Source organism: Somniosus microcephalus, chromosome 4, assembly GCF_052327205.1.
Source record: "Somniosus microcephalus isolate GS21.2 chromosome 4, FLI_Smic_1.0, whole genome shotgun sequence".
In the NCBI taxonomy this organism is placed as follows: domain Eukaryota; kingdom Metazoa; phylum Chordata; class Chondrichthyes; order Squaliformes; family Somniosidae; genus Somniosus; species Somniosus microcephalus.
The window spans coordinates 67,499,154-67,571,242 of NC_140990.1; the positions used below are offsets into that span (position 1 = coordinate 67,499,154).

Genomic DNA, 72,089 nt, shown 5'->3' on the forward strand with positions numbered 1-72,089 from the left:
TCAGCCTGTAGTTACCTGGTTTCTCTCCCCACTCTTATAATGGAGTGATGTTAGACTGATCGGCCTGTAGTTACCTGGTTTCTCCCCCCAATCTTATAATGGAGTGATGTTAGACTGATCGGCCTGTAGTTACCTGGTTTCTCTCCACACTCTTATAATGGAGTGATGTTAGACTGATCGGCCTGTAGTTACCTGGTTTCTCCCCCCACTCTTATAATGGAGTGATGTTAGACTGATCGGCCTGTAGTTACCTAGTTTCTCTCCACACTCTTATAATGGAGTGATGTTAGACTGATCGGCCTGTAGTTACCTGGTTTCTCTCCTCACTCTTATAATGGAGTGATGTTAGACTGATCGGCCTGTATTTACCTGGTTTCTCTCCAAACTCTTATAATGGAGTGATGTTGGACTGATCGGCCTGTTGTTACCTGGTTTCTCTCCCCACTCTTATAATGAAGTGATGTTAGACTGATCGTCCTGTAGTTACCTGGTTTCTCCCCCCACTCTTATAATGGAGTGATGTTAGATTCATCGGCCTGTCGTTACCTGGTTTCTCTCCACACTCTTATAATGAAGTGACGTTAGACTGATCAGCCTGTAGTTACCTGGTTTCTCTCCGCACTCTTAAAATGGAGTGATGTTAGACTGATCGGCCTGTAGTTACCTGGTTTCTCTCCACACTCTTATAATGGAGTGATGTTAGACTGATCGGCCTGTCGTTACCTGGTTTCTCTCCACACTCTTATAATGGAGTGACGTTAGACTGATCGGCCTGTAGTTACCTGGTTTCCCTCCCCACTCTTAAAATGGAGTGATGTTAGACTGATCGGCCTGTAGTTACCTGGTTTCCCTCCCCACTCTTATAATGGAGTGAAGTTAGACTGATCGGCCTGTAGTTACCTGGTTTCCCTCCACACTCTTATAATGGAGTGACGTTAGACTGATCGGCCTGTAGTTACCTGGTTTCCCTCCCCACTCTTATAATGGAGTGACGTTAGACTGATCGGCCTGTAGTTAACTGGTTTCCCTCCACACTCTTATAATGGAGTGACGTTAGACTGATCGGCCTGTAGTTAACTGGTTTCCCTCCCCACTCTTAAAATGGAGTGATGTTGGACTGATCGGCCTGTAGTTACCTGGTTTCCCTCCCCACTCTTATAATGGAGTGACGTTAGACTGATCGGCCTGTAGTTACCTGGTTTCCCTCCACACTCTTATAATGGAGTGACGTTAGACTGATCGGCCTGTAGTTAACTGGTTTCCCTCCCCACTCTTAAAATGGAGTGATGTTGGACTGATCGGCCTGTAGTTACCTGGTTTCCCTCCCCACTCTTATAATGGAGTGACGTTAGACTGATCGGCCTGTAGTTAACTGGTTTCTCTCCCCACTCTTAAAATGGAGTGATGTTGGACTGATCGGCCTGTAGTTACCTGGTTTCCCTCCCCACTCTTAAAATGGAGTGACGTTAGACTGATCGGCCTGTAGTTACCTGGTTTCTCTCCCCACTCTTATAATGGAGTGATGTTAGACTGATCGGCCTGTAGTTACCTGGTTTCTCTCCCCAGTCTTACAATGGAGTGACGTTAGACTGATCGCCCTGTAGTTACCTGGTTTCTCTCCCCACTCTTATAATGGAGTGATGTTAGACTGATCGGCCTGTAGTTACCTGGTTTCTCTCCCCACTCTTATAATGGAGTGATGTTAGACTGATCGGCCTGTAGTTACCTGGTTTCTCTCCGCACTCTTATAATGGAGTGACGTTAGACTGATCGGCCTGTAGTTACCTGGTTTCTCTCCCCACTCTTATAATGGAGTGATGTTAGACTGATCGGCCTGTAGTTACCTGGTTTCTCTCCACACTCTTATAATGGAGTGATGTTAGACTGATCAGCCTGTAGTTACCTGGTTTTTCTCCCCACTCTTATAATGGAGTGACATTAGACTGATTGGCCTGTAGTTACCTGGATTCTCTCCGCACTCTTATAATGGAGTGACGTTAGACTGATCGGCCTGTAGTTACCTGGTTTCTCTCCACACTCTTATAATGGAGCGATGTTAGACTGATCGGCCTGTCGTTACCTGGTTTCTCTCCCCACTCTTATAATGGAGTGATGTTAGACTGATCGGCCTGTAGTCACCTGGTTTCTCTCCACACTCTTATAATGGAGTGATGTTAGACTGATCGGCCTGTCGTTACCTGGTTTCTCTCCCCAATCTTATAATGGAGTGACGTTAGACTGATCGGCCTGTAGTTACCTGGTTTCTCTCCCCACTCTTATAATGGAATGAAGTTAGACTGATCGGCCTGTCGTTACCTGGTTTCTCTCTCCACTCTTATAATGGAGTGATGTTAGACTGATCGGCCTGTAGTTACCTGGTTTCTCTCCCCACTCTAATAATGGAGTGAAGTTAGACTGATCGGCCTGTCGTTACCTGGTTTCTCTCTCCACTCTTATAATGGAGTGATGTTAGACTGATCGGCCTGTCGTTACCTGGTTTCTCTCTCCACTCTTATAATGGAGTGATGTTAGACTGATCGGCCTGTAGTTACCTGGTTTCTCTCCCCACTCTAATAATGGAGTGATGTTGGACTGATCGGCCTGTCGTTACCTGGTTTCTCTCCCCAATCTTATAATGGAGTGACGTTAGACTGATCGGCCTGTAGTTACTTGGTTTCTCTCCCCACTCTTATAATGGAGTGATGTTCGATTCATCGGCCTGTAGTTACCTGGTTTCTCTCCCCACTCTTATAATGGAGTGATGTTAGACTGATGGGCCTGTAGTTACCTGGTTTCTCTCCCCACTCTTAAAATGGATTGATGTTAGACTGATCGGCCTGTAGTTACCTGGTTTCTCTCACCACTCTTATAATGGAGTGATGTTAGACTGATCGGCCTGTAGTTACCTGGTTTCCCTCCCCACTCTTCTAATGGAGTGATGTTAGACTGATCGGCCTGTAGTTACCTAGTTTCTCTCCACACTCTTATAATGGAGTGATGTTAGACTTATCGGCCTGTCGTTACCTGGATTCTCCCCGCACTCTTATAATGGAGTGATGTTAGACTGATCAGCCTGTAGTTACCTGGTTTCCCTCCCCACTCTTATAATGGAGTGATGTTAGACTGATCGGCCTGTAGTTACCTGGTTTCTCTCCCGACTCTTACAATGGAGTGACGTTAGACTGATCGGCCTGTAGTTACCTGGTTTCTCTCCCGACTCTTACAATGGAGTGATGTTAGACTGATCGGCCTGTAGTTACCTGGTTTCTCTCCCCACTCTTAAAATGGATTGACGTTAGACTGATCGTCCTGTAGTTAACTGGTTTCTCTCCCCACTCTTAAAATGGATTGACGTTAGACTGATCGTCCTGTAGTTAACTGGTTTCTCTCCCCACTCTTATAATGGAGTGATGTTAGACTGATCGGCCTGTAGTTACCTGGTTTCTCTCACCACTCTTATAATGGAGTGATGTTAGACTGATCGGCCTGTAGTTACCTGGTTTCCCTCCCCACTCTTCTAATGGAGTGATGTTAGACTGATCGGCCTGTAGTTACCTAGTTTCTCTCCACACTCTTATAATGGAGTGATGTTAGACTTATCGGCCTGTCGTTACCTGGATTCTCCCCGCACTCTTATAATGGAGTGACGTTAGACTGATCGGCCTGTAGTTACCTGGTTTCTCTCCCCACTCCTATAATGGAGTGACGTTAGACTGATCAGCCTGTAGTTACCTGGTTTCCCTCCCCACTCTTATAATGGAGTGATGTTAGACTGATCGGCCTGTAGTTACCTGGTTTCTCTCCCGACTCTTACAACGGAGTGACGTTAGACTGATCGGCCTGTAGTTACCTGATTTCTCTCCACACTCTTATAATGGAGTGACGTTAGACTGATCGCCCTGTAGTTACCTGGTTTCTCTCCGCACTCTTATAATGGAGTGATGTTAGACTGATCAGCCTGTAGTTACCTGGTTTCTCTCCCCACTCTTATAATGGAGTGATGTTAGACTGATCGGCCTGTAGTTACCTTGTTTCTCCCCCCACTCTTATAATGGAGTGATGTTAGACTGATCAGCCTGTAGTTACCTGGTTTCTCTCCCGACTCTTACAATGGAGTGACGTTAGACTGATCGGCCTGTAGTTACCTGATTTCTCTCCACACTCTTATAATGGAGTGACGTTAGACTGATCGCCCTGTAGTTACCTGGTTTCTCTCCGCACTCTTATAATGGAGTGATGTTAGACTGATCGGCCTGTAGTTACCTGGTTTCTCTCCACACTCTTATGATGGTGAGACGTTAGACTGATCGGCCTGTAGTTACCTGGTTTTTCTCCCCACTCTCAATAATGGAGTGACATTAGACTGATTGGCCTGTAGTTACCTGGATTCTCTCCGCACTCTTATAATGGAGTGACGTTAGACTGATCGGCCTGTAGTTACCTGGTTTCTCTCCACACTCTTATAATGGAGTGATGTTAGACTGATCGGCCTGTAGTTACCTGGTTTCTCTCCACACTCTTATAATGGAGTGATGTTAGACTGGTCGGCCTGTAGTTACCTGGTTTCTCTCCCCACTCTTATAATGGAGTGATGTTAGACTGGTCGGCCTGTAGTTACCTGGTTTCTCTCCCCACTCTTATAATGGAGTGATGTTAGACTGATCGGCCTGTAGTTACCTGGTTTCTCTCCCCACTCTTATAATGGAGTGATGTTAGACTGATCGGCCTGTAGTTACCTGGTTTCTCTCCCCACTCTTAAAATGGAGTGATGTTAGACTGATCGGCCTGGAGTTACCTGGTTTCTCCCCCGACTCTTATAATGGAGTGACATTAGTCTGATCGGCCTGTAGTTACCTGGTTTCTCTCCCCACTCTTACAATGGAGTGACGTTAGACTGATTGGCCTGTAGTTACCTGGTTTATCTCCACACTCTTATAATGGAGTGATGTTAGACTGATCGGCCTGTAGTTACCTGGTTTCTCTCCCCACTCTTATAATGGAGTGGTGTTAGACTGATCGTCCTGTAGTTACCTGGTTTCTCCCCCCAATCTTATAATGGAGTGATGTTAGACTGATTGGCCTGTAGTTACCTGGTTTCTCTCCCCACTCTTATAATGGAGTGACGTTAGACTGATCGGCCTGTAGTTACCTGGTTTCTCTCCCACCCTTATAATGGAGTGATGTTAGACTGATCGGCCTGTAGTTACCTGGTTTCTCTCCCACCCTTATAATGGAGTGATGCTAGACTGATCGTCCTGTAGTTACCTGGTTTCTCCCCCCACTCTTATAATGGAGTGACATTAGACTGATCGGCCTGTAGTTACCTGGTTTCTCTCCCCACTCTTAAAATGGAGTGATGTTAGACTGATCGGCCTGTAGTTACCTGGTTTCTCTCCCCACTCTTATAATGGAGTGATGTTAGACTGATCGGCCTGTAGTTACCTGGTTTCCCTCCCCACTCTTATAATGGAGTGATGTTAGACTGATCGGCCTGTAGTTACCTGGTTTCCCTCCCCACTCTTATAATGGAGTGACGTTAGACTGATCGGCCTGTGGTTACCTGGTTTCTCTCCCCAGTCTTACAATGGAGTGACGTTAGACTGATCGGCCTGTAGTTACCTGGTTTCTCTCCGCACTCTTATAATGGAGTGACGTTAGACTGATCGGCCTGTAGTTACCTGGTTTCTCTCCCCAGTCTTACAATGGAGTGACGTTAGGCTGATCGGCCTGTAGTTACCTGGTTTCTCTCCGCACTCTTATAATGGAGTGACGTTAGACTGATCGGCCTGTAGTTACCTGGTTTCTCTCCCCACTCTTATAATGGAGTGACGTTAGACTGATCGGCCTGTAGTTACCTGGTTTCTCTCCCCACTCTTATAATGGAGTGATGTTAGACTGATCAGCCTGCAGTTACCTGGTTTCTCTCCGCACTCTTATAATGGAGTGAAGTTAGACTGATCGGCCTGTAGTTACCTGGTTTCTCTCCCCACTCTTATAATGGAGTGACGTTAGACTGATTGGCCTGTAGTTACCTGGTTTCTCTCCCCACTCTTATAATGGAGTGATGTTACACTGATCGGCCAGTAGTTACCTGGTTTCTCTCCCCACTCTTATAATGGAGTGATGTTAGACTGATCGGCCTGCTGTTACCTGGTTTCTCTCCCCACTCTTATAATGGAGTGACGCTAGACTGATCAGCCTGTTGTTACCTGGTTTCTCTCCCCACTCTTCTAATGGAGTGATGTTCGACTGATCGGCCTGTAATCACTTGGTTTCTCTCCCCACTCTTATAATGGAGTGTTTTTAGACTGATCAGCCTGTAGTTAACTGGTTTCTCTGCCCGTAGTTACCTGGTTTCTCTCCACTCTTATAATGGAGTGATGTTAGACTGATCGGCCTGTAGTTTCCTGGTTTCTCTCCCCACTCTTATAATGGAGTGACGTTAGACTGATCGGCCTGTAGTTACCTGGTTTCTCTCCCCACTCTTATAATGGAGTGATGTTAGACTGATGGGCCTGTCGTTACCTGGTTTCTCTCCCCACTCTTATAATGGAGTGATGTTAGATGATCGGCCTGTAGTTACCTGGTTTCTCTCCACACTCTTATAATGGAGTGATGTTAGACTGATCGTCCTGTAGTTACCTGGTTTCTCTCCACTATAATAATGGAGTGACGTTAGACTGATCGGCCTGTAGTTACCTGGTTTCTCTCCACACTCTTATAATGGAGTGATGTTAGACTGATGGGCCTGTAGTTACCTGGTTTCTCTCCCCACTCTTATAATGGAGTGATGTTAGATGATCGGCCTGTAGTTACCTGGTTTCTCTCCACACTCTTATAATGGAGTGATGTTAGACTGATGGGCCTGTAGTTACCTGGTTTCTCTCCCCACTCTTATAATGGAGTGACGTTAGACTGATCAGCCTGTAGTTACCTGGTTTCTCTCCCCACTCTTATAATGGAGTGATGTTAGACTGATCGGCCTGTAGTTACCTGGTTTCTCTCCACAGTTATAATGGAGTGACGTTAGACTGATCGGCCTGTAGTTACCTGGTTTCTCTCCCCACTCTTATAATGGAGTGATGTTAGATGATCGGCCTGTAGTTACCTGGTTTCTCTCCCCACTCTTATAATGGAGTGATGTTAGACTGATCGGCCTGTAGTTACCTGGTTTCTCTCCACACTCTTATAATGGAGTGATGTTAGACTGATCGGCCTGTAGTTACCTGGTTTCTCTCCACACTCTTATAATGGAGTGATGTTAGCAATTTTCCGGTCTAGCAGCACTTTCCAAATTCAGAGACCGTTGAAAGATTATGAATAACTCTCCTGCAATTCCCTCATTTACTTACTTTAATTCCCTGGGGTGGAAACCATAAGGCCCTGGAGATTTATCTCTCCTCAGTCCCACTACTTTCCCCATTACCATTATGTAAAATACTAATGTCGAATGATTTCTCCCCTTGACTTATTGTTAGTTTCCCTTCGATCACTGGTATTTTACCGATACTTTCCCTGGATACCAAGGCTAGATGAGGCATTCTGGAAAGGATGGGGAGCTGGGACTTGTCCATGAGAGTAACCGAAGGCATCAGAACTGAAATAAAGTATAGTGAGAAAGGAGAAAAGGCCGAAACATGGAACTGTCGGTAACAGGACATCAGTTAGTCTCCTCATATCTTGGAGACATCAAGCATTCGATCCACTGTGCATCTGAAACCAAGCTGATTTATTTGACATCTATCCAGAATATTAAACTCCAACCCAGTTACAGGAGTTATTAACATCAGCAGAAACAAACCACAACTGTCAGAATGAACATGGTTCAGTCCTGGATGTGATTAACAGCAGCATCCAACCCCCGCAGTCACTTGTGAACTCGCTGATGTCTCAGCAGGTTGGCTGACCGAGTGAATCCCTTCCCACACACGGAGCAGGTGAACGGCCTCTCCCCAGTGTGAGTGCGCTGGTGTGGCAGCAGGTGGGATGATTGAGAGAAACCCTTCCCACACACGGAGCAGCTGAATGGCCTCTCCCCAGTGTGAACTCGCTGGTGTGTCAGCAGGTGGGATGGCTGAGTGAATCCCTTCCCACAACCGGAGCAGGTGAACGCCCTCTCCCCAGTGTGAACTTGCTGGTGTTCAATGAGGTTGGATGACTGCCTGAACTTCTTCCCACAGTGAGAACAACTGAATGGCCTCTCCCCTGTGTGAACTCGCTGGTGTGACAGCAGGTGCAATGACTTAGTGTATCCCTTCCCACACACGGTGCAGGTGAACAGTCTCTCCTCAGTGTGAACTTGCTGGTGTGTCAGCAGATGAGATGACTGAGTGAATCCCTTCCTACACACGGAGCAGGTGAACGGCCTCTCCCCAGTGTGAGTACGATGGTGTTTCAGCAGGTGCTGTTTGCTTTTAAAGCTCTTCTCACAATCAGAACATTTAAAAGGTCTCTTGTCAGTGTGAACAAGTTGGTGTGTTAGAAGGTGGGATGAACAAGTGAATCCCTTCCCACACATGGTGCAGATGAACGGTCTCTCCCCAGTGTGAGTGCGTTGGTGTGTCAGCAGATCCTTTGTGCTTTTATAGCTCTTCTCACAGTCAGAACATTTAAAAGGTCTCTTATCAGTGTGAACTCGCTGGTGTGTCAGGAGGTTTGATAAAGCATTAAATCCCTTCCCACATTCAGAGCAGGTGAACGGTCTCTCCTCAGTGTGAACTCGCTCGTGTGTCTGAAGGTTGGATAACTGAGCGAATCCCTTCCCACACTCGGAGCAGGTGAACGGCCTCTCCCCAGTGTGACTGCGTCGATGAGTTTCCAGCTCAGACGGGTAATTGAATCCCTTCCCACAGTCCCCACATTTCCACGGTTTCTCCGTGGTGCGGGTGTCCTTGTGTCTCTCCAGGTTGGACGATCAGTTGAAGCCTCGTCCACACACAGGACACGTGTACGGTTTCTCCCCGCTGTGAACAGTGCGATGTTTTTTCAGGTTGTGTAACTAGTTAAAGCTCTTTCCACAGTCAGTGCAGTGGAACACTCTCACTCGGGTGTGTGTGTCTCGGGGCTTTTCCAGTCACACTGATGTTTGAAATCTTTTCCCACAGACAGAACAGACAAACATTTCTCCTTCCACATTCAAAGGCCGATGATATTCAGGTCCTGATGAATTGAGTGACCCTGTCAGGTCTTGACGTGATGTTTGGTTTGAGTTTCCCGTCTGTAAACCCTCCCCTTCTAATACTCTGTAAAAGGAGTTTACAAAAGTCATCACTGTAAGTACAGGATAGAAATTCAGAACAGACAATTCTAGTTTCTATGGAACATTTTTTCCTCTCTTGTTCCCCCAAAGCTGTAAATCCCCGTCCCACACACTCTCCCTCCTCCCTGTGCTGAAATCCAAACCCATCGCACCATCTCCAACATTTCTTTCCTCCACTCCCAGTTTTCCCCCTCCCTCTACTCTGGTTGGGTTCAGTTCTACACCCGCTGTGTGCAGAGTGAGAATAAAATCAATGAGTCAATGATTGTCTCTCCTGGTCACTGGGACCCTGAAGCCCCACCCACTCTATGTTCCTGTACGAAGATGGCCGCGCATGCACCGTGCTGCCGGTGGAACCGGTCCGTCTTTCCTCCACCAAGATGGCGGCGCGTAACCCGGGACTGTTCCCGAGAAAAAGCCTCACCGCTGCCGTCCGGTGGAACACAGACCGGGCCGCTGGATCTCCTTCGGGCCTGAGGCCGTTCTCCAACTTTATAAACCCAGCGGCGCGGCCTACCCGCAGTTTATTAATCGCCCGACCCCGCTCCCGCCGACCTGCAGCTCTGCCCAGCGACCACGCGAGGCTTTCTTTGAGGGGCGGGGCACGTGACAAGGCCCACGGCCTGACTTATGGGAGCTTCCGACCAATAGAGAGCGAGCGGGGCGGGGCTGGAGGAGTGAGCCAGCGGTGGGTCCTCCAACCAATCGGGGAGCCCGAGGGGCGGGACTAGCGCCGGCTGATTGTCTGATCCGCAGGGCAGCGAGTTTCTCCAGTCCCTTGTTCAGGGCCTGGGGCCAGGGGAGGCTTTGGGCCTTTATTCCCCTTATTGGACACAAGGCTCTTTGTCTCACAACACACTGGCTCAGGTTTTAATACAGACTTTTTAAATTCATGAATAAAAAGCAGACAAACCCCGTGCTTCTGTAGAACAAACTTTTTAATATTTGGGAGTAAAAGTACAAGTTTTTTTCCCCCTGGGGAATTTATTATTAGTTTCAGGAAACAACAACAGCCACTTGTATTTATAAAGCACCTTTAATGTAGTAAAACATCCCAAGGCTCTTCACAGGATCGTTATAAAACAAAAATTGACACCGAGCCACATAAGGAGATATTCGGGCAGATGACCAAAAGCTTGGTCAAAGAGGTAGGTTTTAAGGAGCATCTTAAAGAAGGAGAGAGAGGTAGAGAGATGGAGAGGTTTAAGGAAGGAATTCCAGAGCTTAGGGCCCAGGCAGCTGAAGGCACGGCCACCAATGGTGCAGTGATTAAAATCAGGGATGCTCAAGAGGCCGGAATTAGAGAAGCGCAGATATCTCGGGGGGGTTGTGGGGCTGGAAGAGATTACAGAGATAGGGAGGGGCGGGGCCACGGAGGGATTTGAAAACAAGAATGAGAATTTTAAGGCTGAGACACTTAAGGAAAAGCAGGGAGTGGGGGAGGGTCAAGCCCTTATGGGACAGGGTCTCTAATTCTGTTCTGCGACAGTTACTGGGACAGACTGTATCTCCCCCTCTCCTCCACACAGGGATTTGTGGTAGTTAAAGGGACAGTGATTCTTCTTGTTCCGCGAGATTGTAATTAAAGGGACACTACTCTGAGATGGCTGTGAACTTTTAGTGCTGCCAGACTTTCTAAAACATCTTCCTTTCTTTGAAGATCTGTGTGAACTCGCTGGTGACTCAGCAGGTTGGATGAACTCTGAAACCTCTGCACAGTCAGAACATTTAAAGGGTCTCTCATCGGTTCTGGGGCAGGAGGGATCTGGTTAACAGTGATCACAATATCATTAGGTTTAAAGTAGTTATAGAAAGGGACAAAACAAAATCAACGGTGAAAATACCCAGCTGGAAGAGAGACAATTTCAGTGATTTGAGAAGGGATCGAGCACAGGTGGACTGGAAACAAAGATTGTCCAGGAAAACAGTGAATGACCAATGGCAGGCCTTCAAGGCTGAGATAGTTCGGGTACAAACCAAGCATATTCCCATAAGGAGGAAAGATGGGCCATTCAAAGCTAGAGCTCCCGATGACAAAGGATATAGAGGTTAAAATAAAACAGAAAAAGGAGGTTTATGACAAATGTCAGGTACAGAATGCAGTCAAAAACCAGGCAGAATACAGAGAGTGCGGGGGAAAATGAAACAGGATATAAGAAGGGCAAAGAGACAATATGAGAAAAGATTAGGGGGTAACATAAAAGAGAACCCAAAAATCTTCTATAAACATATGAAAAGTAAAAGGATAGTTAAAGGAATGGTGGGGCCGATTAGGGACCAAATAGGAGCTCATCATACGGAGGCAGAGGGCGTGGCTGAGGTACTGAATGAGTACTTAGCATCTGTCTCCACAAAAGAAGAGGATGAATTTAATGTCGCAGTAGAGGAGGGGGGAGTAGAGAAATTGGATAAAAATAGATAGAAAGGAGGTGCTAAATAGGTTGTCATCACTCAAAGTTAACAAGTCACCCGGTCCAGATGCGATGCATCCTAGATTGCTGAGGGAAGCTAGGGTGGAGATAGCAGAAGCTCCGACCCCAATCTTTCAATCTCCCTCAGATATATGGGAGTGGTGCCAGAAGACTGGAGGATTGCAAATGTTACACCCTGTTTAAAAAAGGGGAGGGATAAACCTGGTAACTACAGGCCAATCAGTCTAATGTCAGTGTGGGTGAACGACTAGAGACCATTGTCAAGGACAAAATTAATTCTCACTTGGAGAAACATGGGTTAATAAGGGGCAGCCAGCATGGATTTGTTAAAGTTAAATCGTGTCTGACTAACCTGATGGAGTTCTTTGATGAAGTAACAGAGGGTGGATGAAGGTAGTGCAGTAGATGTTGTATATATGGACTTTCAAAAGGCATTTGATAAAGTGCCACAGAAGAGACTGACTCGGAAAATAGAAGCACAGGGAATTAAAGGGCTGATGGTAATTTGGGTATATAATTGGCTAAGGGAGAGGAGGCAGTGAGTAGTGCTGAGGGATGAAGGAGGCGAGTGTGTAGTGGAGAGTCAGGGTCGGGTTAGGTCACTGAGGGATGAAGGAGGCGAGTGTGCAGTGGAGTGGAGAGTCAGGGTAGGGCTCGGTCACTGAGGGATGAAGCAGGCGAGTGTGCAGTGGAGAGTCACGGTCGGGCTAGGTCACTGAGGGATGAAGGAGGCGAGTGTGCAGTGGAGAGTCAGGGTCGGGCTAGGTCACTGAGGGATGAAGGAGGCGAGTGTGCAGTGGAGAGTCAGGGTCGGGCTAGGTCACTGAGGGATGAAGGAGGCGAGTGTGCAGTGGAGAGTCAGGGTCAGGCTAGGTCACTGAGGGATGAAGGAGGCGAGTGTGCAGTGGAGAGTCAGGGTCGGGCTAGGTCACTGAGGGATGAAGGAGGCGAGTGTGCAGTGGAGAGTCAGGGTCAGGCTAGGTCACAGAGGGATGAAGGAGGCGAGTGTGCAGTGGAGAGTCAGGGTCGGGCTAGGTCACTGAGGGATGAAGGAGGCGAGTGTGCAGTGGAGAGTCAGGATCAGGCTAGGTCACTGAGGGATGAAGGAGGCGAGTGTGCAGTGGAGAGTCAGGATCAGGCTAGGTCACTGAGGGATGAAGGAGGTGAGTGTGCAGTGGAGAGTCACGGTACATAAGAACATAAGAAATAGGAAAAGGAGTAGGCCAATCTGCCCCTCGAGCCTGCTCCGCCATTCAATAAGATCATGGCTGATCTGATCCTAACCGCCAATCTACTGTCACAGAACCATCTCCTGAATCTAACAGAATTAGACACACGAAATAGGAGCAGGATCAGGCTACACGGCCCCTGGGCCCGCTCCGCTACCCACAGGGCCATGTCCGATCCGAACCTAGACTCATGTCCAAATTCCTACCCGCTCCCCGTAACCCTTAATTCCCTTTACTTCTAGGAAACTGTCTATTTCTGTTTTAAATTTATGTAATGATGTCGCTTCTACAGCTTTTTGGGGCAGCATATTCCATGGACCTACCACCCTCTGAGTGAAGTAGTTCCTCCTCATCTCAGTTTTGAAAGAGCAGCCCCTTATTCTAAGACTATGCCCCCTAGTTCTAATTTCACCCATCATCGGGAACATCCTCCCCGCATCCACCCGATCCAACCCCTTCACAATCTTATATGTTTCAATAAGATCACCTCTCATTCTTCTGAACTCCAATGAGTGGAGTCCCAATCTACTCAACCTCTCCTCATATGTCCATCCCCTCATCCCCGGGATTAACCGAGTGAACCTTCTTTGTACTGACTCGAGAGCAAGTATGTCTTTTCTTAAGTATGGACACCAAAACTGTATGCAGTATTCCAGGTGCGGTCTCACCAATACCTTGTACAACTGCAGCAATACCTCCCTATTTTTATATTCTATCCCCCTAGCAATGAAAGACAACATTCCATTGGCCTTCTTAATCACTTGCTGCACTTGCATACTAACCTTTTGAGTTTCGTGCACCAGGACCCCCAGATCCCTTTGTACTTCAGTACTTTCCAGTTTCTTGCCATTAAGATAATAACTTGCTCTACGATTTTTCCTGCCAAAGTGCATAACCTCACACTTTCCAGTATTGTATTCCATCTGCCAAATCTCTGCCCACTTACTTAGCCTGTCTATGTCCCCTTGCAGGTTTTTTATGTCCTCCTCACTGATGCGCTATCAACAATACCAAAGACTACGAGATGGACTTAAATGAAGTAGGCTTTTATTGACTAAGAACTAGAGCATGCCTCTGCTAGTGAATCCATCCTAAGAGCTCCCGGGGGAAGGGTGGTGAGTCACCTTTATTCCCGGGCTTAGGGGTGGAGCCAGGGGCTGAGACATGCCTGGACTTGTACAGGGTAAACAGTGGTTTACCACACAGGCATGTACAGGTTAACAGTGGTTTACCACACAGGCATGTACAGGTTAACAGTGGTTTACCACACAGGCATGTACAGGTTAACAGTGGTTTACCACACTCACTCACTACTTTCCCTCCCATCTTAGTATCATCTGCAAACTTTGATATGTTACACTCGGTCCCCTCCTCCAAATCGTTAATATAGATTGTAAAGAGTTGGGGACCCAGCACTGACCCCTGCGGAACACCACGAGTTACTAATTGCCTGTCTGAGAACGAACCATTTATCCCAACTCTCTGCCTTCTGTTAGATAGCCAATTCTCTATCCATGCCAGAATATTACCCCCAATCCCGTGATTTTTTATCTTAAGCAATAATCTTTTGTGTGGCACCTTGTCAAATGCCTTTTGGAAGTCTAAATACACTACGTCCACTGGTTCCCCTTTATCCACCCTATATGTTACTTCCTCAAAGAACTCCAGCAAATTTGTCAAACATGACTTCCCCTTCATAAAACCATGCTGACTTTGTCCGATTAAATTATGATTATCCAAATGTCCTGTTACTGTCTCCTTAATAATGGACTCCAAAATTTTACCTACCACAGATGTTAGGCTAACCGGTCTATAGTTTCCAGCCTTCTGTCTACTGCCCTTTTTAAATAAGGGTGTTACATTAGCAGTTTTCCAGTCTGCCGGGATCTTTGCTGAGTCCAGGGAGTTTTGGAAAATTATTACTAATGCATCCACAATCCCGACCGCCACTTCCCTCAAGACCCTAGGATGTAAGCCATCAGGTCCAGGTGATTTATCCGCCTTGAGTCCCATTATTTTACCGAGTGTGCAGTGGAGAGTCAGTGTCGGGCTAGGTCACTGAGGGATGAAGGAGGTGAGTGTGCAGTGGATAGTCAGGGTCGGGCTAGGTCACTGAGGGATGAAGGAGGCGAGTGTGCAGTGGAGAGTCAGGGTAGGGCTAGGTCACTGAGGGATGAAGGAGGCGAGTGTGCGGTGGAGAGTCAGGCGAGGGCTAGGTCACTGAGGGTTGAAGGAGGCGAGTGTGCAGTGGAGAGTCAGGGCAGGGCTAGGTCACTGAGGGATGAAGGAGGCGAGTGTGCAGTGGAGAGTCAGGGTCGGGCTAGGTCACTGCGGGATGAAGGAGGCGAGTGTGCAGTGGAGAGTCAAGGTCGGGCTCTGCCACTGAGGGATGAAGGAGGCGAGTGTGCAGTGGAGAGTCAGGGTAGGGCTAGGTCACTGAGGGATAAAGGGGGCGAGTGTGCAGTGGAGAGTCAGGGTAGGGCTCGGTCACTGAGGGATGAAGGAGGCGAGTGTGCAGTGGAGAGTCAACGTCGGTCTAGGTCACTGAGGGATGAAGGAGGCGAGTGTGCAGTGGAGAGTCAGGGTCAGGCTAGGTCACTGAGGGATGAAGGAGGCGAGTGTGCAGTAGAGAGTCAGGGTCGGGCTAGGTCACTGAGGGATGAAGGAGGCGAGTGTGCAGTGGAGAGTCAGGGTCGGGCTAGGTCACTGACGGATGAGGGAGGCGAGTGTGCAGTGGAGAGTCAGGGTCGGGCTAGGTCACTGAGGGATGAAGGAGGCGAGTGTGCAGTGGAGAGTCAGGGCCGGGCTCGGTCACTGAGGGATGAAGGAGGCGAGTGTGCAGTGGAGAGTCAGGGTCGGGCTAGGTCACTGAGGGATGAGGGAGGCGAGTGTGCAGTGGAGAGTCAGGGTAGGGCGAGGTCACTGAGGGATGAAGGAGGCGAGTGTGCAGTGGAGAGTCAGGGTAGGGCTCGGTCACTGAGGGATGAAGGAGGCGAGTGTGCAGTGGAGAGTCAGGGTCGGGCTTGGTCACTGAGGGATGAAGGAGGCGAGTGTGCAGTGGAGAGTCAGGGTCAGGCTAGGTCACTGAGGGATGAAGGAGGCCAGTGTGCAGTGGAGAGTTATAGTCGGGCTAGGTCACTGAGGGGTGAAGGAGGCGAGTGTGCAGTGGAGAGTCAGGGTCAGGCAGGGTCACTGAGGGATGAAGGAGGCGAGTGTGCAGTGGAGAGTCAGGGTCGGGCTAGGTCACTGAGGGATGAAGGAGGCGAGTGTGCAGTGGAGAGTCAGGGTCGGGCTAGATCACTGAGGGATGGAGGAGGCGAGTGTGCAGTGGAGAGTCAGGGTAGGGCTTGGTCACTGAGGAATGAAGGAGGCGAGTGTGCAGTGGAGAGTCAGGGTCAGGCTAGGTCACTGAGGGATGAAGGAGGCGAGTGTGCAGTGGAGAGTCAGGGTCGGGCTAGGTCACTGAGGGATGAAGGAGGCGAGTGTGCAGTGGAGAGTCAGGGTAGGGCTAGGTCACTGAGGGATGAAGGAGGCGAGTGTGCAGTGGAGAGTCAGGGTCAGGCTAGGTCACTGAGGGATGAAGGAGGCGAGTGTGCAGTGGAGAGTCAGGGTCGGGCTAGATCACTGAGGGATGGAGGAGGCGAGTGTGCAGTGGAGAGTCAGGGTAGGGCTAGGTCACTGAGGAATGAAGGAGGCGAGTGTGCAGTGGAGAGTCAGGGTCAGGCTAGGTCACTGAGGGATGGAGGAGGCGAGTGTGCAGTGGAGAGTCAGGGTCAGGCTAGGTCACTGAGGGATGGAGGAGGCGAGTGTGCAGTGGAGAGTCAGGGTCACTCCCCCCTGAGGCCCCGCCCCTCCCTGCTTAGCCCCACGTGACACCGGGGGTCCGTACCGCGCATGCTCAGTGCACAAACCCATGGAACTGTCAATCATCCTCCCCTGCGCCTGCGCATTGGGCCCCTTAGCCGCGGCTGCCACGCGGGGCTTTCTTTGTAAAGTCGGTTTTGGTTAAGAGCCGCGATCAGTGAGGGAAAGAGGGTTTCCCAGAGATCTGATTAAGATCAGAAGTGGGGCGAGAATAAAGGGAAACACAAACCTGAGAGTCCGCGGATCCGGGCCCCGAGCGGAGATTCTTCTGTTTGGCGGAGCTCACTCGAGGGACACGTGACCGGGGTCCACGGCCTGATTGACGGGAGATTCCGACCACTAGGGAGCGAGCGGGGCGAGGCTGGAAGAGCGAACCGGCGGCGGGTCCTCCAACCAATCGGAGTGTGTGAGGGGCGGGGCTTGCGGCACCAAGTGGGCGGGGCTCAGCCGGAGCTCCCTCATTGGCTGAAACCCTGCATCATTTTCAAACCTGATTTCTCTCAAACTCCAGGAGAAAACTGGAGCTTTCTGTTGTGGCTTTAAACAGATGAAACCCTGTGGTGTGGAGCAAACATCGCAACATTTGGTAGTGAAATGGATTCATTCAGGACAGACAGCAGGGATTATTTCAGGAAATAACACAGTGTAGTGAGAAAGGAAATGCAGTGGATGTTGTGTAGATGGATTGTCCAAAGGTGTTTGATAAGGTGCCGGACAGGAGGCTTGTTGATCAAATTAAGTCTCACAGTGTTAAAGGGAGTGAGGCAGCGTGGATAGTGTTGTGTATGTCCCTTTAAGGGAGTAACTGGTCTCAGACTGCAGTACCGGCAGTGACCATCCCTGTATAAAAGGCCCTGGCAGGCTTCTGTAGTTTCAGTTTCCAGATTGTCTCCATTCAGTAAAGACTTGTTAAACCAACTCCTGCATTCCGTGTCTCCGTTAACACACGGATTTAATACTGGCGACGAGTAAGAAACGAACTTACCTGCAACTCGGCAGCACCTCAGACGACGTTATTGAAGGTCGAAGCCAGAAAAGAAAAAAAAAATTATCCAGAGAAACGGGCGTCGACCATGGGCAACCGCCCTCCAAATCATCGGATTGAAAACTTGCAGGGGAGACTGTCAAGAGCCAGGCTTGGTTCCCCAGTCTGTGGTTTCCCAGCTAATCGGGCTGGTGGCAGGTAGTGCACTGATCCTTCCTGGGCTGCGGCGGGCTAGAGCTCGATCGGGTGGCTCTGCAACGGGGCCGGGCAGTGAGTTGGGAAGCAGAGAGAGAGGGTGGAGCACACAGGGCGCGGCCGGTGCTTCGCAGCCGGGCAGCGTTCGGACCTAAGAATAGGGAGGGAAGTTTCCCAGAGGGTCCGCTTCACGACGGGAACGGTTAAAAATAAAAATACCACGGAGAGCGGCGTTGACAGCAGCGGCAGCGGCGGGAAAGCGCGGGAGGCGCCATCTTAACTCGGCGGGGAAGAAGGAAAAGTGTGGGAGGCGCCATTTTGATCCATCGGGGATGAAGGAAAAGCACGGGAGACGCCATCTTAGATTTTCAAGATGCCAAAGACTGGCGATATCACTGCCTTCGATAATGCAATAGAAGACTGGACCACGTATGTGGAAAGAGCCGAGGTATATTGCGAGGCAAACGAAATAGCCGAGGGGAAAAAGGCATCGGTATTGCTAAATTTAATGGGCGCAAGAATGTACGGCCTATTGCGGGACCTGATTACTCCAGCCAAACCGAAGGCGAAGAGTTTTAACAAAATTGTTGCTATCCTACAGGGACACCTAAATCCTACACCGCTGCTGATAGCAGAAAGATTTAAATTCCACAGGAGAAATCAGCATAAAAATGAGAGCAATGCTGATTACCTTATGGAACTACGCAAGCTATCAAAGCACTGCCAGTTCGGAGCAGGACTGGCAGATACCTTACGGGACAAATTTGTCTGTGGACTCCTGAGTGAAGGAACCCAGAAGAGGTTACTCTCAGAGAAAGAGCTGACGCTAGATAAGGCTTTCAGCGTGGCAGTATCGTACGAAGCAGCAGCAAGGGGAGCTGCAGAAATACAACAAAAGCCACAGGAATACGGCACCCACGAAATGACACGGGGATTTGCAAAATGTTATTGCTGCGGCAGAACAAACCATGACCAGAAGGACTGCTGGTCCAAGGACAAAATATGCAGGCAATGCGGAAAGATGGGACACATTGCACGAGTTTGCAGGTCTGAGAAGAAGACCAATGACAATAAAAAGGCTACTAAGGAACCGTACAGGAAAGTACAAAAGATGACGGACAGTAGTTCCGAAGACCAGATGAGCGATAGTGAATCCGGGAACAAGAGACTAAGCTGTCTCAAACTTCACAACGTAATCGCAAAAGAGGATCACTGAACCATTTGGGTCACCCTCACGATAGCAGGGTCACAAGTTAAAATGGAATTGGATACAGGATCAGCGCTAACCGTCATGAATCGACGAGACTACGAGCGGCTATTCTCACACATACCCTTGAGAGAGACATCGATTGTCTTGAGGACGTATACGGGGCAAAAAGTATACCCCAGAGGAAAAATAAGGGTGCCTGTCGAATACAACGGCAAGAAAATACGGAAATTGTATCTCTACATTCTGCAAGATGGTGGACCACCGTTATTGGGACGTGAATGGATCAGAAAGATAAGTTTAGACTGGCACTCCATTCAGGCACTGACGGTGGCTGGTAAAAAGGATGACGACGTCACTCCTGGACGATTGTCAACAATCTTAGCTGACGCCAAAGAGGTATTTCAACAAGAACTGGGCACTCTTAAAGGCGTAACCGCCTCAATAAAAATAGAGGAGAATGCAATTCCCAAGTTTTTCAAAGCAAGACCGGTACCATATGCAATTCGCCTAGCCGTCGAGGCAGAGCTGGAGAATCTGGAGAATGCAGGCGTGTTATCTAAGGTAGACTGGAGCGAGTGGGCGACACCCATCGTTCCTGTCATGAAGAAAACGTTAAACAATAAGTCTGAGGAGCCAAGGAAGGTTCGCATCTGTGGGGACTTCAAGGTGACAGTGAACCCAGTCCTTCACACAGTACAATATCCTCTTCCAAGGATAGAAGATATCTTCGCCTCACTATCCGGAGGGAAGCGTTTTACAAAAATTGACCTAGCGCAAGCATATTTGCAGATGGAGGTTGAAGAATCCTCTAGGAAGTATCTCACAATAAACACTCACAAAGGTCTTTACCAGTATAATCGACTGGTATTCGGAGTAGCATCAGCTCCGGCGATATGGCAAAGAGCGATGGAACAAGTCCTGCAAGGGATTCCGAGGACTCAGTGTTACTTGGACGACATCCTAGTGACAGGTGAAGATGACAGTGAACACCTTGCCAACCTAGAGCAGGTGCTCACTAGACTACGTGAACATGGGCTACGAGCCCGTCGCCACAAGTGCGAGTTTTTTAAGAAACAGATATCGTATTGTGGCCACGTGATTGATGAAGAGGGGTTGCATAAGTCCCCTGACAAAATTGAAGTGGTAGTTAAGGCTCCAGCGCCTGAAAATGTGTCACAACTGAGGTCATTCCTCGGATTGGTGAATTACTACCATAAGTTTTTGCCGAATTTGTCCACAATTCTGCATCCACTGAACGCCCTACTACGAACGGGAGTAGCATGGAAATGGAGCAATGAATGTAAGCGGGCCTTTCAGAAGAGTAAGGACCTAATCACTTCAAGAGAAGTATTGGCTCACTACAACCCATCACTACCGATAAGACTGGCGTGTGATGCGTCTCCCTATGGCATTGGGGTGGTACTGTCACATAAATTCCTTGATGGTTCTGAGAGGCCGATAGCTTTTGCGTCACGCTCGTTAACTTCAGCCGAGCGTAACTACGCCCAGATTGACAGAGAGGCCCTCAGCCTAGTGTGGGGGGTGAAGAAGTTCAATCACTACCTGCATGGTCAGAAATTTACTCTACTAACTGATCATCAACCTCTCGTCTCCATTTTCAACCCTCAGAAGGGCGTACCGATAATGACGGCACAACGGCTACAGGGGTGGTCCCTTTTCCTAGGGGCACACCAATATGACATCGAGTACAAAGGAACTAAACAGCATGGGAATGCTGATGGATTGTCGCGCCTACCGTTGCCGACGGTGGAAGAAGAACTGGCAGTGGATCCAGTGGAGTTATTCCACTCGACTATTATCGAATGTCTCCCTGTGACGAATGCAAACATAGAAAAGGAAACACGAAATGACCTGACACGCTCCTGGGTCTATGATTTAACGGTGAAGGGATGGGCAGCACATGGCGAACCACTGCTGCCAGCATTCTCGCCGAGAAGAGAACAGCTGTCAGTGTGCAGAGGAACCTTGATGTGTGGATCCAGAGTAGTAATCCCACCCAAATTGAAGGATAGAGTGCTCAATGAGCTTCATGAGGGTCATCTGGGAGGGGTAAAAATGAAGAACTTAGCCAGAGCATTTGTGTGGTGGCCGGGAATCGATAGAGAAATCGAAGAGATGACCAAAAGCTGTACAGGATGCCAGAAGGTCCAAAACGCCCCACCACAAGCCCCTCTACATCCATGGGAGTGGCCCTCATCTCCATGGCAAAGGGTGCACATTGATTTTGCTGGTCCCTTTATGGACTTGATGTTTTTAATTGCGGTGGATGCACATTCAAAGTGGCCAGAGGTAATAAAAATGTCCTCAACCACCACAGAAAAAACTATCACAGTCTTACGAACCATATTCGCCAGGAATGTGCTGCCTGAAAAGATTTGCTCTGACAATGGACCTCAGTTTGTGTCTGAAGAGTTCCGGAGGTTCTTAAAGAACAATGGTGTTAAGCATTACACATCTGCCCCATATCATCCAGCCACTAATGGATTGGCCGAGAGGTTTGTTCAAACATTCAAGAAAGCTATCAAGGCAATGTGTAATGAAGATATACCCCTACAACACAAGGTGGATAACTTCTTGTTTGCCTACCGGAATGTGACACATGCGGTTACCAACCAAACTCCAGCCATGATGTTCTTCAATCGAAGACTACGATGCCGCTTGGATTTGGTTAAGCCAAACGTCAGAAGAGATGTGGAGAACAGGCAGTTTCAGAATATGAATGAAAGGCCGACCAGGAGTTTTAAGATAGGTCAACCAGTTTTGGCCCGGGACTACCGCACAGAGAAATGGCAGCCAGGAACGATCTGTACACGGCAAGGACCTCTAATGTATACCGGGGACGTTGGAGAAAGCATTGTAAGACGCCATGCTGACCAGATTCTAGAATCACTGGAAAACCTCAACTCCACACCACGATCTGATACACCTGGCGATGAAACCGAAGTACCAATTGCATGTACCTCAGAATCGGTGATATTGGAAGCAGACGAACCAAACAACGACATTGATCCCGACTCAACCTTGCCAGAAGAACCTGATATCCCAAAGAGGTGTTATCCAGACAGAATCAGGAAGCCTCCTCAAAGACTGAACTTATAATTGCTTAACTTCAACTAATGTATCTAGCAACCGTAATTGTAATTAGTTATTATTTAGTTGTTAAATGAATGTTGTGTACTGTTTATCTAAAAGGGGAGGAATTGTTGTGTATGTCCCTTTAAGGGAATAACTGGTCTCAGACTGCAGTACCGGCAGTGACCATCCTTGTATAAAAGGCCCTGGCAGGCTTCTGTAGTTTCAGTTTCCAGATTGTCTCCATTCAGTAAAGACTTGTTAAACCAACTCCTGCATTCCGTGACTCCATTAACACACGGATTTAATAGATAGGAAGTTGGGTAAAGGACAGAAAACAGAGAGTAGTGGTTAATGGATGTTCTTCAGACTGGAGGGATGTAAACAGTGGTGTCCCCCAGGGTCAGTGTTGGTCGTGCTGTCCTTAATAGCTTTGTAAATTCATGCTTCCATCTGCATTACTTACTGTCACCCCTAATTTAGTGTCATCTGCAAACTTGGATATACAACTCTGTTTCTTCATCCAAGCCATTAATAAATATGGTGAAAAGTTGAGGCTCTAGAACAGATCCCTGGGGGACACCACTTGTCACATTGAGTCAATCTGAGTACGTACCTTTCATCCCACTCTCTGTCCCCTACCTCCTGACCAATTCCTTACCGATTAAAAGTTTGCCTCCAATTCCGAGCACTCTCATTTTTGCCAATAATATTTTGTGTGAAACCTTATAGAAAGCCTCTGGAAGTCCCTATGGACTACACCCATTGACACTCCCTGCAGTGGGGAAAGAGTAAAACTGACATCACTGGCAGTTTCACTGAATGATGTAATAAAGACAATAATCTAATAGGCCTTTGCAGTAGTAAGCTTTTTCTAAGTTGCTGAACTGGCAGTTGAGATAACTTAAGAATGACATGTCGATTTTGAATGACTAATGACAGCAAACTAGATAACGTGGAACCATAAAGAGGCCTAGAGTATGTAAGTTCAGTTCTGGCAGGAAAGCAGGACAATGAGTCAGAAGTACAATGTTGGTTAGACCCCATCTGGCATAAACAGAGGTCAGAGGTGCAACAGCAGCTTGGGGGATAACGGACATATACGTTTCCGATAATAAAGGCGGTACTTTAATGTAACGTGGCATAGGCAACCAATCAGTGAAGATGCATGCGGGCCAAGGTCCAATCATGTGGCAGGAATGAATTGTGCATGAGCTGGACATGTGTATTGTAATGTATAAAAATGTAGTGTTTGCTGTAACAATTTGGAGAAGTCTGGCTAAGACAGAGCAGACTGTCTCCCCACCGGTGTAATAAAGATTATCGATCTAAAACCTTGTGTCAAGTGTTGGTTTGAAATACTCCACAACACTCCCTTATCTATGTTATTAATGACTTAGAACGATAGAATCATACAGCATAGCAGGCCATTCGGCCCATCGTTTCTGTGCCAGCTCTTTGTAAGAGCTATCCTATCGGTAGCCCAACAGATTTCTGCTTTTCAAGTATTTATCCAATTCCCTTTTGAAAGTTACTATTGAATCTGCTTCCACTGCCCTTTCAGGCAGTGAATTCCAGGTCTTCACACTTTGTTGCCTAAAAAAAATGCTGCTCATTTCCCCCCTGGATTGTTTGCCAATTATCTTAATTACTTCCTCACTAAATTCAACTAGATTACTCAGATATGACTTACTTTTAACAAAGCCATGTTGGCCCTCTCTGCTCAGCTCATATTTCAAGTGCCCAGTCACTCTATCCCCAATGACAGATTCTAGTAACTTCCCCACAACTGACGTTAGACTGCTCGGCCTGTAGTTACCTGGTTTCTCTCCCCACTCTTATAATGGAGTGATGTTAGACTGATCGGCCTGTAGTTACCTGGTTTCTCTCCACACTCTTATAATGTAGTGATGATAGACCGATCGGCCTGTAGTTACCTGGTTTCTCTCCACACTCTTATAATGGAGTGATGTTAGACTGATTGGCCTGTAGTTACCTGGTTTCTCTCCACACTCTTATAATGGAGTGATGTTAGACTGATCGGCCTGTAGTTACCTGGTTTCTCTCCCCACTCTTATAATGGACTGATGTTAGACTGATCGGCCTGTAGTTACCTGGTTCCTCTCCACACTCTTATAATGGAGTGATGTTAGACTGATCGGCCTGTAGTTACCTGGTTTCTGTCCACACTCTTATAATGTAGTGATGTTAGACTGATCGGCATGTAGTTACCTGGTTTCTCTCCCCACTCTTATAATGTAGTGATGTTAGACTGATCGGCATGTAGTTACCTGGTTTCTCTCCCCACTCTTATAATGGAGTGATGTTAGACTGATCGGCATGTAGTTACCTGGTTTCTCTCCACACTCTTATAATGGAGTGACGTTAGACTGCTCGGCCTGTAGTTACCTGGTTTCTCTCCCCACTCTTATAATGGAGTGATGTTAGACTGATCGGCCTGTAGTTACCTGGTTTCTCTCCCCACTCTTATAATGGAGTGATGTTAGACTGATCGGCCTGTGGTTACCTGGTTTCTCTCCACACTCTTATAATGTAGTGATGATAGACTGATCGGCCTGTAGTTACCTGGTTTCTCTCCACACTCTTATAATGGAGTGATGTTAGACTGATCGGCCTGTAGTTACCTGGTTTCTCTCCACACTCTTATAATGGAGTGATGTTAGACTGATCGGCCTGTAGTTACCTGGTTTCTCTCCACACTCTTATAATGGAGTGATGTTAGACTGATCGGCCTGTAGTTACCTGGTTTCTCTCCCCACTCTTATAATGGACTGATGTTAGACTGATCGGCCTGTAGTTACATGGTTTCTCTCCACACTCTTATAATGGAGTGACGTTAGACTGATTGGCCTGTAGTTACCTGGTTTCTCTCCCCACTCTTATAATGGAGCGACGTTAGACTGATCGGCCTGTAGTTACCTGGTTTCTCTCCACACTCTTATAATGGAGTGATGTTAGCAATTTTCCGGTGTAGCAGCAGTTTCCAAATTCAGAGACCGTTGAAAGATTATGAATAACTCTCCTGCAATTCCCTCATCTACTCACTTTAATACCCTGGGGTGGAAACCATAAGGCCCTGGAGATTTATCTATCCTCAGTCCCACTACTTTCCCCATTACCATTATGTAAAACACTAATATCGAATGATTTCTCCCCTTGACTTATTGTTAGTTTCCCTTTGATCACTATTATTTTACCGATACTTTCCCTGGATACCAAGGCTAGGAGAGGCACTCTGGAAAGGATGGGGAGCTGGGACTTGTCCATGAGAGTAACCGAAGGCATCAGAACTGAAATAAACTATAGTGAGAAAGGAGAAAAGGCCCAAAAATGGAACAGTCGGTAACAGGACATCAATTAGTCTCCTCTTGTCTTGGGACATCAAGCATTCGATCCACTGTGCATCTGAAACCAAGCTGATTTATTTGACATCTATCCAGAATATTAAACTCCAGCCCAGTTACCGGGGTTATTAACATCAGCAGAAACAAACCACAACTGTCAGAATGAACACTCTGCAGTCCTGGATGTGATTAACAGCAGCAATAACAGCAGAATCCAACCCCCGCAGTCACATGTGAACTCGCTGATGTCTCAGCAGGTTGGCTGACCGAGTGAATCCCTTCCCACACACGGAGCAGGTGAACGGGCTCTCCCCAGTGTGAACTCGCTGGTGTGTCAGCAGGTGGGATGGCTGAGTGAATCTCTTCCCACAACCGGATCAGGTGAATGGGCTCTCCCCAGTGTGAACTTGCTGGTGTTCAATGAGGTTGGATGACTGCCTGAACCTCTTCCCACAGTGAGAGCAACTGAATGGCCTCTCCCCAGTGTGAACTCGCTGGTGTGATAGCAGGTGCAATGACTTAGTGTATCCCTTCCCACACACGGTGCAGGTGAACAGTCTCTCCTCAGTGTGAACTTGCTGGTGTGTCAGCAGGTGGGATGACTGAGTGAATCCCTTCCCACACACGGAGCAGGTGAACGGCCTCGCCCCAGTGTGAGTACGATGGTGTTTCAGCAGGTGCTGTTTGTTTTTAAAGCTCTTCTCACAATCAGAACATTTAAAAGGTCTCTTGTCAGTGTGAACAAGTTGGTGTGTTAGAAGGTGGGATGAACAAGTGCATCCCTTCCCACAGTCCCCACATTTCCAGGGTTTCTCTGTGGTGCGGGTGTCCTTGTGTCTCTCCAGATTGGACGATCAGTTGAAGCCTTGTCCACACACACAACACGTGTATGGTTTCTCCCCACTGTGAACGGTGCAATGTTTTTTCAGGCTGTGTAACTGGTTAAAGCTCTTTCCACAGTCAGTGCACTGGAACACTCTCACTCAGGTGTGGGTGTCTCAGTGCTTTTCCAGTCTCACTGATGTTTAAAATCTTTTCCCACAGACAAACATTTCTCCTTCCACATTCAAAGGCCGAAGATATTCAGGTCCTGATCAATCAAGTGACTGTCAGGTCTTGACGTGATGTTTTGTTTGAGTTTCCCGTCTGCAAATCCTCCCTTTCTAACACCCTGTAAAAGGAGTTTACAAAAGTCATCACTGTAAATACAGGATAGAAATTCAGAACAGACAATTCTAGTTTCTATGGAACATTCTTTCCTTTCTTGTTTCCCCAAAGCTGTAAATCCCCGTCCCACACACTCTCCCTCCTCCCTGTGCTGAAATCCAAACCCATCGCACCATCTCCAACATTTCTTTCCTCCACTCCCAGTTTTCCCTCTCTGGTTGGGTTCAGTTCTACACCTGCTGTGCGCAGAGTGAGAATAAAATCAATGAGTCAATGATTGTCTCTCCTGGTCACTGGGACCCTGAAGCCCTGCCCACTCTCTGTTCCTGTACCAAGATGGCCACGCATGCGCCGTGCTGCAGGTGGAACCGGTCTGTCTTTCCTCCACCAAGATGGCGGCGCGTAACCTGGGCCTGTTCCCGTGAAAAAGCCTCACCGCTGCCGTCCGGTGGAACACAGACCGGGCCGCTGGATCTCCTTCGGGCCTGAGGCCATTCTCCAACTTTATAAACCCTGCGGCGCGGCCTACCTGCAGTTGATTAATCTCCTGACCCCGCTCCCACCAACCTGCCACTCCACCCGGTGACCGCGCGAGGCTTTCTTTGTTGGCGGCGAGGGACACGTGACCCGGGCCCACGGCCTGATTGACGGGAGCTTCCGACCAATAGGGAGCTAGCGGGGCGGGGCTGGAGGAGCGAGCCGGCGGCGGGTCCTCCAACCAATCGGGGAGCCCGAGGGGCAGGACTAGTGCTGGCTGATTGTCTGATCCGCAGGGCAACGAGTTCTCCAGTCCCTTGTTCAGGGCCCGGGGCCAGGGGAGGCTGTGGGCCTTTATTCCCCTTATTGGACACAAGGCTCTTTGTCTCACAACACACTGGCTCAGGTTTTAATAGAGACTTTTTAAATTCATCAATAAAAGCAGATAAACCTTGTGCTTCTGAAGAATAAACTTTTTAATATTTGGGAGTAAAAGTACAAGTTTTTTTCCCTCTAGGGAATTTGTTATTAGTTTCAGGAAACAACAACAACCACTTGTATTTATAAAGCGCCTTTAATGTAGTAAAACGTCCCAAGGCTCTTCACAGGAGCGTTATAAAACAAAAATTGACACCATGTAATTTGACACGTAAGATATTCGGGCAGATGACCAAAACTTGGTCAAAGAGGTAGGTTTTAAGGAGCATCTTAAAGAAGGATCGGCGGGAAACGTGAGCGGCAGAGCAGGGTATAAAAGTCCCCAGAGACCAGGTAAGGCCTCACAGCGTCGGCGGGAAACCTGAGCGGCAGAGCGGGGTATAAAAGTCCCCAGAGACCAGGTAAGGTTTACCAGTCTCCAGTCTGGGAACTCGGAGGGAAGGAGAGACGTAAAAAGTAATCCAAGTGTGACGTCACCAGAAAGCGGGTAAGTGATTGGTTGGTGAGTATTTCTCCCTTTTAAGCTTAAATCTCTTTGGTTTATAGTTTCTAAGGTGTGATATACACCATCTAGAATCGGGGCAGAGGATATTTAAGAATAATATTAATAAATTTAATTAATTACATAGAATGGGAGATCAGGCGATGTGTTGCTGCTGCAATATGTGGGAGCTGGTGAACACCATTGATGCTCACGGTGATCACATTTGCAGTAAGTGTTGGCTGCTCGAGGAACTCCGGCTCCGTGTTGAAGAGCTGGAGACCGAGCTTCAAACACTGAGACACATCAGGGAGGGGGAGAGTTACCTGGACTCTGTGTATCACGAGGTAGTCACACCAATTAGATTAATTAATTCAGATGTAATCCGTGGCCAGGGTCAGGATGGTGTGACTAGAAGTGAGGCAGGTACGGGGATCCAGGAGGTAGTGTTGGAGGAGCCGCAGCCCTCGCACTTGTCCAACAGGTTCGAGGCTCTTACTCCCTGTGGGGACAGGAGCAGGGACTGCAGGGAGGATGAGCAACCTGGCCACAGCACCGTGGAGCAGGGGGCCATTCAAGTGGGGGGAGTTAAAAGAAATGTTGTAGTGGTAGGGGATAGTATCGTTAGGGGGATAGATAGAGTTCTTTGCAGCCGAGAGCGAGAGTCTCGAAGGCTGTGTTCCCTGCCCGGTGCCAGGGTTAAGGACATCTCCTCTGGACTGGAGAGAAACTTGGAGTGGGAGGGGGAGGATCCAGTTGTCGTGGTCCATGTTGGTACCAACGACATAGATAGGACAAGGAAGGAGGTTCTGCTGAGGGAGTTTGAGCAGCTAGGGGCCAAATTAAAAAGCAGAACCACAAGGGTATTACCTGAGCCACGAGTGAATTTGGCTAGGACAAATAAAATTAGAGAGTTAAATGCGTGGCTCAAAGACTGGTGTGGGAAAAATGGGTTTTGCTTCCTGGGACACTGGCACCAGTACTGGGGCAGGAGGGAGCTGTTCCGTTGGGACGGGCTTCACTTGGCCAGTGCTGGGACTAGAGTCCTGGCGGATCATATAACTAGGGTTGTAGAGAGGGCTTTAAACTAACTAGTGGGGGGGAGGTTCCTAGAGAGCAAATAATAAAAATGACAACAGAGAAGGTCATAGACTTAGGTAGCAGTGGGGAAATTAAAAACCAGAGTGTGTCCGGAAGGGGCAGAAGGTATGGAGTAAAAGGTAAAGTAATAAAAAGGGCAAAAGCAGGAACTAAGTGTCACAAAACATCTTTGAAAGTTCTCTATCTGAATGCACGTAGCATTCGTAACAAAATAGATGAGTTAATGGCACAAATAACTACATATGGGTATGATCTTGTGGCCATTACAGAAACATGGCTGCAGGGTGACAATGCCTGGGAATTAAACATACCAGGTTATTTAACGATCAGGAAGGACAGGCAGGAAGGAAGGGGAGGTGGGGTGGCTATGTTAATAAAGGAAGGAATCACTGTAATACAGAGAAATGATATTGGGTCAAAAGATCAGGATAATGAAACAGTTTGGGTGGAGATAAGGAATAATAAGGGGAAAAAAACACTAGTGGGCGTAGTCTATAGGCCTCCGAACAGTGGCAACTCTGTTGGACGGAGTATCAATCAGGAAATAGTTGAGGCTTGTAATAAGGGAACATCTATAATTATGGGGGATTTCAACTATCATATTAATTGGACAAATCAAATTGGGCAGAGCAGCCTTGAGGAAGAGTTCATTGAGTGTATTAGGGATGGGTTTCTTGAGCAGTATGTAACTGAACCGACCAGGGGGCAAGCAACCTTAGATCTGGTCCTGTGTAACGAGACAGGATTAATTAAAAATGTCCTAGTAAAGGATCCCCTTGGAATGAGTGACCATAACATGGTTGAATTCCATATTCAATTAGAGGGTGAGAAGGTTGGATCTCAAACAAGCATGCTAAGTTTGAATAAAGGAGACTATGAAGGTATGAGAGCGGAATTGAGTAGAGTGGATTGGGAAAATAGATTAAAGGGTAAGACGATACATGATCAGTGGTGTACATTTAAGGAGTTATTTTACAACTTCCAAAAAATATATATTCCACTGAGAAGAAAAGGGTGTAAAAGAAAAGACAGCCATCCGTGGCTAAGTAAAGAAATTAAGGATAGTATTCGACTAAAAACAAGGGCATATAAGGTAGCCAAATCTAGTGGGAGGATATAGGATTGGGAAAACTTTAAAAGACAGCAAAAAATAACAAAAAGATTGATTAAGAAAGGGAAGATAGATTATGAAAGTAAATTAGCAAAAAATATAAAAACAGATAGTAAGAGTTTTTATAGTTATATAAAAAGAAAAAGGGTGGCTAAAGTAAATGTTGGTCCCTTAGAGGATGAGACCGGGAAATTAATGGTGGGAAATATGGAGATGGCAAAAACACTGAATGAATATTTTACATCAGTCTTTACAGTAGAAGACACGAAGAATATCCCAACACTGGACAAACAGGGGGCTAAAGGGGTGGAGGAGCCAAACACGATCAAAATCACTAAGGAAGTGGTACTCGGTAAAATAATGGGACTCAAGGCAGATAAATCACCTGGACCTGATGGCTTACATCCTAGGGTCTTGAGGGAAGTGGCGGTAGGGATTGTGGATGCATTGGTAATAATTTTCCAAAACTCCCTGGACTCGGCAAAGCTCCCGGCAGACTGGAAAACTGCTAATGTAACAACCTTATTTAAAAAGGGCAGTAGACAGAAGGCTGGAAACTATAGACCGGTTAGCCTAACATCTGTGGTAGGTAAAATTTTGGAGTCCATTATTAAGGAGACAGTAACAGGACATTTGGATAATCATAATTTAATAGGACAAAGTCAGCATGGTTTTATGAAGGGGAAGTCATGTTTGACAAATTTGCTGGAGTTCTTTGAGGAAGTAACGTATAGGGTGGATAAAGGGGAACCAGTGGACGTAGTGTATTTAGACTTCCAAAAGGCATTTGACAAGGTGCCACACAAAAGATTATTGCTTAAGATAAAAAATCACGGGATTGGGGTGTGGTAAACCACTGTTATAACCTGTCTGTGTCTGTATGTGTATTCCACTAGGTACAGGTCTGGACATGCCTCGGCTGACTCCTCCCACTATTCCAGGTATATAAGTGACTACCTCCCAGTCCCTTAGTATTCTGGACGGGTCGACCACTCGAGACAAGACCTTCATTCTTTAGTTAATAAAAGCCTGGTTGTTACTCGCTCAACCTCAGTCTTTTGGGTCATTGATGGCGCATCAATTTTATTAACTAAATTTTTTATAATGGAGAAGATCCTCACACCAGCATGCCTGGACCTGGACAGTCGGGAAGCGGACGCTTCCACCAAGTTTGCTCACTGGCTCACGTGCTTCGAGGCATTCCTGACTGCCTCCACTGCGGTCGTAACGGATGTGAACAAACTGTCTGTCCTGATCTCCAAGGTGAACCACCGAGTGTACTCAGTCATCCGGGACGCGACCTCATACACAGCCGCCCTCCAGCTCCTCAAGACCCAGTACACGCGCCCTGTGAACGAAGTATACGCTAGGCACCTTCTGGGGAGTCGCAAGCAACAACCTGGGGAATCGACTGAGGAATACCTCCAAGCACTGTCCGTGCTTGGCCGGGCCTGTGGGTGTAAGGCGGTAACGCCCACTAAGTACACGGAGGAACTGATCCGAGATGCCTTCGTAGCGGGCCACAGGTCCAACTACACCCGACAGCGACTGCTGGAGCAGAGTGACCTCACCCTCGACAAAGCCTCCGACATCGCACTAACGCTGGACGCAGCCTTCCGGGGCATGGATGCCTACTCCTCTGCACCGTGGACGCCGCGGGGAACGACAACCTGGGACACGGTAGGACAGCCCCATAGCACCGTGCCACCCCAGCCACAGCCCAACAACGGCCCAACTACCGCAGCAGTGTCCCAAAGCCAGACAGCAGTATCCCAAGGCCAGAAATGCTACTTCTGTGCCCAGGCCAAACACCCCAGAGCGCGCTGCCCGGCGAAGAATGCGACCTGCTCGGGCTGCGGGAAAAAGGGACACTACGCCAGCGTCTGCAAGGCCAAAGCCACCCCGAATGCCAGCAGCACCGCGTGTGGGCCGTGCGAGCCGCCATCTTGGGCCCCCAACAGCGCCACGTGTGGGCCGCCATCTTGGGCCTCCCCAGCCATGTGCGAACCACCGCAGCAGCAGCCATCTTGGACGACTCCAGCCACATGGGAATCATGGACGCCGCCATCTTGGACACCAGCCGGGACGCAGCAGATCGCCAACCCCCCCCCATCTGATACTCGCAGCGACACACCGACCCCTACGCTGGCCTCTGTGATGCTGGACCAAACGAGACCGCAGCAGCTAGCTCGGTCCAAAATGGACGTTAAGGTAAACGGCCATGCAATAAACTGCCTTTTTGACTCCGGGAGCACAGAGAGCTTCATCCACCCCGACACGGTGCGGCGTTGCTCTCTCCCAGTCCTGCCTGCGCACCAGCGGATTTCTATGGCCTCCGAGTCCCAGTCAGCGGACATTGGCGGCTACTGCGTGGTGACACTAGTAGTAGACGGGACTGTGTTCAATAATTTTAAACTCCTGGTCCTGCCCGACCTCTGCGCTGCCGTTCTACTGGGGTTGGATTTCCAGTGCCACCTCAAAAGCGTTACGATGGCGTACGGTGGCCCCCTCCCCCCACTCACAGTCCGCAGCCAGCAGCCTCCAAATTGCCCGCCGCGCACCAGATGCAACCTCTCCACACTCAGAGTCCCACCCCCCCCACTGTTTGCTAACCTCACCCCCGACTGTAAGCCCATCGCCACAAAGAGCAGGCGATACAGTGCCGGGGACAGGGTTTTCATCAAAACCGAAGTGGAACGGCTCTTGAAGGAGGGGATTATTGAGGGCAGCTCCAGCCCCTGGCGAGCCCAGGTTGTAGTCGTTAAGACCGGCGAGAAACAACGCCTGGTCATCGACTACAGCCAAACAATAAACCGCTACACCCTGCTGGACGCCTACCCACTCCCCCGCATAGCTGACATGGTCAACCAGATCGCGCAGTACCGCGTCTTTTCGACCACTGACCTGAAACCAGCGTACCACCAGCTCCCCATCAGCCCTGAAGACCGCCAGTATACTGCTTTTGAGGCAAACGGCCGCCTCTATCACTTCCTTAGGGTTCCCTTCAGCGTTACTAACGGGGTCTCCGTCTTCCAAAGGGAGATGGACCGGATGGTCGATCAAAACGAGCTGCAGGCCACTTTCCCTTACCTAGATAATGTGACCATCTGCGGCCATGACTTGCAGGACCATGACGCAAACCTCGAGAAATTCCTCCGCACCGCCCAACTCCTGAACCTGACATATAACAAGGAGAAGTGCATATTCCGCACAGACCGCCTCGCCATCCTTGGCTGTGTTGTGGAACACGGTGTCATCGGTCCCGACCCGGACAGGATGCGTCCCCTTATGGAACTCCCACTGCCCCACTGCCTAAAAGCTCTGAAGAGGTGCCTAGGGTTTTTTTCCTACTACGCTCAGTGGGTCCCCTACTATGCAGACAAAGCCCATCCGCTGATCAAGTCCACCTCTTTTCCCGTGACGGCAGAGGCCCGCTTAGCCTTCCACCGTATCAAGGAAGACATTGCCAAAGCCACCATGCACGCAGTGGACGAATCCATCCCCTTCCAGGTGGAAAGCGATGCGTCCGACTTCGCTCTGGCTGCCACCCTTAATCAGGCGGGGAGACCTGTGGCATTCTTCTCACAAACCCTCCAGGGCCCGAAGACCAGACACTCCGCGGTCGAGAAGGAGGCCCAGGCTATTGTGGAGGCTGTGCGTCATTGGAGGCACTACCTGGCCGGAAAACGATTTACCCTGCTCACTGACCAGCGTTCAGTTGCTTTTATGTTCAACAACAAGCAGAGGGGCAAAATCAAAAATGACAAGATCTTGAGGTGGAGAATCGAACTTTCCACCCACAATTACGAGATCTTGTACCGGCCTGGGAAGCTCAATGAACCCCCAGATGCCCTATTGCGTGGCACCTGCGCCAGCGTGCAGATCGATAGGCTGAGGGCCCTCCACAATGACCTCTGCCACCCGGGGGTCACCAGGTTCTTCCACTTCATCAAGGCCCGCAACCTGCCTTACTCCATCGAGGAGGTCAGGACCATGACCAAGAACTGCCAAGTCTGCGCTGAGTGCAAACCGCACTTTTATAGACCAGACAGAGCCCACCTGATAAAAGCCACTCGCCCTTTCGAACGCCTGAGCGTCGATTTCAAAGGGCCTCTCCCCTCCTCCGACCGCAATGTGTACTTCCTCAACATCATTGACGTGTACTCCCGGTTCCCGTTCGCTATCCCCTGCCCGGACATGACCAGTGCCACGGTCATTAAATCTCTGAACAGCCTCTTCACCCTGTTCGGTTTCCCCAGCTATATCCATAGCGACCGGGGCTCATCGTTTATGAGCGACGAACTCTGCCAGTACCTGCTCGCTAGGGGTATAGCCACAAGCAGGACCACCAGTTACAACTCCCGGGGGAACGGACAGGTGGAAAGAGAGAATGCAACAGTTTGGAAGGCCGCCCTACTAGCCTTAAAGTCTAGGGGCCTTCCGACCTCCCGCTGGCAGGAGGTGCTCCCCGATGCGCTCCACTCGATTCGGTCACTGCTCTGCACTGCCACCAATGCCACCCCTCACGAGAAAATGTTTGTCTTCCCAAGGAAGTCCACATCGGGGACATCGTTACCGCCATGGCTGACGTCCCCAGGGCCGGTACTACTGAGAAGACACGTGAGGGCCAATAAAACGGACCCCCTGGTCGAGAGGGTCGACCTCCTCCACGCCAACCCCCAGCACGCTTACATTGCGTACCCGGACGGGCGGGAGGACACAGTCTCCATACGAGACCTCGCACCCTCGGGGACCGCTGTAACCCACTACCCATTACCACCCCCCCCCACGACCCGATATCCAACCCCAGCAGCCGGCTCGCCTTGGACCGTCACCCACAGCCTACACAGGACGCGACGCCGGAAGCTCCACCACCCCTGCCGTCGCCACGTCGATCACAGCGGCAGACAAGACCTCCGGAGAGACTCCAATACACAAACTTTTAAATACACTTCACCCCGCCGGACTCATTTTTAAACAAGGGGTGAATGTGGTAAACCACTGTTATAACCTGTCTGTGTCTGTATGTGTATTCCACTAGGTACAGGTCTGGACATGCCTCGGCTGACTCCTCCCACTATTCCAGGTATATAAGTGACTACCTCCCAGTCCCTTAGTATTCTGGATGGGTCGACCACTCGAGACAAGACCTTCATTCTTTAGTTAATAAAAGCCTGGTTGTTACTCGCTCAACCTCAGTCTTTTGAGTAATTGATGGCGCATCATGGGGGTAATATTCTGGCATGGATAGAGGATTGGCTCTCTAACAGAAGGCAGAGAGTTGGGATAAATGGTTCATTCTCAGACTGGCAATCAGTAACTAGTGGTGTTCCGCAGGGGTCAGTGCTGGGTCCCCAACTCTTTACAAACTATATTAACGATTTGGAGGAGGGGACCGAGTGTAACATATCAAAGTTTGCAGATGATACTAAGATGGGAGGGAAAGTAGTGAGTGAGGAGGACATAAAAAACATGCAAGGGGATATCGACAGGCTAAGTAAGTGGGCAGAGATTTGGCAGATGGAATACAATACTGGAAAGTGTGAGGTTATGCACTTTGGCAGGAAAAATCGTAGAGCAAGTTATTATCTTAATGGCAAGAAACTGGAAAGTACTGAAGTACAAAGGGATCTGGGGGTCCTGGTGCACGAAACTCAAAAGGTTAGTATGCAGGTGCAGCAAGTGATTAAGAAAGCCAATGGAATGTTGGCTTTCATTGCTAGGTGGGTAGAATATAAAAATAGGGAGGTATTGCTTCAGTTGTACAAGGTATTGGTGAGGCCGCACCTGGAATACTGCGTGCAGTTTTGGTGTCCATACTTAAGAAAGGACATACTTGCTCTCGAGTCAGTACAAAGAAGGTTCACTCGGTTAATCCCGGGGATGAGGGGATGGACATATGAGGAGAGGTTGAGTAGATTGGGACTCTACTCATTGGAGTTCAGAAGAATGAGAGGCGATCTTATTGAAACATATAAGATTGTGAAGGGGTCGGATCGGGTGGATGCGGGGAAGATGTTCCCGATGATGGGTGAAACTAGAACTAGGGGGCATAGTCTTAGAATAAGGGGCTGCTCTTTCAAAACTGAGATGAGGAGGAACTACTTCACTCAGAGGGTGGTAGGTCCATGGAATATGCTGCCCCAAAAAGCTGTAGAAGCTACATCATTACATAAATTTAAAACAGAAATAGACAGTTTCCTAGAAGTAAAGGGAATTAAGGGTTACGGGGAGCGGGCAGGAATTTGGACATGAGTCTAGGTTCGGATCGGTCATGGCCCTGTGGGTAGCGGAGCGGGCCCAGGGGCCGTGTAGCCTGATCCTGCTCCTATTTCATGTGTCTAATTCTGTTTGATTCAGGAGATGGTTCTGTGATAGTGGATTGGCGGTTAGGATCAGATCAGCCATGATCTTATTGAATGGCAGAGCAGGCTCGAGGGGCCGATTGGCCTACTCCTGCTCCTATTTCTTATGTTCTTATGTTCTAAGGAGAGAGAGGTAGAGATGGAGAGGTTTAGGGAAGGAATTCCAGAGATTAGGGCCCAGGCAACTGAAGGCACGGCCGCCAATGGTGGAGCGATTAAAATCGGGGATGCTCAAGAGGCCGGAATTAGAGAAGCTGTAGGAGTCTCTGCACTCCTAGCAAAGAATCTATAAACTCACTGGAAGTTAACAAACTGAGTTTAATGTATTAAAACTTTACAAAACAAGAGAATGCAGGAGAAGCTCTAAACAGGTCTTTTCTCCATCACTCCACACGAGGACTGGCTGGCCACGCCCTCTACCTCTGACGTCATGACGTCATCACATTTCCTGCCCTTGGGGATGTCACATGACCCACATGATGACGTCATCACAACATTAAATTGGAGATAGACAGTTTCCTAGCAGATAAGGGAATTAGGGGTTACGGGGAGAGGGCAGGGAAGTGGACGTGAGTCTAGATTCGGATCAGCCATGATCCTATTGAATGGCGGAGCAGGCCCGAGGGGCCGTATGGCCTACTCCTGCTCCTACTTCTTATGTTCTTATGTTCTTAGATTGCGATTTTGCCAATCTAGCTCTGTTTAACCAGAGCCAACATTGAAAGGTAATAACATTGATTAAAGACAATAATACCAGTCACTGTGAGAGTCTCTTAGTGGTTTTGCCACATACGCCCCCCCCAGAATTGTCTTTAACGAAAAGAGTCAATCGCTGAGGAGGTCGGACAAGTCTGTTGGACCGACTCCTAAATTCCCGGAGGGGAAAACGCTGAGCAGGCGGCGAGCTGGTAGGTAACATGGTGCTGTCAGGTGTGGCGGCCGGCCACGGAGGCTGCTCCAGCTCGATCGGTCGTTCGAGGTCCAGGTGCGCAGGCTTGAGGCGATCGACAGGGATGTGATCCGGCTTGCCCCCGACGTCAATCACGAAACTCTTGTCCCCTGCCTGCAAAACCTTGAAGGGCCTGGCATAAGGAGGTGCGAGCGGGGTACGATGGCCAGCTTGGCACACAAACACAAACTTGGCTTTCGACAACTCCCCCGGGACATTGGACGAAGGCAAACCGTGCTATGAGGTCAGAACTGGGCGGAAACAGCGGGCCGCATCCCGGTGGGTCTCTCTTTGCGTGGCCGCGGACCATGGTCGCGAAGGGGATGGCAGGAATTCACCCGGGACTCGAAGCGGTTGCCCGTAAACCATCTCCGCCGCCACCGACTGGAGATCTTCCTTCGGCGCCGTGCGGAGTCCTAACATCACCCACGGCAGTTTGTCGACCCAGGATGCATCCAGCAGGCTGACCCTGAGCGACGCCTTCAAGGAACGGTGGAACCGCTCGCACAAGCCGTTCGCTTGCGGGTGGTAGGCCGTAGTGCGGTGGAGTTTAACGCCAAACACAGAAATCACCTCGTTCCACAGTTCGGACGAAAATTGCGGCCCCCGATCCGACGAAACATCCGCAGGGACACCAAAACGGGCTACCCACGATGAAACGAAAGCTCGAGCAACATCCGCAGAGGTGGTGGGCGTCATGGGGACCGCCTCCAGCCACCTCGTGGTGCGATCCACCATCGTCAAAAGGTACGTAAAGCCCCGGGAAGGTGGAAGCGGGCCCACTAAGTCGATGTGAATGTGATCAAATCGCCGCTCTGGAACCTCGAAGGTGGTGAGCGGGGCCCTGACATGCCGCTGCACCTTGGCCCGTTGGCAAACAACACAAGTGTTCGCCCAGTCTCTGACGTCTTTGCGTATTCCACTCCATATGAATTTGGAGACCAGCAGCTTTTGCGATGCCCGCACTCCAGGATGCGATAGGCCGTGTATGGCTTCGAAAACCGCTCGACGCCATTTAGACGGAACGATCAGACGGGGTGCACCCAGCAAAACATCGCAGAGCAGAGTAGTACCTGCGGAATGGAACGGCACATCCCTCGGCTGGAGGCTGGTTGGAACCGAACGAAAACCCTGGGTCTCCGGGTCGGCCGCTTGGTCAACCGCCATCTGTGTGTAGTCAATGCCCAATTGGACGGCCTGGACGGCGGCACGGGATAGGCAATCGGCGACGACGTTGTCCTTACCGGCTACATGCCGGATGTCGGTGGTGAACTCCGATATGTACGTCAGCTGCCGTTGCTGCCGAGCCGACCATGGTTCCGCAGACTTGGCCACTGCGAACATCAATGGCTTGTGGTCAACAAATGCGTGAAGCGTCGTCCTTCGAGGAGGAAACGAAAATGGCGGATGGCCAAAAACAAAGCCAACAGCTCTCGATCGAAAGTACTGTACCGGCGCTCATGCCGTTGTAGCTGGCAGCTAAAAAAGGCCAGAGGTTGCCACGCGCCGTCGACCCACTGCTCCTGGATGGCCCCCACCGCGTAGTCTGACGCGTCCGTCGTGAGGGCGATGGTGGCTCCCGGCAGGGGGTGTGCTAACATGGTCGCATTGGCGAGCGCAGCTTCCATCTCCTCGAAGGCACGATCCATGTCTTGCGACCATACCACTGGCTCCTTTCCCGTCGTGCCTCTGAGGGCCTCGTAGAGCAGACGCATGAGCTGTGCTGCCCTGGGGATGAAACGATGATAGAAGTTCACAATCCCCAGGAACTCCTGTAAGGCTTTCACGGATTTCGGTTTCGGGAACGCCGTGATTGCCTCCACCTTGACGCGAAGTGGCATTGCCCCAGTGGGGGTAATGCGGTGGCCCAGGAAATCAAGTTGCGCTAGGCCGAAACGGCACTTGTCCGGGTTAATGATGAGGCCGTGCTGCTGAAGCCGTTGGAAAAGGACCCGAAGGTGCTCGAGGTGTTCCTCCTTGGAGGTGCTGGCAACCAGGATATCATCCAAATAAACAAATAAAAAGTCAAGGTCCCGCAGGACTGAACCCATGAGGCGCTGAAACGCCTGTGCCGCGTTCTTAAGCCCAAAGGGCATTCGTAGGAATTCAAAAAATCCAAAGGGGGTAATTACCGCTGTCTTTTCGACATCTTGAGGGTGCACTGGCACCTGGTGGTAACCACAGACGAGGTCGATTTTCGAGAAGATAGACGTCCCCGCCAAATGGGCTGAGAAGTCCTGTATATGGGGAATGGGGTAGCGGTCGGGCGTCGTTATCTCATTGAGGCGGCAATAATCACCACAGGGCCACCATCCCCCACCGGGCTTGGGGACGATGTGGAGCGGGGAGGACCAGGGACTACTGGACCGACGGATGATCCCCATTTTTTTCCATCACGGCGAACTCCGCCTTCGCTGCCGCTAGCTTGCTGGTCTCTAAACGTCGCACCCTGGCATAAACGGGAGAGCCGGTAGTCAAAATATGATGCTCCACTCTATGCTTGATGGTCAGAGCTGAAAAGGTGGGCTTCGTCAGCTCGGGGAACTCCTCGAGGAGACGGGCGAAATCGACGGGCTGTGGTCGCGCACATGAAATCGTGTGTGACGCAGACGTGCTGCGCGCCCCTGAAATATCGTCGAGTGTGGCGGCGCGAACGAGGCGTCTATTTTTCACGTCCACCAACAGGCCGTTGGCGCCCAAAAAGTCGGCACCCAACAGGGCCTGCGAGATTTGAGCAGTGACGAAATTCCAGGTGAAAAACTGTCCGCCGAAACATACTTGGACGAGCCGCGTTCCGCAAGTGCGGATCGAACCCCCGTTGGCCGCTTGCATAGGGGGACCCCGTCCGCCGGAGCAAAGGTCAATGACCGAGGCGGGAAGTATGCTGCATTGCGCCCCCGTGTCGCATAGAAAACGACGGCCGGAGATGGAGTCGGTTAAGTAGGTGAGATTCCCGGAAGCGCCGATCGCCATCATGGCCACGGGGGAAGTACCGGGACCGGCGTGCTTGACTCGTGGCGTTCTATTCGACGGTCTGGTAACGAAACTGCACGGTGGGCGGCAGCAGCGGGCCTTCGGGCCGAAACGAGCATGGTAGTAGTAGTAACCGGTCATCGGAGGCGCCGTGGTCAGAGCTGGGGCCGGGCTCCTCGTGGCGGGGCATTGCGCGAGGGCGCAGTATTGTTGCCGGACCGCGTAAATCTTATCCGCCTCTTCGGCGAGCGCGACACAGTCTGCGGTTTCTGCTCGGGCGAGGGCCGCCTGGACTTGCTCGGGGAGTTGAGTAAGGAACAGTTCGCGAAACAGAAAGCACTGGGGCTCGGACCCCAGGAGAGTCAGCACATGACTCATAAGCTCCGAGGGTTTGGAGTCACCTAACCCTGGTAGCGTCAGTAAACGGCGAGCGCGCTCCACTTTGGTAAGACCAAATACCTGCAGCAATCGTGTCTTGATGGCGACATACTTGTCAGCATTCGGGGGACTCTCCAGAAGGCTGATGATTCTCGACGCCGTCGAGCTCTCGAGGGCGGAGACCACGTGGAGATATCTGGTCTGGTCCTGTACGATGTTGCGGAGCTCAAATTGCGCCTCAGCTTGCACAAACCAAGAGGCCGCCTGTTGTTCCCAGAATTGGGGGAGCTTCAAGGCCACTGCAGTGGCCTCCATTACTGGCCCGTTTTCTGCGTTCACCGCGAAAAACGATCGTGAGGATTCGGGGTCACCAATGTAGGAGTCTCTGCACTCCTAGCAAAGAATCTATAAACTCACTAGTAGTTAACAAACTGAGTTTAATGTATTAAAACTTTACAAAACAAGAAAATGCAGGAGAAGCTCTAAACAGGTCTTTTCTCTGTCACTCCACACGAGGACTGGCTGGCCATGCCCTCTACCTCTGACGTCATCACGTTTCCCGCCCTTGGGGACGTCACATGACCCACGTGATGACATCATCGTGTCAGATCGTGATTTTGCCGACCTAGCTCTGTTTAACCAGAGCCAAAATTGAAAGGTAATAACATTGATTAAAAACAATTATACCAGTCACTGTGAGAGTCTCTTAGTGGTTTTGCGACAAAGCGCTAATATCTTGGAAGGTTGTAGGGGCTGGAAGAGATTACAGAGATAGGGAGGGGCGGGGCCACGGAGGGATTTGAAAACAAGCATGAGAATTTTAAGGATGAGACACTTGAGGAAAAGCAGGGAGTGGGGGAGGGTCAAGCCCTTATGGGACAGGGTCACTAATTCTGTTCTGCGAGTTACTGGGACAGGCTGTATCTCCCCCTCTCCTCCACACAGGGATTTGTGGTAGTTAAAGGGACAGTGATTCTTCTTGTTTTGCGAGATTGTAATTAAAGAGACACTACTCTGAGATGGCTGCGAACTTTTAGTGTCACCAGTTTTTCTAAAACATCTTCCTTTGAAGATCTGTGTGAACTCGCTGGTGACTCAGCAGGTTGGATGAACTCTGAAACCTCTGCACAGTCAGAACATTTAAAGGGTCTCTCATCGGTTCTGGGGCAGGAGGGATCTGGTTAACAGTGATCACAATATCAGTAGGTTTAAAGTAGTTATGGAAAGGGACAAAGAAAAATCAACGGTGAAAATACCCAGCTGGAAGAGAGACAATTTCAGTGATTTGAGAAGGGATCGAGCACAGGTGGACTAGAAACAAAGATTGTCCAGGAAAACAGTGAATGACCAATGGCAGGCCTTCAAGGCTGAGATAGTTCGGGTACAAACCAAGCATATTCCCATAAGGAGGAAAGATGGGGCATCCAAAGCTGGAACTCCCGATGACAAAGGATATAGAGGTTAAAATAAAACAGAAAAAGGAGGTTTACGACAAATGTCAGGTACAGAATGCAGTCAAAAACCAGGCAGAATACAGAGTGCGGGGGAAAATGAAACAGGATATAAGAAGGGCAAAGAGACAATATGAGAAAAGATTATTGGGTAACATAAAAGAGAACCCAAAAATCTTCTATAAACATATGAAAAGTAAAAGGATAGTTAAAGGAATGGTGGGGCCGATTAGGGACCAAATAGGAGCTCATCATACGGAGGCAGAGGGCGTGGCTGAGGTACTGAATGAGTACTTAGCATCTGTCTTCACAAAAGAAGAGGATGAAGTTAATGTCGCAGTAGAGGAGGGGGGAGTAGAGAAATTGGATAAAAATAGATAGAAAGGAGGTGCTAAATAGGTTGTCATCACTCAAAGTTAACAAGTCACCCGGCCCAGGTGCGATGCATCCTAGATTGCTGAGGGAAGCTAGGGTGGAGATAGCAGAAGCTCTGACCACAATCTTTCAATCTCCCTCAGATATATGGGAGTGGTGCCAGAAGACTGGAGGATTGCAAATGTTACACCCTGTTTAAAAAAGGGGAGAGGGATAAACCTGGTAACGACAGGCCAATCAGTCTAATGTCAGTGGTGGGTGAACGACTAGAGACCATTGTCAAGGACAAAATTAATTCTCACTTGGAGAAGCATGGGTTAATAAGGGGCAGCCAGTATGGATTTGTTAAAGGTAAATCGTGTCTGACTAACCTGATTGAGTTCTTTGATGAAGTAACAGAGGGTTGATGAAGGGAGTGCAGCAGATGTTGTATATATGGACTTTCTAAAGGCATTTGATAAAGTACCACATAAGAGACTTACTCGGGGAATAGAAGCACAGGGAATTAAACGGCTGATGGTAATTTGGGTATATAATTGGCTAAGGGAGAGGAGGCAGTGAGCAGTGCTGAGGGATGTTTTTCTGACTGGAGGGAAGTATGCAGTGGGTTCCCCCAGGGGTCGGCATTAGGACCATTGCTTTTCTTGTTATATATAACTGACCTGGACTTGGGTATAGGTGGACAAGTTTGAAGTTTACGGATGATACAAAACTTGGCAACATAGTAAATAGTGAGCATAGTAGTAGCAGACTTCAGGAGGACAGAGACAGACTGTGAAATGAGCAGACACAAGGCAGATGAAATTAAATGAGGATAAGTGTGAAGTGATGCACTTTGGGAGAAACAACAGGGAGAGGCCGTATAATCTAAATGGGACTATTTTGAGGGGGTTCAAGAGCGGAGGGACCTGGGGGGCCATATTCACAAATCTTTGAAAGTGCCACGGCAAGTTGGCGAGGCGGTTCAGAAAGCGTATGGGATACTTGGCTTTGTAAATAGGGCCATTGAATACAAAAACAAGGAAGTTACACTAAACCTTTACAAATCACTAGTGAGGAACATAGGACAGGAGGAGGCCATTCAGCCCCTCGAGCCTGTTCCACCATTCAATGAGATCATGGCTGATCTGCGACCTAACTCCATACACCCGCCTTTGGCCCATATCCCTTAATACCTTTGGGTAACAAAAACCTATCAATCTCAGATTTAAAATTAACAATTGATCTCGCATCAATTGCCGTTTGCGGAAGAGAGTTCCAAACTTCTACCACCCTTTGTGTGTAGAAGTGTTTCCTAATTTCACTCCTGAAAGGTCTGGCTCTAATTTTTAGACTATGTCCCCAGTCCTAGAATCCCCAACCAGCGGAAATAGTTTATCTCTATCTACCCTATCTGTTCTCCTTAATATCCTGAAAACTTCGATCAGATCACACCTTAACCTTCTAAATTCTAGGGAATACAACCCTAATTTGTGTAATCTCTCCCCGTAACTTAACCCTTGAAGCCCGGGTATCATTCTGGTAAACCTACGCTGCACTCCCTCCAAGGCCAATATATCCTTCCTAAGGTGTGGTGCCCAGAACTGCTCACAGTACTCCAGGTGTGGTCTAACCAGGGTTTTGTACAGCTGCAGGGTTTTGGCCTCAGCTGGAGTCTTGTGTACAGTTCTGGGCACCACACTTTAGGAAGGATGTCAAGGCCTTGGAGAGGGTACAGAGGAGGTTGACCAGGATGGTACCAGGGATGAGGGACTTGTTATGTGGAGAGATTGGAGAAGCTGGGATTGTTCCCCTTAGAGCAGAGAAGGTTAAGAGGAGACCTAATAGAGGTGTTCAAAATGATGAGGGGTTTTGATCGAGCAAGTAGGGAGAAACTGTTCACTCTGGCAAGTGGGTCGGTAACCAGAGGTCACAGATTTAAAATAGTTGCTAAAAGAACTAGAGGGAAATGAAGAGAATTGTTTTCACACAGAGGGTTGTTAAGATCTGGAACGCACCATCTGAAAGGATGCTGGAATCAGGTTCCACAGGAACTTTCAAATGGTAATTGGACATGTACTTGAAGAGGACTAGTTTGCAGAGTTCTGGGGATAAAGCTGGGGTTTGGGACTAAATTGGACAGCTCTTTCAAAGATCCGGCACAGACTCGATGGGTCGAATCACCTCCTTCTGTGCTGTTAGATTCGATGATCAGTGTGAAGACACTGGTGTCTCTTAAGGTTCTTAGAGCTTTTAAAGCTCTTCCCACAGTCAGAACATTTAAAAGGTCTCTCGTTAGTGTGAACTCGCTGGTGTCCCTTCAGCTCCCCAGAGCTTTTAAAGCTCTTCCCACAGTCAGAACATTTAAAGGATCTCTCGTCAGTGTGAACAAGCTGGTGTCTCTGCAGGGTGGATGATTCAGTGAATCCCTTCCCACATTCAGAACAGATGAATTTCCCCTCCCCAGTGTGGAGGCTCTGGTGTGTCAGCAGGTGGGATGACTGAGTGAATCCCTTCCCACACACGGAGCAGGTGAACGGCCTCTCCCCAGTGTGGAGGAGCCAGTGTCTCTTCAGATCCCCGGTGCTTTTAAATCTCTTTCCACAGTCAGAACATTTAAAGGGGTTCTCTCCAGTGTGAACTCGCTGATGTGTCAGCAGGTTGGAGGACCGAGCGAATCCCTTCCCACACACGAAGCAGGTGAATGGCCTCTCCCCAGTGTGAACTCGCTGGTGTTGCTTCAGTTCCCAGGAGATTTTAAAACTCTTCCCACAGTGAGAACAGTTAAACGGTCTCTCATCAGTGTGAGCTCGCTGGTGTCCCTTCAGCTCCCTGGAGCTTTTAAAGCTCTTCCCACAGTCAGAACAGTTAAATGGCCTCTCATCAGTGTGAACAAGCTGGTGTCCATTCAGATTCCCGGACCTTTTAAAGCTCTTCCCACAGTCAGAACACTGAAATGGTCTCCCATCAGTGTGAACAAGCTGGTGTTGCTTCAGATCCCCGGGGCTTTTAAAGCTCTTCCCACAGTCAGAACAGTGAAACGGTCGCTCATCAGTGTGAACAAGCTGGTGTCCCTTCAGATGCCCGGGGCTTTTAAAGCTCTTCCCACAGTCAGAACACTGAAATGGTCTCTCATCAGTGTGAACTCGCTGGTGTGTTTGCAGGTGGGATGAACAAACAAATCCCTTTACACACACGGAGCAGGTGAACAGACTGTCCCTGGTGCGACTGCGCCACTGAACTTCCAATGCAGACGGGGAACTGAATCCCTTCCCGCCGTCCCCACCTTTACCCGGTTTCTCTCCGGTGTGACGGTGCACGTGTCTCACCAGGTCAGGCGATCGGCTGAATCCGCGTCCACACACCGAACACGTGTGCTGTTTGTCTTCGCTGCGATCGCTGCTTTCTCCTTCCATGTGCAAAGGCCGATGATATTCAGGTCCGGATGAATCGAGCGACTCTGTCAGATCTTGACATGATGTTTGGTCTGAGCTTCCTGCCTGTAACTGCTCCACTTCTATAACCCTGTAAATCGAGATCAGAAAAGGATCAGAGACAAACTGTTGTTTAATTTTCCCCTTTCCGAACCTAGGGGCAGTGAAGCTGATTTTCAGGCCCCAGCTGCTGCACAGGTTGGTTGAAAGGATCAGCAGTAATGGTGGCTGTAATTCCCACAAGCCCCCGCGCTCCAGAAAGTGCTCTGTTGACGCTGAGTCCCGCGCATGTGCTCATGGCCCCCACACTCTCCCTCCTGCTCCACAATCGCCCGTCCCGATCGGTCCGCAACGCGCATGCTCAGCGCACAAAACCCCGCGGTTGGAACATAGGGCGCGCATGCGGAGCCGCAACATCTGGTACGTGTGCGCGGCTCAGGTGGGGGCGAGTCGGTGTTTCGCCTCAGCCGCCAGGGAGGTGCACATACGCAGGATGACTCAACGTTCTTCCTGTCAGCAATCACGCCCTCGTTTCTTTAATAAAACCAGAAAATGCTGGAAATACTCAGCAGGTCAGGCAGCATCTGTGGAGACAGAAACAGAGTTAACGCTTCAGGTCGATGACCCTTTGTCAGAACTGCTTGTTCTTCAGTGTCAGCTGTGACTCAGTTGGTAGCACTCTCGCCTCTGTGTCAGAAAGTTGTGGGTTCAAATCCCACTCCAGAGACTTGAGCACATAAAGCTAGGCTGACGCTCCAGTGCAGTGCTGAGGGAGTGCTGCACTGTCGGAGGTGCCGTCTTTCAGATGAGACGTTAAACTGAGGCCCTCTCTGTTCTCAGGTGGATGTAAAAGATCCCATGGCACTATTTCAAGAAAGATTTGCATTTGTATAGTGCCTTTCATGACCACCAGATGTCTTGAAGTGCTTTACAGCTAATGAAGTACTACAATGAAGTAGTCACTGTTGTAATGCGGGAAAGAGCAGGGGAATTATCCCCAGTCTCCGAGCCAATGTTTATCTCTCAATCAACATAAAAAGATAGATTATCTGGTCATTATCACATTGCTGTTTGTGGGAGCTTGCTGTGCGCGAATTGACTGCCGTGTTTCTTACATTACAACAGTGACTACACTTCAAAAATACTTCATTGGCTGTAAAACACTTTGGGATGTCCGGTAGTGGTGAAAGGTGCTATATAAATGCAAGTCTTTCTTTCTTCACTGGTCTCACCAGCGACCTCTTCTAGCTGATGGTTGATTGACATTACAAGAGGATTTGAGTACAGGACTAAAGAAGTCTTACTCCAATTATATAGGGCCTTGGTGAGACCACACCTGGAGTACTGTGTACAATTTTGGTCTCCTTACCTAAGGAAGGATATACTTGCCATAGAGGGAGTGCAACGAAGGTTCACGAGATTGATTCCTGGGATGGCGGGACTGTCGTATGAGAAGAGATTGAGTAAACTAGGCTTGTATTCTCTTGAATTCAGAAGAATGAGAGGGGATCTCATTGAAGCATACAAAATTATTACAGGGCTTGATAGGGTGGATGCTGGGAGAATGTTTCCCTTGGCTGGGGAGTCTAGAACCAGGGGCCACAGCCTCAGGATAAAGGGTCAGCCATTCAGGACTGAGATGAGAAGAAATTTCTTCACTCAGAGGGTGGTGAATCTTTGGAATTCTCTACCCCAAAGGGCTGTGGAGGCTCAATCATTGGGTATATTCACAACAGAAGTGGATAGATTTCTGACCAGTAAGGGCATCAAGGGATGTGGCGATAGGGCCGGTGAATGGAGTTGAGGTGATGATCAGCCATGATCTCATTGAATGGTGGAGCAGGCCCGAGGGGCCGAATGGCCACTCCTGCTCCGACTGGGGACAGCGAGAGTCTGCGCATGCGCACGCGGGACGGCTTGGGCCGAGTCCGGCACAGCGACCCCTCCCGGTCACCAAGTGTAATAACCGCGCATGCCCAGAGGAGACCAACCCCACTCCCCTACTCGGAGCTGCGCCTGCGCACTCGGATCCTGCCGGACGGAGTCGGCGCGGGGCATTCCGGGAAAGGCCTTGGTGTCGGTTAAAGAGTCGCGATCGGTGACACAAAGTGAGTTTTCTCCGCTCCGATTGGGTGGAGAATCGCGCGGGATGGGGGGGGAGGGGTGGATCGGGAGAGGATAAAGAGAAATAGAAAAACCTGAGAGTCCGCGAGGCCCCGGACCGAGCGGCGTCAGTTGGGCACAGCACGTGATCTCCTCGGGGACACGTGACCCGTGCCCACGGCCTGATTGACGGGAGCTTCCGACCAATAGGGAGCGAGCGGGGCGGGCCTGGAGTGAGCCGGCGGCGGGTCCTCCAACCAATCGGGAAGCCCGAGGGGCGGGACTAGCGCCGACTGATTGTCTGATCAGCAGGGCAGCGAGTTTCCCCAATCTCTTGTTCAGGGCCCGGGGCCAGGGGAGGCTGTGGGCCTTTATTCCCCTTATTGGACACAAGGCTCTTTGGCTCAGGCATAGGATGGCCAACTAAATTTTAATTTAAGTTGTGAAGTTTCATTTAATGGTTTTTTAAGTTACAATTTATTTGTTTATGGTCCCGACAAAAGAGTAAACTCATCTGCACACCGCAGGGACTGGAGTGCTTATCACCACAAGTAATGAAATGTTCGAGTTAGTAAACCTCCTCCACAAGTACTGCACCTGATAACCTTTGAAAGGTTCTGATCTTTGTAATAGTAATTTCTGAGCTTGATGGTCTCATTGACTTAATCTCTTGTTACTAACATACCTTGCACTATTTCTTTCATCGAGATAATTATTTCAAATACTTCCATTATCAGGTCTTTAGCTGCTCCATTGATCCCTGTCAATGATCCTTTGTTAGGGGCTGAGGTTAGGGTGTAGGTTTAGTGGTTAGCGTTTGTGGCTCTTGGTTATTGGTTAGGATTGGGGTTAATGGTTAGGATTGGGGTTAATGGTTAGGATTGGGATTAATGGTTAGGATTGGGGTCAGTGGTTGGTGTAATGTATGTAATGTATATGTACCTTAAGGGAGAGAACTACTTTTTACAGCTCCTGTATACTGTAGTACCGGCAGTGACCACACCTGTATATAAACCCTGAGTAGTGATCTGTACAGTTAGTTCTAGAGTAACCCTCATTCAGTAAACACCTGTTGAATCGTTTCCTGCAGTCTGTTGTCTGATTATTGAAAGACACAACATTAAGATACACGGACATAACATTGGCGACGAGGCAGGTTCGAACCTACCTGCAACTCTGCATCATCTCCCGGGGATTCGTTCCTGAAGATCAGTGGAAGAAGGTCGAGTCCAGAAGCACGGGCGTCGACCACGGGCAACCGCCCAGTCATCCAGCGGAGATTTGAGCATCGCAGGGGAGGCTGTCGAGAGCCAGGCTTGGCTTTCCAGTCACGGTGGTCCAGCGAAACGGGCTGGCAACAGGTACTGCGCAGACCCTTCCCGGACAGCGGCGGGCTAGAGCCCGACTGAGCGGTACAGAAAAAGGCCGAGCAGTGTCGACGGAGAGAGAGAGGGCAGAGCGCACAGGGCGCAGCCGGTGTTCAGGACCGAGCGGTGTCAACGGGGGAGAGAGACGAGAGAGAGCAGAGCGCAGCCGGTGTTCAAGGGCCGAGCAGTGTCAATGGGGGAGAGAGGCGCGCAGGAAAACGCGAGGCGCTGCCATTGCCACGAGGACCGCCGAGAGCGGCGTTGGCAGCAGCGCGGGAGACGCCAGTTTAAGCTGCAGCGGGGAAGAAAGGAAAGCGCGGGAGACGCCATTTTAAGCCAGTCTAACCACACCCAAAAATGCTGAAGAGTGGCAGTATCACAGCGTTCGACAATGAAGTCGAAGATTGGACGACATATGTCGAACGCACAGAAGTATACTGCAAGGCGAATGAAGTGCCAGATGACAAGAATGCGCTGGTATTGTTGAATTCAATGGGTGCAAAAACGTATGGCTTACTACGAAACCTAGTAACCCCAGAGAAGCCAGTAGAAAAGGATTTTGAAAACATAGTGTCAATCCTACAGGACCACTTAAACCCCACACCGCTGCTGATAGCAGAAAGATTTACGTTTCACAAAAGGAAGCAGCATAAAAATGAAAAATGCTGAGTATTTAACGGAACTGCGCAAGCTATCGAAACACTGCCAGTTTGGAACGGGACTAGCAGATATTTTAAGGTACAAGTTTGTGTGTGGGCTTCAAAGTGAAGGAACCCAGAAACGGCTTCTATCAGAAAAGGATCTTACGCTGGACAATGTTACGTCTGTGTAATAATAAGAAAAGGACTGCAGAGAACGGTACAACAGGTGTTTACTCAACGTGGTTCAAACTGCAACTGAAACAACAGATTACTACTCAGCATTATATACAGGTGTGGTCACTGCCGGTGCTACAGTATACATGAGCTGTAGAAAGTAGTTCCCCCCTTAAAGGTACATACATTACAATTCCTCCCCTTTTAGATTAACAGTACCATAACACTCATTTAACAATTAAATACCAAACTAATTACAATTAACACTTTTAACATGCAACATTAGCTGAAAATAGTCTATTTATAAATTCAGTCTTTGGGGAGGCTTCCTGATCCTTTCTGGATAGCGCCTTTCCCGAGTGTCTTGCTCTTGGTGCGGAGGCGATTCTGGCCCCCTGTCGTCGGTTGGTTCATCAGCTTCCAATGCTACTGTTTCTGGGGTAGATGCTACCTGTACGTCGGGTTCATCACCAGGTACGTATGGGCGAGGCATGGGGTTTACTCGTTCCTGTGACTCTAGGATCTGGTCAGCATAGCGTCTCACGATGCACTCCCCAACATCCACTGTGTACATTAGTGGCCCCTGCCGTGTGCATATCATTCCTGGTTGCCATTTCTCTGTTCGGTAGTCGCGGGCCGAGACTGGTTGCCCTACATTGAAGCTCCTTGTCGGCTTCTCATTGATGTGCTGGAATTGCTTACTCTCAACGTCTCTTCGTACATTTGGTCTGAGCAAATCCAGACGAGATCTCAACCTTCAGTTAAAGAACATCATGGCTGGGGCCTGGTTGGTGACTGCATGTGTCGCATTTCTGTAGGCTAACAGGAAATTGTCCACCTTATGCTGCAGTGGAATGTCGTCATTGCACATGGCCTTTACTACTTTTTTAAAGGTTTGTACAAACCTCTCAGCCAATCCATTTGTGGCTGGATGATACGGGGCGGATGTGTAATGCCTTACCCCATTCCTTTTCATAAATCTTCGAAACTCTTCGGACACAAACTGTGGTCCGTTATCAGAGCAAATCTGCTCTGGCAAGCCGTTCCTGGCAAAAATGGTCTGTAGGACTGCAATAGTTTTCTCCGTGGTGGTGGAGGACATTTTGATCACCTCAGGCCATTTCGAGTGCGCATCCACGGCTATTAAAAACATTGAGTCCATGAATGGACCAGCAAAATCAATATGCACCCATTGCCATGGAGATGAGGGCCATGCCCATGGGTGTATAGGGGCATGTGGTTGTGCATTTTGGACCTTCTGGCATCCTGAGCAGCTCTTTGTCAGGTCCTCGATTTGCTGATCGATCCCCAGTCACCACACATAAGCCCTAGCTAGGCTTTTCATTTTCACCCCTCCCAGATGACCTTCGTGAAGCTCATTGAGCACTCTCTCCCTTAACTTGGGTGGAATTACCACTCGGGATCCACACATCAAGGTCCCCTGGCATACTGACAGCTGTTCTCTTCTGGATGAGAATGCTGGCAACAGTGAGTCACCATGTGCTGGCCATCCCTTCACCGTCAAATCATATACCCGAGACAGTGTCGGGTCATTTCAGGTCTCCTTCTCTATACCAGCGTTAGTTACTGGCAAGCATTCAATTATAGTCGAATGAAATATTTCGACAGGATCCACTGCTGGTGCTTCCTCCGCAGTACGCAGTGGCAGGCGTGATGGCCCATCAGCGTTTCCATGCTGTTTTGTGCCCTTATACTCGATTTCATATTGGTGCGCCCCTAGAAAAAGGGACCATCTTTGTAGGCGTTGCGCAGCCATCACCGGAACGCCCTTCTTTGGGTTAAAGATGGAGACAAGTGGTTGGTGGTCAGTCAGCAAGGTGAACTTCTGCCCGTGCAGATAGTGATTGAACTTTTTCACTCCCCACACTAGGCTGAGGGCCTCCCTGTCAATCTGGGCGTAGTTATGCTCAGCTGAGGTTAGTGACCGAGACGCAAAGGCTACTGGCCTCTCCGAGCCATCCGGGAATTTGTGCGACAGCACCGCTCCAATGCCATAGGGTGATGCATCACACGCCAACTGAATTGGTAGTGCTGGGTTGAAATGAGCCAACACCTCTTTTGATGTGATCAATGCTTTGCTCTTCTGGAAAGCTCGTTTACATTCGTCACTCCACTTCCATGGTACCCCCGTTTGCAGTAGGGTGTTCAGTGGGTGTAGCACGGTAGACAAATTCGGCAAGAACTTATGGTAGTAGTTCACCAGCCCGAGGAACGACCTCAGTTGTGACACATTTTCCGGTGCTGGAGCCTTGACTACTGCCTCAATCTTTTCAGGGGACTTATGTAACCCTTCTTTATCAATAACGTGGCCACAATACGAGATCTGCTTCTGGAAAAACTTGCATTTGTGGCGATTAGCTCGGAGCCCATATTCCTTCAATCTAGTGAGCACCTGCTCCAGGTTGGCGAGGTGATCACTGTCATTTTCACCCGTGACCAGGATGTCATCCAAATAACACTGGGTCCCTGGAATCCCTTGCAGGACTTGCTCCATTGCCCTTTGCCAAATAGCCGGAGCTGATGCTACCCCAAACACCAGCCGGTTGTATTGGTAGAGACCTTTATGAGTGTTGATCGTGAGGTACTGTTTCGAGGCTTCTTCTACCTCCATTTGCAGGTACGCCTGGGCCAGATCAATCTTAGTGAAGCGTTTCCCTCTAGATAGCGAGGCGAAAATATCTTCAATCCGCGGAAGCGGATATTGTACAGTGTGAAGGACTGGGTTCACTGTCACCTTAAAGTCTCCACAGATGCGAAACTTCTTTGGTTCCCCAGGCGTATTACTCAACGACCTCTTCATTACAGGAATGATGGGTGTAGCCCACTTGCTCCAGTCCACTTTGGACAGTACTCCTGAACATTCCAAACCTTCCAGCTCTGCTTCGACGGCTGGGCGGATCGCATAAGGTACCGGTCTGGCCTTAAAATACTTTGGGCTTGCATTTTCCTCTATTTTGAACGTCGCTGCTTTGCCTTTTAGTGTTCCGAGTCCCTGCTGGAACACTTCTTGTGCGTCAGTTAGCATTTTTGACAGTCAGCCAGGTGTGACGTCGTCATCCTTTTTGGCATCTACAGTCAGTGCTTGTATGGAATGCCAATCTAGCTGTATCTTCCGGATCCATTCACGCCCTAGTAGTGGTGGTCCTCCATCTGGCAATACATATAGGTCCATTTTTAGTGTTTCCTTGCCGTTATATATAACGTTCACCCTTATTTTTCCTTTGGGGTAGACTTTTTGCCCTGTGTACGTCTTCAAGACAATCTTTGTATCTCTCAAGGGTATATGTGAGAATAGCCGCTTGTAGTCCCTTCGGTTTATGACTGTTAGGGCTGATCCTGTGTCAAATTCCATTTTCACTTGGACTCCTGCTATCTTGAGCGTGACCCGGATAGTTTGGTGATCCTCCGTTTTGATCACATTATGTAGTTTCAGACAACCCAGCTCCTTGCTTCCGGAGTCTGTATCACTCTTCTGTTCGTCTGAACTACTCTCCGTCACCTTATGTACCTTCTTGTACTTCTCCTGTGGAGATTTCTTGCTGCTGGTTTTCTTTCCCGACCTGCAGACTCTTGCTATGTGTCCGACTTTTCCACACTGTCTGCACACTTTGTCCTTGAACCAGCAATCATTATGGTCGTGTGTTGTTCTGCCGCAGCAATAGCACTTCACTGTTCCGTATGACATTTCATTTGTGCCATATTCTTGCGGTCTCCGTTGTATCTCTGCAGCGCCCCGTGCTGCTGCTTCATGTGATACTACAATGCTGAAAGCCTTGTCCAGCGTAAGATCCTTTTCTGATAGAAGCCGTTTCTGGGTTCCTTCACTTTGAAGCCCACACACAAACTTGTACCTTAAAGCATCTGCTAGTCCCGTTCCAAACTGGCAGTGTTTCGATAGCTTGTGCAGTTCCGTTAAATACTCAGCATTACTTTCATCTTTATGCTGGTTCCTTTTGTGAAACTTAAATCTTTCTGCTATCAGCAGCGGTGTGGGGTTTAAGTGGTCCTGTAAGATTGACACTATGTTTTCAAAATCCTTTTCTACTGGCTTCTCTGGGGTTACTAGGTTTCGTAGTAAGCCATACGTTTTTGCACCCATTGAATTCAACAATACCAGCGCATTCTTGTCATCTGGCACTTCATTCGCCTTGCAGTATACTTCTATGCATTCGACATATGTCATCCAATCTTCGACTTCATTGTCGAACGCTGTGATACTGCCACTCTTCGGCATTTTTGGGTGTGGTTAGACTGGCTTAAAATGGCGTCTCCCGCACTTTCCTTTCTTCCCCGCTGCGGCTTAAAATGGCGTCTCCCGCGCTGCTGCCAACGCCGCTCTCGGCGGTCACAGAATCACAGAAATCACAGAAACCCCACAGTGCAGATAGAGGCCATTTCGGCCCATCGAGCCTGCACCGACACATATCCCACCCGATCCCCGTAACCCCTACACCAACACATATCCCACCCTATCCCCGTCCTCGTGGCAAATGGCGATGCCCTGTGGGTTTCGTGCGCTGCTGCTGCCAACGCCGCTCTCTGCGGTCCTCGTGGCAATGGCAGCGCCTCACGTTTTCCTGCGAGCCTCTCTCCCCCGTTGACGCTGCTCGGCCCTTGACCACCGGTTGCGCTCTGCCCTCTCGCTCTCTCCCCCGTCGACGCTGCTCGGCCTTTTTCTGTGCCGCTCGGTCGGGCTCTAGCCCGTCGCTGTCCAGGAAGGGTCTGCGCAGTACCTGTTGCCAGCCCGTTTCGCTGGACCACCGTGACGGGAAAGCCAAGCCTGGCTCTCGACATCCTCCCCTGCGATGCTCAAATCTCCGCTGGAAGACTGGGCGGTTGCCCGTGGTCGACGCCCGTGCTTCTGGACTCGACCTTCTTCCACTGTTCTCCAGGAGCGAATCCCTGGGAGGTGATGCAGAGTTGCAGGTAGGTTCGAACTTGCCCGTCGCCACTGTTACGTCCGTGTAATAATAAGAAAAGGACTGCAGAGAACGGTACAACAGGTGTTTTCTCAACATGGTTCAAACTGCAACTGAAACAACAGATTACTACTCAGCGTTATATGCAGGTGTGGTCACTGCCGGTACTACAGTATACATGAGCTGTAGAAAGTAGTTCCCCCCTTATAAAGGTACATACATTACAGACAAGGCTTTCAGCATTGCAGTATCACACGAAGCAGCAGCACAGGGCGCTGTAGAGATACAACAGAGACCGCAAGAATATGGCACAAATGAAATGTCATACGGAACAGTGAAGTGCTATCGCTGCGGCAGAACAACACATGACCATAATGATTGCTGGTTCAAGGATAAAGTGTGCAGACAGTGTGGAAAAGTCGGACACATAGCAAGAGTATGCAGGTCGGGAAAGCAAACCAGTAGCAAGAAATCTCCACAGGAGAAGTACAAGAAGGTACATAAGGTGACGGAGAGTAGTTCAGACGAACAGAAGAGTGATACAGACTCCGGAAGCAAGGAGCTGGGTTGTCTGAAACTACATAATGTGATCAAAATGGAGGATCACCAAACTATCTGGGTCACGCTCAAGATAGCAGGAGTCCAAGTGAAAATGGAATTTGACACAGGATCAGCCCTAACAGTCATAAACCGAAGGGACGACAAGTGGCTATTCTCACATATACCCTTGAGAGATACAAAGATTGTCTTGAAGATGTACACGGGGCAAAAAGTCTACCCCAAAAGAAAAATAAGGGTGAATGGTATATATAACGGCAAGGAAACACTAAAAATGGACCTATATGTATTGCCAGATGGAGGACCACCACTACTAGGACGTGAATGGATCCAGAAGATACAGCTAGATTGGCATTCCATACAAGCACTGACTGTAGATGCCAAAAAGGATGACGACGTCACACCTGGACGACTGTCAAAAATGCTAACTGACGCACAAGAAGTGTTCCAGCAGGGACTCGGAACACTAAAAGGCATAACAGCGACGATCAAAATAGAGGAAAATGCAAGCCCAAAGTTTTTTAAGGCCAGACCGGTACCTTATGCGATCCGCCCAGCCGTCGAAGCAGAGCTGGAAGGTTTGGAACGTTCAGGAGTACTGTCCAAAGTGAACTGGAGCGAGTGGGCTTCACCCATCGTTCCTGTAATGAAGAGGTCATTGAGTAATACGCCAATACGCCTGGGGAACCAAAGAAGGTTCGCATCTGTGGGGACTTTAAGGTGACAGTGAACCCAGCCCTTCACACTGTACAATATCCGCTTCCACGGATTGAAGATATTTTCGCCTCGCTATCTGGAGGGAAACGCTTCACTAAGATTGATCTGGCCTAGGCGTACCTGCAAAGGGAGGTACAAGAAGCCTCAAAACAGTACCTCACGATCAATGCTCATAAAGGTCTCTACCAATACAACCGGCTGGTGTTCGGGGTAGCATCAGCTCCGGCTATTTGGCAAAGGGCAATGGAGCAAGTCCTGCAAGGGATTCCAGGGACTCAGTGTTATTTGGACGACATCCTGGTCACGGGTGAAAATGACAGTGATCACCTCGCCAACCTGGAGCAGGTGCTCACTAGATTGAAGGAATATGGGCTCTGAGCTAATCGTCACAAATGTGAGTTTTTCCAGAAGCAGATCTCGTATTGTGGCCACATTATTGATAGAGGGGTTACATAAGTTCCCTGAAAAGATTGAGGCAGTAGTCAAGGCTCCAGCACCGGAAAATGTGTCACAACTGAGGTCGTTCCTCGGGCTGGTGAACTACTACCATAAGTTCTTGCTGAATTTGTCTACCATACTACACCCACTGAACACCCTACTGCAAACGGGGGTACCATGGAAGTGGAGTGACAAATGTAAACGAGCTTTCCAGAAGAGCAAAGCATTGATCACATCAAAAGAGGTGTTGGCTCATTTCAACCCAGCACTACCAATTCAGTTGGCGTGTGATGCATCACCCTATGGCATTGGAGCGGTGCTGTCGCACAAATTCCCGGACGGCTCGGCGAGGCCAGTAGCCTTTGCGTCTCGGTCACTAACCTCAGCCGAGCGTAACTACGCCCAGATTGACAGGGAGGCCCTCAGCCTAGTGTGGGGAGTGAAAAAGCTCAATCACTATCTGCATGGGCAGGAGTTCACCTTGCTGACTGACCACCAACCACTTGTCTCCATCTTTAATCCAAAGAAGGGCGTTCCGGAGATGACTGCGCAACGGCTACAAAGATGGTTCCTTTTTCTAGGGGCGCACCAATATGAAATCGAGTATGAGGGCACGAAACAGCATGGAAATGCTGATGGGCTATCACGCCTGCCACTGCCGACTGCGGAGGAAGCACCAGCAGTGGATCCTGTCGAAATATTTCATTCAACTATAATTGAATGCTTGCCAGTAACTAACGCTGGTATAGAGAAAGAGACCGGAAATGACCGACACTGTCTCGGGTATATGATTTGACGGTGAAGGGATGGCCAGCACATGGCGACTCACTGTTGCCAGCATTCTCATCCAGAAGAGAACAGCTGTCAGTATGCCATGGGACCTTGATGTGTGGATCCCGAGTGGTAATTCCACCCAAGTTAAGGGAGAGAGTGCTCAATGAGCTTCACGAAGGTCATCTGGGAGGGGTGAAAATGAGTGGTGGCCGGGGATCGATCAGCAAATCGAGGACCTGACAAAGAGCTGCTCAGGATGCCAGAAGGTCCAAAATGCACCACCACATGCCCATCTTCACCCATGGGAGTGGCCCTCATCTCCATGGCAACGGGTGCATATTGATTTTGCTGGTCCATTCATGGACTCAATGTTTTTAGTAGCCGTGGATGCGCACTCGAAATGGCCTGAGGTGATCAAAATGTCCTCCACCACCATGGAGAAAACTATTGCAGTCCTATGGACCATTTTTGCCAGGAACGGCTTGCCAGAGCAGATTTACTCTGATAACGGACCACAGTTTGTGTCCGAAGAGTTTAGAAGATTTATGAAAAGGAATGGGGTAAGGCATTACACATCCGCCCCGTATCATCCAGCCACAAATGGATTGGCTGAGAGGTTTGTACAAATCTTTAAAAAAGCAGTAAAGGCCATGTGCGATGACGACATTCCACTGCAGCATAAGGTGGACAATTTCCTGTTCGCCTACAGAAATGCGACACATGCAGTCACCAGCCAGGCCCTGGCCATGATGTTCTTTAACTGAAGGTTGAGATCTCGTCTGGATTTGCTCAGACCAAATGTACGAAGAGATGTTGAGAGTAAGCAATTCCAGCACATCAATGAGAAGCCGACAAGGAGCTTCAATGTTGGGCAACAGAGAAATGGCAACCAGGAACGATATGCACACGGCAGGGGCCACTAATGTACACAGTGGATGTTGGGGAGAACATTTGTGAGACGCCATGTTGACCAGATCCTAGAGTCACAGGAACGAGTCAACCCCATGTCTCGGCCATACGTACCTGGTGAGGAACCCGACGTACTGGTCGCATCTACCTCAGAAACAATAGCATTGGAAGCTGATGAATCAACTGACGACAGGGTGCTAGAATCACCTCCGCACCAAGAGCGAGACACTCGGGAAAGGCATTATCCAGAAAGAATCAGGAAGCCTCCCCAGAGACTGAATATATGAATGGACTATTTTCATATAACGTATCTTAAAAATGTTAATTGTTAAATGAGTATTATGGTACTGTTAATCTAAAAGGGGAGGAATTATAATGTGTGTAATGTGTATATATATACCTTAAGGGAGAGAACTGCTTTTTACAGCTCCTGTATACTCTAGTACCGGCAGTGACCACACCTGTATATAAACCCTGAGTAGTGATCTGTACACTTAGTTCCAGAGTAACCCTCATTCAGTAAACACCTGTTGAATCCTTCCCTGCAGTCTGTTGTCTGATTATTGAAGGACACAACATTAAGATACACGGACATAACAGTTGGGGGTAGTGGTTATTGGTTAGGATTGGGGTTACTGGTTGGGGGTAGTGGTTATTGGTTAGGATTGGGGCTAGTGGTTGGGGGTAGTCAATTGGAGGTTAGACTTAGGCATCAGTGATTAGGGTTAGAAACCACTATTAACAACACAGGTGTCACTGGACGCATCTTTTTTCATTTCATGTTTATTAACCTCACGCAGACGAGTCACAGAACAGCCTCATGAATTGTTCATTCAAGGAACATTCTCTGGCTGGAGCCTGATTTTTCCCTTCTTTCACATCTCGACATTTCTCACAGAAAAAGTCATCAGGGACATTACACTTTGGGATTTGGAGACAAGAACAGGCGGATCCAGGTGTTGGGCTTGTTACATCCAATCATTAGCCTGCCTGAAATGGGCTTCTGAAAATAACCTGTCACCATCTGATTCCACCATCATATCTTCATCCATTACCCACCTTTCACCCTCACTGGAGCACTTTTCACCACCATGACCATTCACCATACTGAGACTCTCTGATTTCCATTTATAGTCTCAGTGAAAGTGGTCCCTGGATTTGGTGTCACAATGTAAGTGGTCCCTGGATTTAGTGTCCAGATTCATTTCCAGCCATTTTGAGATGTCCCTTATCCTGACAACAGAAAGGCAACACACCCTTCGGGACTCTCGATCCTGACTGTAAAGACTACTATCTATCCTTCTAATTATAGCATCCCCTGTACGACAATGTTTCCACTCTGCTCCTCCTCCTTCTTCTTAAGCAGTCCCTCGGAACCGAGGATGACTTGCTTCCACATTAAAAATGAGTTCTCAGGTGACTGATGAGTCCAATGCGGGACCTAGTCTCTGTCACAGGTGGGGCAGACGGTGGTTGAAGGGGCGGGTGGGTGGGGTGCTTGGGTTGATGTGCGCTCCTTGCGCTGCCTGCGCTTGGCTTCCGCTTGCTCCCGGCGAAGAGACTCGAGGTGTTCGACACCTTCCCGGATGCTTCTCCTCCACTTTGTGCGGTCTTGGGCCAGGGATTCCCAGGTGTCGGTGGGGATCTTACACTTTTTCAAGGAGGCTTTGAGGGTGTCCTTGAAGCGTTTCCTCTGCCCACCTGGGGCTCTCTTGCCGTGCCGGAGCTCCAAGTGGAGCACTTATTTTGGGAGTCTCGTATCGGGCATGCGGACAATGTGACCCGTCCATCGGAACTGATCGAGCGTGGTCAAAGCTTCGATGCTGGGGATGTTGGCCTGAGCAAGAACACTGATGTTGGTGCGCCTATCCTGCCAATGGATTTGCAGGATCTTGCGGAGGCAGCATTGGTGGCTTTGAAGTGCCTGCTGTTCATGGTCCATGTCTCTGAGGCATACAGCAGGGCGGGTATTACTGCTGCTCTGTAGACCATGAGCTTAGTGCTGGGTTTGAGATCCTAGTCTTCAAACACTCTTCCTCAGGCGACTGAAGGCTGCACTGGCACACTGAAGGCGGTGTTGGACTTCGTTGTTGACGTCTGCCCTTGTTGACAGTAGGCTCCCGAGGTATGGAAAGTGGTCTACGTTGTCCAAGGCCTTGTCATGGATTTTGATAACCGGGGGGCAGTACTGTGTGGTGGGGGCAGGTTGGTAGAGGACCTTTTGTCTTACGGATGTTTAGTGTAAGGCCCATGCTCTCGTATGCTTCGGTGAAGGTGTTGACAATGGTTTGGAGTTCGACCTCGGAGTGTGCATAGACGCAAGCATCGTCTGCATACTGTAATTCGACGACAGAGGATGGGACAACCTTGGATCTGGACTGGAGGCGATGGAGGTTGAACAGTTCCCCGTTTGTTCTGTAAATTAGCTCCACTCCAGTGGGGAGCTTACTGAGGGTGAGATGAAGCATTGCAGCAAGGCAGATCGAGAAGAGCGTTGGTGCGATGACACAGCCTTGCTTGACCCCAGTTCGTACGTGAATTGTGTCTGTGGTGGATCCGTTCGTCAGGATCACGGCTTGCATGTCGTCGTGAAGCAGGCGGAGGATGGTGACAAACTTTTGAGGGCAGCCGAATTTGAGGAGGACACTCCATAATCCCTCATGGTTGACAGTGTCGAAGGCCTTTGTGAGATCAAAGAAGGCCATGTACAGCGGTTGGTGCTGTTCCTTGCATTTCTCTTGTAATTGATGTGCGGTGAAGATCATATCCATTGTGCCCCTTAGTGGGCAGAATCCACATTGCGACTCTAGGAGGAGCTCTTTGGCCACTGGGAGCAGGTGATTGAGGAGGATTCTTGCGATGACTTTCCCTGTGGCAGACAGCAGGGAAACTCCTCTGTAGTTACCGCAATCGGACTTGTCACCTTTCTTGAAGATGGTCACAATTACGGCATCTCTGCGATCCCCTGGCATGCTCTCCTCCTTCCAGATAAGAGAAATTAGTTCATGAATTCGCACCAGTTGTGCTTCTCCGCCATGCTTTAGTGCCTCGGCAGGGATTCCATCTGCTCCCGAGGCCTTGTTGTTCTTCAGTTGTCGGATGACCTTTTCAACCTCATGCCGGGCTGGGGTTGTGCTGAGATGGTGGCGGGTAGCATGCTGCGGGATGGAGTTGAGGACACTCGCGTCGAAGACAGAGTCGCGGTTAAGGAGATCTTCAAAGTGCTCCTTCCAGCGGGCACTGACTGCCTCTCTGCCCTTGATGAGTACCTCTCCGTTCTTGGCCCGCAGATGGGTAGGACCTTGGGTGCTTGGGCTGTAGATGGTCTTGACTGCGCTAAAGAATCCATGCACATCATGTTTGTCGGCTAGCTGCTGGATCTCCTGCGCTTTCTCCACCCACCATCTGTTCTTTAGGTCACAAGTTTTTTGTTGGACCTCAGCCTTCAGGCGTCTGTAGAGCTGCTTTCTTGCTCTTGAGTTCTGTTGCTGTTTCAGCTCAGGAATGCCTTCCGCTTGCGGCTTATTAGCTCCTGGATCTCCTGGTTGTTCTCTTCGAACCAGTCTTCGTGTTTCCTGGTCGAGTGACCGAGCGTCTCATCACAGGTGCTGATTATGGAGGCCTTGAGTGCAGACCAGGCGCTGTGGGCACTCTGTGTCTCTGCATCACTGGGAGTCATCAGGTTGTTTGTGAGGTGCAGGCTGAATAGGGCTTTCTTAGCGGGGTCTTCGAGTGCTCCAGCGTTAATTTTCCTGCGGCATTTTCTGTTGCCGCCGCTGTTTTGGGGCTACATTGATGGAGATGACAGAGCGGATTAGGCGGTGGTCTGTCCAGCAGTCATCAGCTCCTGTAATGGCGCGGGTGATGAGGACGTACTTGCGGTCCCTCGCTCGGACGATGACATTGTCCAGCAGATGCCAGTGCTTGGAGCAAGGGTGCTGCCATGAAGCCTTGTACTTGTCTCTCTGATGGAACATGGTGTTGGTTATGACAAGGCCATGTTCTAAGCATTTCGACAGGAGGAGGGTACCACTGGCGTTGGCTTTCCCTACCCACTCTCTGCCGATCACACCTCCCCAGAGGTCTGTGTCCTTTCCAACTCTGGCGTTAAAAGTCGCCAAGGAGGATCAGCTTGTCGCCCGTTGGGACTCGGGTCAGAGATTGTTCGAGGCTGGAGTAGAATTCCGCTTTGGTCTCGTCTGGGGCATCCAATGTTGGAGCATACGCACTGATGACTGTAGCGCACTGTTTCCGGGCTAGGGTGAGCTGAAGAGTCATGAGGCGCACGTTTATACCACTAGCAGAGTCTCTGAGACGCCCAACTAGTTCATTTTTTATGGCGAAGCCTACCCCATGGAGGCGGCGTTCTTCAGGTTTGCCTTTCCAGAAGAAGGTATAGCCACCATCTTGCTCCTTGAGCTGGCCTTCCCCTGCCCGCCAGGTCTCACTTAGGGCGGCGATGTCAGTGTCGAAACGTCTGAGCTCCCGGGCTATGTTCCGGTTTGTCACTGTTGGGGTCCATGAGGGTCCTGACGTTCCAGGTCCCGAACTTCACTTTAAAGGGTGGGAGATGCCTGTGCGTGAATTATTTTAACGTGGGTCCCTGGATTTGGTGTCACAATGTAAGTAGTCCCTGGATTTGGTGTCCAGATTCATTTCCAGCCATTTTAAGATATCCCTTACCCTGACACCAGAAAGGCAACACACCCTCCGGGACTCTCAATCCTGACTGTAAAGACTACTATCTATCCTTCTAATTATAGAATCCCCTATACTACAATGTTTGCACTCTGCTTCTCCAGCCCTTGGATAGCCTCCTGTTCCATGGTGCCTTGGGCAGCATTCTAGCTGTCCTTCCCAGTCTTTCTCCTGATCCTCACAGGTATTGAGTACTTTGTACCTGTTGGACAGGAGCAGTGTCTGCTGGACTTCCTTCACTACTTCTCCTACATTCCCCTTACCCGGCTGACTGACAGTCACACTCCCTTCCTGCACCTGTGCTTTCTTCTGGTGTGTGACTGTACTCGAGTAAATTATCCAGTAATTCTTGCTCCTCCCTTATATGTCAGTGTCTCTAGCTCGGACTCCAGCTCACTGACTCTGAGCTGGAATGTCATGAGGCAGAGACATTTGTTGCAGATGTGGCAGTCTGGGACAGTCTCGTTGTTCACCAACTCCCACATACTACACTCCCCACACACTGCCTGGTCTTTATTAATGAATGAATGAATTTATTTTTTGTTATCTGTAGTTTACTTCTTGAACTGTGATTAATTACTTTGCTATTTATCAGTTATGAGCATCTTTAAAAGCAGTTAGAATTTAATCACTTACCTTGTTTTCCTTTGGCTTACACTGACTTGCACTAATAAATACTAAGTCAAGCTTAACACTAACCACTAAAGAGACTAAACACACAAAGGGATATCGATATTCTTACCGATATACTCATGTTAATTTGCTCTGCTGTGTGTTGATTATAACATCACTTTTTTCTGTGTCCTCCGGTGCGATTATTTATTATTTACTGTTGCTCCTTGGTTTAAATTACTGAGCACCTCCTTCCCCCTCAGCATCCAATTCCCATTCTCACCAAATTCTACTTACCACTCTGTTTAGCAAGCCACTCCGTTTAGTAGATTCTCGAGCTCTGTGCCACACCGCTCATCCTCCTCCTAGTCCCTCCTCCAAAGGTATCTCTGACGTCAGCTATTCCACTCACTTTACCTCCACATTCTTTGAATAAAATGGCGGCGGTTGTTACCCAGAACACGCCGCACGAGAATAGGCCCTATCAATGCTGCAGGGGGCTGGTGTGCGCAAGCGCGGGGAGGGCTCAGTGCGGGGCGGGTCCCGTGCGTGCGCCGTGCCGACAGTCGGGTAATAGCGGCGGAAGGTGGAGAGAAGATTCCGGAGCGGGAAGGAGGCGGCGGAGCGCAGTGGAGCCATAGAACCGGCGGGGAGGCTTTATAAACACCTGGGGTGGGCCTCAGGCCCCGAACAAGAGCCTCCGGGCCGGGCGTTTGCCCCGAGCAGGGCGGTAGCTGCGGGGCTTTCTCCCGGTGACAGGCCCGGGTTAACGGCCACCATCTTGAGAGGCTCAGGGGGCAGCAGGGTGCATGCGCGGCCCCCTTGGCCAGGAACCAGGAGGAGAGAATCTTGTCAATTTCTATCCTGGACTCACAGTGATGGCTTTTGTAAACTCCTTTTACAGGCTGTGAGAAGGGCAGCATTTACACACCGCAAACTCAAACTAAACATCACATCAAGATCTGACAGTGTCACTCCATCAGGTCCTGAATATCATTGGCCTTTGAATGTGGAAGGAGAAATGTTTGTTCTGTCTGTGGGAAAAGATTTCAAACATCAGCGTGACTGGAAAAGCACCGAGACACTCACACCTGAGTGAGAGTGTTCCAGTGCACTGACTGAAAGAGCTTTAACCAGTTACACACCCTGAAAAATATCACCCCATTCACAGTGAGGAGAAACCGTACACGTGTTGTGTGTGTGGACGAGGCTTCAACTGATCGTCCAACCTGGAGAGACACAAGGACACCTGCACCATGGAGAAACCCTGGAAATGTGGGGACTGTGGGAAGGGATTCAATTACCCATCTGAGCTGGAAACACATCGACGCAGTCGCACTGGGGAGAGGCAGTTTACCTGCACCGTGTGTGGGAAGGGATTCACTCAGTCATCCAGCCTCTATACACACCAGCGAGTTCATACTGGAGAGCGACCGTTCACCTGCATTGAATGTGGGGAGGGATTTACTGCTTTATCAACCCTCGTGACACACCAGCGAGTTCACACTGATAAGAGACCTTTTAAATGTTCTGACTGTGAGAAGAGCTTTAAAAGCACAAAGGATCTGTTGACACACTAACGAGTTCACACTGGGGAGAGGCCGTTCACCTGCTCAATGTGTGGGAAGGGATTCACTCAGTCATCCCACCTTCTGACACATCAACTTGTTCACTCTGATAACAAACCTTTTAATTGTTCTGACTGTGAGTAGTGCTTTAAAAGTAAAAAGGATTTATTGACACACCTACGCACTCACATTGGGGAGAGGCCATTCACCTGCTCTGTTTGTGGGAAGGGATTCACTTGTTCGTCCCACCTTCTGACACACCAACTTGTTCACTCAAGAGACTGTTTCAATGTTCTGACTGTGAGAAGAGCTTTAAAAGCAAACAGCACCTGCTGAAACACCAACACACCCACACTGGGGAGAGGCCGTTCATCTGCTCTGTGTGTGTGGGAAGGGATTCACTCAGTCATCCCACTTCACCGAACACCGACATGTTCACACTGATGAGAGACCTTTTGAATGTTCTGACTGTGAGAAGAGCTTTAAAAGCACAAGTGGTCTGCTGAAACACCAACGCACTCACACTGGGGAGAGGCCGTTTACGTGCTCCTTATGTGGGAAAAGATTTACTGATTCATCCTACCTGCTGACACACCAGCGAGTTCACACTGGAGAGAGATCGTTCACCTGCTCCACGTGTGGGAAGGGTTTCACGGATTCCTACAACCTGCTGGCACACCAACCTGTTCACACTGGGGAGTGGCCATTCACCTGCTCCATGTGTGGGAAGGGATTCACTGATTCATCCAACCTGCTGACACACCAGCGAGTTCACACTGGGGAGAGACCGTGCACCTGCTCCGTGTGTGGGAAGGGATTCACCCTGTCATCCTCCTTATTGAGACACCAGCGAGTTCACGACCGACTGCAGAGATTGGATTCTGCTGTTATTGCTGCTGTTAATCACATCCAGGACTGAACCATGTTGATTCTGACAGTTGAGGTTTGTTTCTGCTGATGTTAATAACCCTATAACTGGGCTGGAGTTTATAACCCTATAACTGAGCTGGAGTTTATAACCCTATAACTGGGCTGGAGTTTAATATTCTGGATAAATGTCAAATAAATCAGCTTTGTTTCAAACACACTCTGTGTCGAGTCTGTGATGTCTCCATGATAAGAGGAGACTAATTGATGTCCTGTTACTGACTGCTCCATTTTTGGTCCGTTTCTCCTTTCTTACTCTGGATTATTTCGGTTCTGATCTAATTGGCCTTCTACCACCCTGGGAGTCCCATGATACAACGATAATGGAGTTGTTGACTAATCACAGTGATCAATCTCTATCAATGAGTCTACAACAGACCCAGACATGAGGTGAGGAAAACCCCAGTGGTGGAGAGCTTTAGGAGCCATCGGACCAAAGTCACCTCTTCCTCCCGAGCATTCTACACTGACCACACGTCATGTCTTAAATTACTCACACACTGTGTCCCAAAATCTTACTCTATGAATGAAATCGGTCCAATTTACATTTGAATGAATCAACACTAACTGCTTCCACCGTCTCCCTAGGGAGCCTGACCCAGAGATTGACCACTCACTAACTGAAATATTGTTTCCACAGATTGGATTTGAATTTACCCCCTTCAAGTGCAGGCCGTGTCCTCTGGTTCTACTGTTCTGGACAGGGTGAAATAACTTGTCGTGCTCTACATTATCCAGTCCCTTTAGAATCCTAAAAACAGCAATCCTATCACCTCTCGACCTTCTCTTTCCAGTGTGAACAGGCCCAGTTTACATAACCTGGACATGTTGGCTCGATACTCAGTTAAATTCTGACACAAACCCTTTGATGCTTCTTAAATTGCATTAACTGACACTTCACAGAATCCTAGAATGATACAGCACAGAAGGAGGCCATTCGGCCCATCGTGCCTGTGCAGCTCTCTGAAAGATCCATCCAATTACAAAATCAAAATACTGCGGATACTGGAAATCTGAAATAAAGAGAGAAAATGCTGGAAATCCTCAGCAGGTCAGGCAGCGTCTGTGGAGAGAGAAACAGAGTTAACGGTTCAGGTCACTGACCTTCCATCAGAACCTTTCATCACACATTATAATCTAATGTATTACTCACTCTGGTTTAAGCTTATATTGTGGTTAATAATGGCAAACTCTGTTGTTTCTCTTGATCTGATTACAGTTTCCAACCAGTCGATTCAGTGGAATGTCCTACCAGTGTTGCCATGGCGACCTGTCTGTGGTGAAACGCCTGTTTCACTTCTTGAAAGTGCAAAGTATCTGCAGACAGACCAACACACTCACACTGGGGAGAGGCAGTTCACCTGCACCGTGTGTGGGAAGGGATTCAGTCTATCATCCAACCTGCTGAGACACCAGCGAGTTCACACTGGGGAGAGGCCGTTCACCTGCTCCGTGTGTGGGAAGGGATTCAGTCTATCATCCAACCTGCTGAGACACCAGTGAGTTCACAAGTGACTGCAGGGTTGGATTCTGCTGTTATTGCTGCTGTTAATCACATCCAGGACTGAACCATGTTCATTCTGACAGTTGGGGTTTGTTTCAGCTGATGTTAGTAACCCCTATAACTGGGCTGGAGTTTAATCTGTATCAATGTCAAATAAATGAGCTTTGTTTCCCACACACGCAGTGTGTCGAGTCCTTGATATCTCGACAATAAGACGAGCTGATTGAGGACTTGTTACAAACTGAGTGGAATCCATCTGAGAACTGAGATCCCACAACTTGTTAAAAGATGGATCTACAAGATGTCCAAATCTGACAGGACAGGAAATCCTATTATATCACAGGGACCACTTCAACCATCCAGGGCAGAGAGCCCCCGTAACATTGGATTTTAACCTATGGGAAATATTCTGATCTGCTATTGTCACGGGGCAAAGCAGCCTTGTTACTTTAACATCAGTTTAATCAAACTCAATAGACAATCCGATCTCCAAAGGGAAACGTCTCCTTAAAGCTGACGGTGTCGGCAGTTCTGCAGCTCATTTCTCAGTGTGAGCGTGTCAATGAAAAGCTTTAACAACAGCCGATGTTTCACAAAGGGAGACCTCACCAGACCAAAGGCCATTGGTGGAGTTTAATGGGCTGTTTGTGTCACTGGGCTACAGGAGGCTATTTTTAACAGAAGGAAAACTGGTCACAGCAAACAGAGAGTTTAACAGACTGTCCCTGGTCCACTCGAACCCCCACCTTCTCTCTCTCACTATTTATGGGCACTGCTGCAGTAATTGCTCCTCTGACCTTTCCTCTCTTGTCCCTCCTACACCCCTAATACATGGCCCGACACAATCTCCCTCCCCCTACATCCTCACTGTGCTGGAATCCACACCAGTCTCCCCATCTGCTCCTTGTTCTCTCCCTGGATCCTAAAACTACTGAACTCAGACTTCCCCTCCTGAAGTCTACAGGCTCTGAAACTGAAGCTTGGTGTCCCTCAGTCCCGACTCCTTGATTTACCTCCCCTTCTCTCCTCCTCTTTCCCCCTTGGTTGTGTGCCACACTCTGGGCCTTGGGCCTTCCCCGGGGATTCTCAGTATGAACAGGTGGGATGTGTTTGGAGACAGGGTGTCCCGGCTCTCCACCTTTAAAGGGACAAGGAGACGACCAGCTGGGCTGAATGGCCCTGCTTTATGACATCACTGCAGTGCCTAGCAACCAACCTCCGTGAGCCCTGCTCATTATGGGCTGGGTTTAGCTCAGTGCTGTTACAGGAAGGGAAACAGGAGCAGGATTCGCCCCGTGTGGAGCCCAGGATTAATGGGGAGAGGTACAGGATCAATTTATACCTTATTGAGTGAGAAATGTCATTGTCCCGGACACTCCCTGTCCCTCGGTATCTGTGTCGGGGAGCGGCTGATGGGTTTACTCTGTATCTAACCCGTGCTGTACCTGACTGGAGAGTGTTTGATGCTGACACTAGGGGCTCAGCTCCACGAGCACAACATTTAACCCAAAGATGATCTGATAAACCCATCAGTTTCTCCCCTGGACACAGGTCCTGAGGGACAGGGAGTGTCTCTGATATTTTGGTCGGTGTCGTTGATCAAGTTTAAACACCTCGCTCACATCTCCTCTCACCCTGCTTTGTTCTAACGAGAAGTGCCCCAGTTTCTCTCGTCTCTCCTCCTGGGAAAGAGAAGTTCGCCTCAGTTAGAAACTCAAACAGGCGCTTCACTGCAGACAGGTCATCATGAGGAAACATTTCTTTACCCAGCGAGTTATTATGATCTGAAATGCACTGCCTGAAAGGGTGGAGGAAGCAGATTCAAGAGTAACTTTCAAAAGGGAATTGGATAAATATTTGAAGGGAAAACATTTACCGGGATATGGGGAAAGAGCAAGGGAGTGGGACTAATTGGATAGCTCTCCCAAAGAGCTGGCACAAGCATGATGGGCCGAATGGCCGCCTTTTGTGCTGTTTCATTCTCTGATTCTCTGATAACTAAAGCCTCTCATCCGTGGTATAACCTCAGTGAATTTATTCTGCAGCCTCTCTGTGGCCCCGACATCCTTCCTAGTGTAAGATGCCCAAAACTTATTCTAACTGCAGCCGAACCGATGGTTTTGTTTTCTACGCCCCATTCATAAAAAACCTCGGGTAACATTTTTAAACCACTTTATAAACTTGTCCTCCAACTTTTAAAGATTTGTGTATCTGATCTCCCTGTAGATTTTAGAGATATTAACATAACATGGTTAAAATACATTGACATCAAATGTCTGATATAATGTGTATTGTGGGAAAGAGAAGTTTAGTCTGAGTTAGAAACTCAAACAGGCGTTTCACTGCAGACAGGTTGCCATGGCAACACTGATAAGACATTCCATTCACTGAATCGACTGGTTGGAATCTGTAATCAGATCAGGGGAAAGAACAGGTTTTGTCTGTTATTAACCACAATATAAGCTTAGAATCAGAGAATGGTTCCAGCACAGAAGGAGGCCATTCGGCCTGTCGAGCCCGTGCCAGCTCTCTGCAAGACCACTTCAGCTAGTCCCACTCCCCCGCCCTTTCCCCGTAACCCTGCAAATGTCTTTACTTCAGATACTTATCCAATTCCCTTTTGAAAGCCGTGATTGAATCTGCCTCCACCACCCTTTCAGGCAGTGCATTCCAGATCCTAACCACTCGCTGTGCAAAAAAGTTTTTCCTCATGTCGCCTTTGGTTCTTCTGCCAATCACCTTAAATCTGTGTCCTCTGGTTCTCGATCCTTCCGCCAATGGGAACAGTTTCACTCTATCTACTCTGTCAAGACCCCTCATGATTTTGAACACCTCTATCAGATCTCCTCCCAACCTTCTCTGCTCTAGGGAGAACAACCCCAGCTTCTCCAGTCTATCCACATCCCTGGAACCATTCTTGTAAATCTTTTCTGCACCCTCTCTAAGGCCTTCACATCCTTCCTAAAGTGTGGTGCCCAGAATTGGACACAATACTCCAGTTGAGGCCGAACCAGTGTTTTATAAAGGTTCATCATAACTTCCTTGCTTTTGTACTCTGTGCCTTCCTTGCTTTTGTTGCCTCTTGTTGCTGGCTCCAGGCACTGGAGCGGTTCCTGTGTGTTCAGCTCTCAGCTGCAGTCAGTACCTGGGCCTGGCGCAGCACTTTACCCAGCACATCTCTGTCCACGTTGTCATACTTGACACGAAGAGGCTGCGCAAGCTTCTCGTCCACCTCGGTCAGGGCGAGAGGTCCCGGCCACTCGTACAAGTCTACGGGCATGTTGCGACCACACTGCGGACAGCCCGGGCTTAGGCTGCGCGAGCTGGAGCCGCATGAGCTACACTGGAGAAGGTTGAGATTCCAGAAATAGTGGGGAACCAAGGGGCTAATGCGAGTGAGGAACTTAAAGTAATTCATATCAGTCAAGAAAAAGTACTTGAGAAACTAATTGGACTAAAAGCCGACAAATCCCCTGGACCTGACGGCCTACATCCTAAGGTTCTAAAAGAGGTGGCTGCGGAGATAGTCGATGCATTGGTTGTGATCTTCCAAAATTCTCTAGATTCTGGAAAGGTCCTCGTGGATTGGAAGGTAGCAACTGTAACACCACTATTCAAGAAAGGAGGGAGAGAGAAAACAGGGATCTACAGTCCAGATAGCCTGACATCAGTCCTCGGGAGAATGCTGGAATCCATTATCAAGGAAGTGGAAAAGGGCACTTAGAAAATCATAATTGGCCAGAAATTCGGGTCGGGGGCTTCCCGTGGGTGCAAGCCCCCGACCTGCACTTACCTTGCGTGACGGCCGTTGAGCTGTGGGCCCCCGTGGAATTCCGATGCTGGGCCTT

At 49.2% G+C, this 72,089-nt stretch overlaps 1 protein-coding gene and 1 pseudogene across 1 annotated transcript; one reads left to right on the forward strand and one right to left on the reverse strand.

Moving 5' to 3' along the window:
• Positions 1 to 7,571: 7,571 nt before the first annotated feature.
• LOC147119123 (uncharacterized) lies at positions 7,572 to 17,131 on the reverse strand. Its single transcript, XM_085984856.1, has 2 exons — positions 17,014 to 17,131; positions 7,572 to 9,242 (listed from the first exon to the last, which is right to left on the reverse strand). Exon 2 carries the CDS (start codon positions 8,516 to 8,518, stop codon positions 7,868 to 7,870), a length of 651 nt encoding a protein of 216 aa, XP_085840982.1. The 5' UTR covers positions 8,519 to 9,242; positions 17,014 to 17,131; the 3' UTR covers positions 7,572 to 7,867.
• A 48,340-nt stretch (positions 17,132 to 65,471) lies between these two features.
• The window catches only part of LOC147119124 (uncharacterized), a 149,593-nt pseudogene continuing 142,975 nt past the window's right edge, over positions 65,472 to 72,089 (forward strand).

What these genes read in the sequence shown, in the direction of transcription:
- LOC147119123 (XM_085984856.1), bottom strand. Translation starts at nt 8,518, where the DNA reads ATGTGTGGGAAGGGATTCACTTGTTCATCCCACCTTCTAACACACCAA.